The sequence below is a fragment of the Lissotriton helveticus genome, chromosome 3_1 (genome assembly GCF_964261635.1).
Source record: "Lissotriton helveticus chromosome 3_1, aLisHel1.1, whole genome shotgun sequence".
Lineage (NCBI taxonomy): Eukaryota > Metazoa > Chordata > Amphibia > Caudata > Salamandridae > Lissotriton > Lissotriton helveticus.
Genome location: NC_136061.1, coordinates 1,934,248,030 through 1,934,320,118, shown reverse-complemented (window position 1 = coordinate 1,934,320,118; position 72,089 = coordinate 1,934,248,030).

Here is a 72,089-nt window from a genome sequence, read left to right as displayed (position 1 = left end):
CTAGTAATACAAAGCTGTCACAAAGTGGCATGCAATATGTCACACCATATGTCTTTAAAAGGTTATGCAATCTGTAATGTAGGCAAACAGTTGAATGCACATTTGGTCGAGTGGTGATCATGTCAGCGCTAATACAAGCAGTTATACATGCATTCATACACCATAAATCAACAGCGGTACCAACGAAACACCATGAGGCAGATTTACAAGCCCCTTGCGCCACTTTTCTGTCACTTTTAACATGGGGAAAGTGACGAAAAAGTGGCGCAAAGGTCTTTAAATCTGCCCACCTATATGTAGCCCTTCAGGGAGCGAAAGAATCCCAGCCCCTGGAAGTATTGCTAAGTAATAGTACTGGAAGTGCGCCACAGTGCAACTAGGTGGCAGCCACCTAAGAAAATATTTTGGCATCAGCGCTTAATTCTTTTTTCTAACAAATTAAGCACTAGAGGGGAGCACCAGAGACAAAGCCTCTGTTCTCTCCCAGCACCAGTAGTGCCCCTCGCAACCGGTCACCGCGGCGTCTGCGCCCCCTACGAGGCAAGCACACGCACGCACGCAAAACGCCGCCGTCTGCAGGATCAGTGTAACAACATCTGACGAGGCCTCACCCAGAGCGCCCCCTGCACCGGCATCAGCAGCGCTCGCGGCCCACGAGCCCTCGCCCACCAGCAGCCCTGCGCCTCAGCGCGCGCGCCCTGACAGAACCAGAGCCCGATCGGGACCCGCAGGCTGCTAGAGACCCCCTCACCGCCTCGCGCACCTCATTATCCTGTTAACCGAACATCCATCTGACAAGATAAAAGAGGCGGCTGACCTAGAAATCATTAAAGATTAATGGAAAGGAGGAAGGAGGCAGCTTAGACCAGCAGCGCGGTTTATGGCTCTGATAGGCCTGCCAAGACCGTTCATCGGGCCAGGAGAGAGGCCGGGCCTTTTGTGTGCGTGGGGAAATTACCTAGACCAGAGAATGGAGGTTTGGAAGTAATTTCCCAGTAGGCCTTGTGTGCGTGTTTCTGGCACTGTGGTGTGCGTGCGGGCGTGCACTTGCACATCTGTGCACGTTTGCCCATGTAAACTGTATATTGAACAATTGTCTGGCTTAATTATTTAGTTGTCTTTTATGTGTTTGCAGTGAGTGTATGTGTGCCGGCTTATGTACTGAAAGAACAGCATGCTGCTGTGCGTGCACGAGGATGCAGGGCACTGCTATGTATGCCACTGCTGTATTTCATCTTCTGAGAGGTACACGAGTCGTTGGTCGTCTGCCAGCATCTGCCCTGTGTTTCAAGGTCTAGCCCACACAGCGCATGCACTGTGGTGCAAGACATATTGTTTACAATTCAGTGGGTTTACAACCTGCTCACACCATGCCATTAGTTTTTTCGTTGTCACTCTCATTTGCAATCTTTCCATTATGCCCCTTCCGTAGGCTTCCCTTCCATTTTTTTGTGTTAGCTCCTACCCGGCGCAGGGAACGAATATATGTGTTCTTCCTCATCTTTGTTTTTCCCATCGTTTTTCAACAATTTTTATTTTATTACCATTTCAGTATTATTCCTGAACATGCAACATGTTTTCCTACTTTTAATACAAGCATTCAGCTTCTTATTTTTGTTGCTTTCACCCAATGACTCTATTGCTGCTCTAATTATTCACACCCACAATTGTACTACTCTACTCCACTGTACACCACCCCACACCCCTTTACTCTATGACACTCGACACTATGCCACTATTTGCCACTCCACAGTACTCTAATCTGTGCCACTATACTATATGCCACTTTACAAAATCCCACTCTGCTTCACTCTATTTGATGCGTTCTATTCTACACCACTCGAGTCTCTGCCACTCCACTCCACTTCACACTCCTCTATGCTACTCCACGCCTCTCTACTCCACGCCTCTCTACTCCAAGCCACTCTACTCAATGCCACTCCACACAATGCCTCTCTACTGTATGCCCCTCTACACCGCTCTGCTCTACTTTATACCACTTTACAGCACTCCACTCTACATCACTACATTTTATACCAATCTACTCTACGTCACTTTACAGTCTAGGCCACTCTATGCCACATAACTCCATGCCACTGCACTCCAAACAATGGCATGCATTCTACCCCTCTATGTTATGCCACAGTACTGTACTCCAATTTGTGCCATGTTACTGCACTCTATACCATTCGACCCTATGCCACTCTACTCTGTTTCACTATACACCCCTCCACCTTGTGCCACTCCACTCTATGCCACTCTACTCTATGCCACTCCACTCTACACCACTCCACTCTACACCACTGTACTCCACTCTACTCTACGCTATACCACTAACTTCTAGCTATGCTGAAAAGCAACCAAGCTGCTGTACAACATGGCTAAAAGACATTGGCAAAGCCCATAGCTCTCACATAGACTAGACCTTTTGGCTCTGCCAGTGCTGGTTTGTATTGTGTATTGATTCTGTGCATGTTACATTTGCAGGCTGGGGCCATCTTGTCTGCTCCAGCCTTGGTGGACAGCTATATTGAGTCTTTGTTTTGCAGCAAACCATTTTTCTACTTTAATTAAGGTAGAGAAGCCGCATAGCCCAGCTCGTGTTTTGTCGTTAAAGGGATGATTTGGATTGTGAAAGTTTGCTAAACTTTCGGTACACCTCAACATGCTAAGATCTGTCTAACCATGAAACATGGAATCCGACGAATATCAGAAAAATGCGGAAGTGAGAAGGGTTAAACCACCTCCTAAAAAGAACACAGTGTGCTTTTGGCAATGCATGTGACACACTCGTAAATTGTTCTGGTGGACCTGTTTTAATCCCCTGGATCAAACATTCGCCTCTATATTAACTTTCGCTGAAGGAAATGGGCAAATCAGCACTGAAACAGATTACTTTCCAAGTCCCTAAAAAAAAAAAAACACTCACACCTCCCCCACCCCCGTCCCCAGCCCATACAATCCCACCAACTTCTGGGCCAGGCATGGTTGCTGTAAATAAACCGTGTACCAGGCCGTACCATTCTTCTGGAGGCATGGGTGCGCCTGGGAGGCCCCTGTGTACATTATAGGCCAGTCCTCTTTCTTACAGCGCTCCAAGTACATGGATCTGCTTTTAATGATCTGCAACATGAAGAAAAAAAAAGTAATTACTTCTCTCACCCTGAAAAATATCAAACTGCGTAAATGAGCCAGTTCCATCATTAATGAGAGAATTTGCATTTCCGAGTTGGAATTGAAGATTTCCGCGATTTAGTTTGTCATGCTCATCTGGACAGCAATGAGCAGGAGAGCAAGGGAAGGGGAGAATTTAATAGATTCGTGAAAATAAACAGTTTTTTGGAAGGGCAAGTTACATTATTCTGAGGAAATTGGCAAACTGGAGAGCTTCCATCCTAAATATAAGAGCGATTAGCGAAGGTTTGTGCAGCATGTAGTTCAACCTGAGTAATCTATGTAGCTAAATTATAGTAATATTACTTTTATTTTTATTAACACAAGGCCAAATACGACAAGCAGTTTCTAGGCGTTTCAACAGACAATGGTAAATAAAATAAAAAACAATCAGTATAAAGCAGGCAAACATTGAAAATGGGCATGTATTACATGATGAACAGGCGTGATGTGCATCATGTAAAATAGAAGACATGATCACCTAACCCAGTGGACCTCTATGGCTCTCTTAAAGCTGTAGAGTGGGCGGGCCTCTGGCCACCATAGCCAGGCACGGCTGGAGAAGACATTATCATGTCAGGCAAGCACCCAGAAAATACCAGTACAGCTGGGAAAGGGTTCCCCTCCTATTTCCATTGCGGACTCACTTCCAGTCTTCAGGAAACGTCTGAAGACCTGGCTCTTTGCCTCCTAGATGGGTGCTGGTAGTCTCTCTTCTTTCTGTTCGCCTAGCGCCTTGACACCTTTTGGTATTAGTGCGCTCTATAAATACTATCCTATCCCATCTATGAATTGTCACACAGGTATGTGGCATGTCACATGAGTGCCTCTTGCACACCAGTTGCAGTGGCAGTGGTATAGCCATCATAAGTGCAGCTGGTGTAGTGGCACCAGACCCTATGAATGCGAGTGGCCCACTGCTAACTGTTGCTGTACCTTACTTACAAACCGTGGTTAGGAATTACATTTTTCTTGCTTGCATTGAGGTCAGTGAAACCCTGCTATGCCACTGGTGATGGGGAAGAGGTTGTGACATGTTATGCTATGGTGACTCTAGAATACGTCAGGGATGGGGCGATTCTGTGACATATGATGCCAGTGCCTTTTCAAGGCCATTAGGGATGGTGAGAGCGCATGACGTCACCCCGGCGAGTCTAAAGGCCAATCACGGTTAGAAAAAGACTGTGACATGTCAAAAAAGTCTTGCCAGGAATTGCAAAGTGATTCTGTTATAGAGTTCAGAAAGGATACAGGAATCGAATAACAAGAACATGGCTGCATTGATCTGGCATTCGTACCAAACTAAGAAGGTAAATTTCCTGCTCACTCAGGCCTTGGCTCCCAAACAAAGGTGGCGACCGGTGGCCTGTACAGGGACTTCCTGGTCAGAAAGGCAAATACAGGTATAAAAGAGCACGCACTTCCAGCATCAAATATCCTGGCAACTGTGCGTATTGTTGGGTTTCTTGCATTTGTCCATTCTGAACCAGGCTTCCTTCCTTCCCTTTTGTGTTCTTGTTTTTCCTGAATTGCTGCTATCAGTGTAAAGACTTACCTTTTTGCGGCTCCTCTTCACCTCCTTGACAGTGCTGTCAGGGGTCCAATCTGGCTCACATTGTGAGTAAAGAACCTTTGTAACCTGCAGTGGTGGCAGTAATAGTCTATCACATATTTTATATTTCTATATTCGCACCATTTAAAAATGATATTAATTAAATCTATATTTGTATTTTACTACTAGATGGAGGTACTGCCTCCGGGGTGTGGGAGTGTTTCTTCCTTTGCTAACCTTTCTTCCCCGTTTCCCCATGGTCAGAATTAAGTCACTTGTTATTCCTATGAAATCCTTGTATTTTCTGTCTCTTGGGAGTCAGAGGTCTGTCTGCTGACATCCACCATAATGTTAATGTACCATTGGGTAAAAAACAAAAGGAGGTCTCCTTACAAATCCATTGAGGGACAAGGAGGAAAAGGTTTGGAAAATAAGAGAAGTCCCCAGAACCCCAAGTAGGACAACAACATTTGCAGCTAAATTCAAGAGCCCACTAGTGCCATCTAGTACAGATTTATAGTCATATTATACAGATATTGAAAAAAATGTATCGAAACTTGGTTCTATTCAAAAGATTTCAATCAATAGTTCATTCTTAAAAAACACATTTTAATCATATAGGTGCCATAACAACAAAACATTAAAAGCTGTGTACAAACACAGTAGCGAATTAAAAACATAAATTAACTTGAAGGAAAACAAAATATCGACGCAGCGTTTCGGTATGTTGCAATAACACCTTCTTCAGGACAGTTCTCTCATATAGATTGTGTGCCTTTTTCTTTGATTTACAGGCTTTTTTTCTTGGTCGGTCTGATAAGCTATCAGATTGTCTAGACTGGTAATTTTCCAAGTTCTGTTCTTGGTAAAAAAAAAACTTCCACCTGTGAGTCTCAGTTCCGTTTCTTGCATTCGGAATTGTCAGGCACCTGTCTTTTCATTTACACTTGGAGGTTTAAGACTTTGTAATGTCGTGTCTCTCTTTCTTTACGTACCGAGGAGCCACCAATGTGTTAATTAAAAATGCCAGTTATTTATTTTCTAATTACAAAAAGGGGGTGGTGATGGACAGAGTATCTGAGTTAATCAGAACACTCCTACCCAGCCAACAGATCAGGGCTTGATCCATCACCGTTTTTTAGCTCACTGCACCATCCCAGTTCAGAACCTGGCTATATGCAAAGTAGTCTGTCCCTGGCCCAGTGCATGATGGGAACAGGGCAGACCAAACTACCAAGCCAATTCTTCACTGGAAAGGAAACAAGCTTCCGGGGACCGGTTTCTGGCATTACAGCCGTCTTCGGCCCGGCTTGCTTGAATCCTGATGGTGCAATGAGCAAGGGACTCATGTCTGAGCATACCCTTCCACACTCATGGTGGCCAAAATAATTACAAAAAGGGGGTGGTGATGGACAGAGTATCTGAGTTAATCAGAACACTCCTACCCAGTCAACAGATCAGGGCTTGATCCATCACCGTTTTTTAGCTCACTGCACCATCCCAATTCAGAACCTGGCTATATGTAAATTAGTCTGTTCCTGGCCCAGTGCATCATGGGAACAGGGCAGACCAAACTACCAAGCCAATTCTTCACTGGAAAGGAAACAAGCTTTCGGGGACCGGTTTCTGGCATTACAGCCGTCTTCGGCCCGGCTTGCTTGAATCCTGATGGTGCAATGAGCAAGGGACTCATGTCTGAGCATACCCTTCCACACTCATGGTGGCCAAAATAATTACAAAAAGGGGGTGGTGATGGACAGAGTATCTGAGTTAATCAGAACACTCCTACCCAGTCAACAGATCAGGGCTTGATCCATCACCGTTTTTTAGCTCACTGCACCATCCCAGTTCAGAACCTGGCTATATGCAAATTAGTCTGTCCCTGGCCCAGTGCATCATGGGAACAGGGCAGACCAAACTACCAAGCCAATTCTTCACTGGAAAGGAAACAAGCTTCCGGGGACCGGTTTCTGGCATTACAGCCGTCTTCGGCCCGGCTTGCTTGAATCCTGATGGTGCAATGAGCAAGGGACTCATGTCTGAGCATACCCTTCCACACTCATGGTGGCCAAAATAATCACAAAAAAGGGGTGGTGATGGACAGAGTATCTGAGTTAATCAGAACACTCCTACCCAGTCAACAGATCAGGGCTTGATCCATCACCGTTTTTTAGCTCACTGCACCATCCCAGTTCAGAACCTGGCTATATGCAAATTAGTCTGTCCCTGGCCCAGTGCATCATGGGAACAGGGCAGACCAAACTACCAAGCCAATTCTTCACTGGAAAGGAAACAAGCTTCCGGGGACCGGTTTCTGGCATTACAGCCGTCTTCGGCCCGGCTTGCTTGAATCCTGATGGTGCAATGAGCAAGGGACTCATGTCTGAGCATACCCTTCCACACTCATGGTGGCCAAAATAATCACAAAAAGGGGGTGGTGATGGACAGAGTATCTGAGTTAATCAGAACACTCCTACCCAGTCAACAGATCAGGGCTTGATCCATCACCGTTTTTTAGCTCACTGCACCATCCCAGTTCAGAACCTGGCTATATGCAAATTCGTCTGTCCCTGGCCCAGTGCATCATGGGAACAGGGCAGACCAAACTACCAAGCCAATTCTTCACTGGAAAGGAAACAAGCTTCCGGGGACCGGTTTCTGGCATTACAGCCGTCTTCGGCCCGGCTTGCTTGAATCCTGATGGTGCAATGAGCAAGGGACTCATGTCTGAGCATACCCTTCCACACTAATGGTGGCCAAAATAATTACAAAAAGGGGGCGGTGATGGACAGAGTATCTGAGTTAATCAGAACACTCCTACCCAGTCAACAGATCAGGGCTTGATCCATCACCGTTTTTTAGCTCACTGCACCATCCCAGTTCAGAACCTGGCTATATGCAAATTAGTCTGTCCCTGGCCCAGTGCATCATGGGAACAGGGCAGACCAAACTACCAAGCCAATTCTTCACTGGAAAGGAAACAAGCTTCCGGGGACCGGTTTCTGGCATTACAGCCGTCTTCGGCCCGGCTTGCTTGAATCCTGATGGTGCAATGAGCAAGGGACTCATGTCTGAGCATACCCTTCCACACTCATGGTGGCCAAAATAATTACAAAAAGGGGGTGGTGATGGACAGAGTATCTGAGTTAATCAGAACACTCCTACCCAGTCAACAGATCAGGGCTTGATCCATCACCGTTTTTTAGCTCACTGCACCATCCCAGTTCAGAACCTGGCTATATGCAAATTAGTCTGTCCCTGGCCCAGTGCATCATGGGAACAGGGCAGACCAAACTACCAAGCCAATTCTTCACTGGAAAGGAAACAAGCTTCCGGGGACCGGTTTCTGGCATTACAGCCGTCTTCGGCCCGGCTTGCTTGAATCCTGATGGTGCAATGAGCAAGGGACTCATGTCTGAGCATACCCTTCCACACCCTTGCTCACTGCACCATCCGGATTCAAGCAAGCCGGGCCGAAGACGGCTGTAATGCCAGAAACCGGTCCCCGGAAGCTTGTTTCCTTTCCAGTAAAGAATTGGCTTGGTAGTTTGGTCTGCCCTGTTCCCATGATGCACTGGGTCAGGGTCAGACTAATTTGCATATAGCCAGGTTCTGAACTGGGATGGTGCAGTGAGCTAAAAAACGGTGATGGATCAAGCCCTGATCTTTTGACTGGGTAGGAGTGTTCTGCTTAATTCAGATACTCTGTCCATCACCACCCCCTTTTGAATCGTTTTGGCCACCACAAGTGTGGAAGGGTATGCTCAGAAGTGAGTCCCTTGCTCACTGCACCATCAGGATTCAAGCAAGCCGGGCCGAAGACGGCTGTAATGCCAGAAACCGGTCCCCGGAAGCTTGTTTCCTTTCCAGTAAAGAATTGGCTTGGTAGTTTGGTCTGCCCTGTTCCCATGATGCACTGGGCCAGGGTCAGACTAATTTGCATATAGCCAGGTTCTGAACTGGGATGGTGCAGTGAGCTAAAAAACGGTGATGGATCAAGCCCTGATCTTTTGACTGGGTAGGAGTGTTCTGCTTAATTCAGATACTCTATCCATCACCACCCCCTTTTGAACAGTTATTTATTTTCCGGCCGGTGATTCACCCGTGATTGTATGCTCCACATTAGATACAAGGGGTACCTGTTCTGCCGGTGGTTTATCAATTTCACCATCTGCGAAGTAATGGTCGGCTTCCCTGCTCCTCGAGTACGGATCCTCAATCGCGCCAATCAGAGATTGAATTTAGCTGCAGATTTTGTTGTCCTACTTGGGGTTCTGGGGACTTCTCTTATTTTCCAAATGTACCATTGGGTCCATACAATTGTGTGTCTGGTTATTGAGTATTTGTATAATGCTGCTTTGCATTAATTGGCCCTTCCGCCCTTGGTGCAGACATCGGTCTGTAGTTGCAATCACCCCAGCACCTTGAGAAGGTCAGCAGGGTTGGAGAAACAAGTGAGGAGAGAGCACAGGAAAGCTAGAGAGCTCACAAGTCGGGATGCAGCACCACATTGTACTGTAGCATTTTATAGCCCTTAATACATCCCTTTGTGGGGTACCAATGCACATTATTGGATGGATAGCATGCTACATCTTGAGGCACAGCACTTAGCTGTGTGATGGAAGAGGATGTGTGAGAGGTAGGTTTGCAAATTATAACTGCAATTAGCTGTCAGTTCTAATTTACTTTGAAGGTCCTGGGTTTTGTTTAATGGTTTCTGCTACGTTTTCAGTTTATAACCCACGCTGTCTGCGGCAAGCGAGCCTACCATTCTATAAAGCTTTGAGAGTCTCGGAGGACGGGTGGAGGGAGACGGAATGGAGGAAGAGGCAGAGATCTACATAAATGGTATGCATATAGGTAGTCAAGTTACATAGGTGGTAGGGGGACTAAAACATTTAGGCAGCTACATAGCACCACCCTAGCCAGAGGTGCAGTGGGGTGCTATGTGCATGTACATCAAAAAAAGAGGGGTGGGGGGAGGGAGCAATCAAGGAGGGCCCAATAATTCATAAAACGGAATTTTGGAATTTGCTGACACAAGCAGTAGCCCAACAGCATTTTAAAGGCAGGGATACTGCTTACGGCAGTATCTGTAGTACTCATGAGCGAGGATACAAGTGGAAGGGTGAAAATGTGAGTGCACAGGTCAGGATATCTTTAGTAGCTTTAGGTCATCTTGTTCTGCAGTCCTGGCAGCAACTTCCCACCATGCTTTCCCTTAAGAAAGTAAAAGGAGAAATGCCAGTATGTTGTGTTTGCTCATTGTTTATGGTTGCCATAGATGCTGAACCATCTGAGGTCACAGCTTGTGGAACTTTGTGAGTGAAACTGATCGGTTGTTCTGAGTGTGGCAGTTGATAGAAGAGAGGTGCTTGCTTGAGGTTGGTGGTTCTTGCACTCCCTATCTCATAATAAACTTACACTTAAATTAAACTGAAGTCTGTCTGCTGTGAAGCGGAGTACATCTTAACACAGTACTATCATGTGGCATGATGTCCATAGCCCAGAGCTTGTCTCTTATGTCAGATTTCAAACCAAAACTATTTACCAGAGCTAACTGCAATTGATTCTTAACTATTTGGATTGATCCTTTCCACCAAACCATTACTACGAAGGTGGTATAAAGATGTTTTGATATGTTGCATTTCTGCAGAACCCGGCAAAGTGCACTTCTCTGCAGACCCTGGGTACTATTGTCTGTTATGATCACTTCCAGATACCCTTCTCTATCAAATACTTACCGTGAAAATTATTCAACAGTATGTGTACTGACACATTCAACACATTTTGTTCAGGCCTCTTACACATGGCATTCTTGGGTGTACATCCTAAAAAACTAAACAAACCAGACATATCAGAAGCCAGCTAGCTCAATGGAACTGCTGAAACAATTACTAGGGTGATCGGAGAGGATATTCTCACCTGCGTCTTGAAGCTTAACAAACCTGCACAACATGCTCTGATATTGTATTCAACTGCTGTATCCATACAGGCCACCAAAAATCCTTTGTTACCCTACGCTTCATGACTAGAATACCTGACCTTCAAGGGCAAGATTTAAAACGTTGTTACAAACTCCCATTGAAAGAACGAGAATACAGCCTCCCTGAAATCCCCACCAATAATGGACAATTCTTCAGCAACATGATAAGGAACTAGTTCACAGAACTTTCCTTTCAAATGCGGCCAACCTTTGGAAACAAACCCCATTATCTCCTGCACAGTAGCGGACGGTGGTGGGAGTGCTGCGGAGCAGGGCGTGGAGGAGTGGGGTGGGGAGTAGTAAACTATGCAATACGGCCCAGCGGAGGGAACTAAACAAATAAATAAATAAAACTAATTTCATTGCGTGCACTGCATTGCCAAATGCGATGCAGTGCGCGCAACAACATTAGTTTTATTTATTTATTTGTTTACTTACCTCGGTTGGGTCATATTCCATAGTTTACTACTGCCCACCCTGCTCCACCCCCGCCTCGCCCCACCGCCCCGCAGCACTCCCACCACCGGCCGCTACTGTTCCTGCAGTATGATGTCCAAATCCAGTTATCTCTCCAAATCTTCTCAGACAAAGCTTTATCCGTCACCAAATCAGCTGCACTAAATTCACACACCTTCTCAACATAATCAAAATCACTGTCTTGCATCACATCTCCCATTAACAGAAATCTAGAGAGACAGTCAACAGCAAAAATTCTTACATGAATTGTTATGTATTCATGACACCCCTGGCCAACATTGCAGGAGCCACAGACTAAACGGCTTCTCCTATCCGACGTCACCCACCTCATCCTTTCCCTGACTAACGATCCAATGACTGTCAAAGACAAGTTCCAAAGATGCATGAAAGATGTGGCCATCTGGATGAACAACAACTGTCTCTAACTCGACCCAGACAAAACATAAGTTCTCTCTGGTAAAGGCAAGGACACCCTCTGGAACATCGAATGGTGGCCATTTGAGCTAAGCCCAACTCGAAAAACCCACCGAACACGCCTGCAACCTCTGCATTATCGTTGACAGTCAGCTTTCAATGAAGGCGCGGATCAGCGCCGTCTGATTCGCTTGCTTCCTCACTCTACTTATGCTCAGGAAGGTCTTCAGATGGCTCCCACACAACACCGGGCGTACCGTCACGCAAGCTCTCGTCACCAGTAGAATCGACTATGGCAACTCCATCTATGTAGGAATCACCGCCCAACTCATGAGGAAACTCCAGACTATCCAGAACACAGCAGCCAGAATCATCCTGGACCTCCCCAGTCAGACACATGTCACGCCCCACCTCAGGAAACTACACTGGCTATCAATTGAAAATAGATGCCAGTTCAAGCTGCTCAGCCACACCTACAAGGCACTACACAACGAAGGACCGGTGTACCTCAACAAACAAATGAATTTCAACCAGAGAAGTCTCTTCCAGATCCCTCTCTCTAGTAGCCACCCAGCACGTCCGTCGGGCAAACAGCAGAATCCGCTCCTTCTCCCCCCTGCTGGCTAAGACCTAAAAACACCCTCCCCCTGCACCTCTGTGCCTCACCATCACTCCAGCAGTTCAGGAAGGACCTTAAGACCTGGTTGTTCAACCAATAGTAACAGGCAGCGTGATCTCTCAACATGATACCACATCACCTCAAGACCCGGGTGAAGCAGCCATGCTTTACAAATCCAGATTGATTGATTGAGTGCACCCGCTACATATTCAAGTTTATATTGGATTTCCTGTAATCTATACTGCCACTTGGCTATGTGAGGTGTAGCTCTTGCACCACCACTTGTGGTAAACAAATTCACAAGGGCTTTATGCTCAGTGCATAAAATAAATTCAGTACCCCATACAAAGTTATTGAAATGCTGAGCCCCCCCACTAAAACCCCAAATCCTCCTTTTCTGTGGTGAAATATGTAGGTGCAGCACTATGCAAAGCTTTTGAGGTGAAAGCAATTATTTATTCGCTACCCTTGCATCTCCTTTGCAGCAGCACAGCACCCAAATCATAAATGCTGGCATCGGTCATAATGATGAACACATGATTGATATCAAACTGCGTGAGTGGGCAAGCAGAACCCACATCCTGTTGGATTTGACAAAAGCCATGTCACACTCTTTACTTCAAACATACTTATCATTCTTTTTCAACAAGACACCCATAACAGCAGTTTGTGGGGTAACGTTTTAACAAACTTTCTAAACAAGTCCTAAAAAAGGCCTAAGCTGATCCTAATCGACAAGAGAAGGCGTCCTTTCAATTGCCTATAAACACTTCAAGTTATACTCAACACCCCTTCCAGACACATGGTGACCCAGGTAGTCCACTCTGCTCTGAATACATTTTGATTTACCTCTCTTAAAGGTTTAACCACTAGCTTTGAGAATGCTTAACATATCTTTCAATCTAGAATTATGCTCACACTCAGCCTATTTAACCCCTTTGATGCTGGTGACGGAACCGTTCAGTCATCAGTCACGGCTGAGCTGTGCTGGTGACGGAACGGTTCCGTCACGACCGCGCCCTGTTCTGGAATGTCCAGCACAGGGGCGGAATCGGCGCCGCGGTCAAGGTGTTAAACAAATTGTTCATCGTCCTTTGGAACTCAGAGAAAGGGTACGGTCATACAAATATAACAATATACTTCACAAATTACTTGAGATGTCTTGCATCTTTATAAAGTTCCATCAGATAAAAGGCTGCAGACATGTCAAGTGAAGTGAAACACACTGCCCTTTCAGCTTCTGCAGCATTTTATTAATATTTGGCAGGGTTGGCAGTCCACAATGCTGATTGCGCTGATCACCTCATAATCTCAAAGGACTGTCTGTCTTGCATGCCAACACAACAGAAGCCAACCATTCTGAACCTTCAAATGGGCCCAATTATACGAAAAGCACAGTTTTTCGAATTCAGATCTTAATTCTTACTTCAAATTTAGAGGTAACTTGCACATTTTATGCAGAGCTGGCCTGGCATTGCTATATGAAACTACGAAGTGCTGGCACCAATTCCGTTTGCCCAGTTTATCACAGAAAACTTCAGGGTACTTGTGTCATCCACTTATCATCACTGAATATACACACATCAATGCCCTAAATTCCCAAAAGGTTTTGTATCCCTTGGTCTGAGATGTTGAGATATAGGACCATACTAAGATTATCTTGTCATTCCAATCCAGCAAATTTGACCAATTTGTAGCCACATACACTACAACTTTGTCCTTATTGTCCTCAAACTTTAATTTGGCCTCAAAGTTGCATATTATTTCCACCATTTTCCCTCCACGTTATTACATTTTGATTTTAGTTTCCAGGAGTTGCATTTGATCAAATTTGAAAAGCTCTTCACAACTGATAAGGATGAAAGGTGATCCAGAATCAGCTAGTACTCTTGAGAACTAGCCCATTTATGCATGACACAAAAAGGTGGATTTCTTTTCCTTATTTCGATCACAGATGCTATTTCAACTACATCATGCCTCTCACACTCAGAGCTGGGCAACATTAAAACAGCTTTTCTCCTTCTGGTGTGGTGTCTTTAATTACTTTAACAGTCTGGTTGACACTTCCCTTGTTATTCAAATTGGCCTTGCACACGCACATACACACACATACAAAATGCCCCCTTTTGTTGCACCTAAAATATGCCTGATTTTGAGCTGGGCACAGCTTGTCACTCCCATATGTGATTTACTACCACAATGAAGACATACGCTTGTTTTTTTCATTCATCCACTCAGAGGTACAATTCTCAAACTGTACATGTATTTTATCGCTGTTAGACCCGGCTTCCTGGGCATCAGGGCAGTCAGGGGTAACTGCGCTCCAATCGCATCAATTGGAGTGTTCCTTCACTGGTGTCCTGGGATCTCAGTACTAGTGGACCCAACACTGGATAACCAAGTACTCCTCTCCAGCACTTGACTCTCTCAGGGTAGAGAGACAGAGCAGTCCAAGGCTTACTCAAGGAGGTGAGGTGGGGTTAGACATTCAGAATACAGTGTAAACCGTACCACCAGCTGATAAACTCAATGTCCAGTCAGTGCTTTACTTTTTATAAAAGAAAAGTACTTCAATACACACAATAATTATACTACACATAAAACTAGGATAAACAGTGAAAAACAGATGTCTCTACAACCCTCTGGGACAGAGTTCTGACCCCAAACAGTATTATAACGCCTAGACGCCAAGCACTATAAAAACACAGTTAACATGAAAACACACAGTAAGCATTGCATTGTCGCAGGGTTTCTGTTCTCACACAGAACTGTGCACAGAGGATTGGAACCTCGGCGAATTAGTGTGACCCAAAACTCACCTTAGTACCCAACTTACCCCTTACCAAGCTAGCTACAGTGTCTCATTGGTCTTATCAAACTCCCAATGTTTAGACAAACCAGAACATGAACTTACAGTACCTCAGGATACGTGGAACTCATGAACACTCTTTCGTTATATTATCATTACAAACCAAAACATGGAGTAAAGAAGAACACATGTGCATTTGAAATGTTTATTTACTAATGCCGTCTTCTCAGGCGCAGTATCTTAGATAATACAAGTATACTTATTATCAGTAGCAAAATTACCAGCATAGTTACTAATACATAAAAAGCGAATGGTGACAGCATGTTAACATGCTGTAATGAATAAGAGTTAACAACACTTATATCTCACCCTCCCTAACACATATATTATATTATTAGCTAAGAAGGTCTCTTTGGGTTGGTTTAGGGCAGGCCCATACCTTAGTGTCCTAGAATGACGGAATCACATCAGCATACACCAGCTCTCTCTGCATGTGCACCGCATCAAGTGTGTTCTATGTGCCTCATGCAAGGCAATATCAATCCCGCCTAAAGCCCGAGTTGGCAAAGGCTGCACTTGTGTTATGACTATGAAGGCGTGGAGATCAGACCTCATAACAATTCCATATCGTGTTGTTCCTGAAACTTAAGCACTCTTCGTGCAGACATAGTTTATTAAGCAAAGCTGATATCAGAGCAACAACACAGCATTCTCACATAAACCACGGCAAACTACTAGGTCGAAAGCTAAGTCAACAATTAAGTGTCGTGTGCAGAAGTTGCAAGAATGGAAAATGGCGTTTAAACCTCAAATGTACCTATGCTAACTTAACACGATATAAGGATATTCAGGAGCTACATGACACCCCCCCTTGATCCGAGAACGGACTAAATATGATAACAGAAGTGCCATCTCATGAGAGCAGAACTCAACAGAAAACGAGCATGATCCGAAATTAAACATCAAAAATTAATGCTAAAAAATAGCCCAAAAATATAATGTGGCTCAAGCCAATAGGCAAGGAAATAATAAAAAACATGACAAATAAGTCAATAAAATCAATGAAATGCTATTGATCAGCATGTCAATCCGAGGCAGTGTCTATGACAAAACTGTATATGCAAAGTAAGTAGCAACAGCCTCCAATAGGAAATCACTGTCCTCATCCGAAAACAGTTCAGCCATCCAATTTAAAAGATGAAAAGAACATACGTGTTCTCCCAGCACCGGATCCTCTATAACCATCAGAGGACAGCTCGGTGGGTTTTCAAGAAAACTTAGTTCCAAGAAATTCTGTGCTGCCGACAATATATCCCAGGGACCAATTAGTCCATGCGCCACTGCTAAGGCCATAATCCTCTCGTCAGAACAAACCAACTCGTGAGCAATGATAGGACTCATCAGCTGATTAAAATCGACGTCAGGAGAAACCGGTCCGCAGAGACACAAATCAATGGCCCAATGGAAATCACAGGTCAGGCAGTGAAATACAGGCTGGACACAGGTGAAATAGGAGAATCGAAAAGATAATCCATATGCCGCGCTCAATGTCGCCAACGGCAGTGTGCCATAATATTCAAGCATGCGGTTGCGAAACTGCGTCAGTAGCTGTTGCGCGGGGTCTTGCACAGGAAGGACATCCATATTTAAAAAGACAGAAAATCACTAGAGCGCCAGCCGCTAATGCAAGTAAAAATGGGAATCCTCCAAACAAGGATGAAAAAATAGAATGGAAGAAAGCAGGGATGACTCCAAAAATCTTTTCAAAGGAAGTCACGAGACCACTGCTAACAACTTTAAAAAAATGCGCTAGGCCTTTTGTGGAGGATGCGTTAAAGATAGTACGAACCATCGCTCCGAAATGCAAAGGCAAATCAGTATTCAAAAGAGCCTGAACCTCTGTACGGGTGTTTGCAATGTGAAGCACGAAAGTTTCACGGGCCGAGCTCAAGGCCACCTCTTTCTGGGACAAAAGAGCCCTTATTCTCGCCATGCCGCTGAATTCTGCTCCCAAGGTTGGTATCTGTGGCCAGATGGAAGACTCCCTATGTTCATGTGTGGGAGGATAAAGCACATTTCTGCAGCAAATAACCCGCTCACTTACTGTTACGATGAAAGCTATACCTCTAATTAACCCACAACAGTCTTCATTATTGAGTATTAAATAACTACCATTTTCTAATAATTTAAACGTGGGGATGATTGCAGGAACTGGCGTGCCTTGCAAAACGCAAGCCATATTCGGTCGGTCTTTGTTGAATGAACCGTGTAACTGTATGTGTCTACACATTAAAGAATGATCTGGTGTCTCAGTACACTCCTCCCCATTCAGATAAACTTCTTGGTCATCCTTGAAACATCTGTATGTGTATGGAAGCGACCAGACTTCATGAAGGAAACCGCTACCTAAAGGTTCATAACGACCAATGGGTACATATTTTATACAATTTGAAAACTTATATAAAGCAAAAGGCAGCGTTATTAAACCGTGGATAAGCCACGTTGCAGCAGTGGCCTCTGCCACGGAAAAAGGCAAAGATTCTAACCTTTCAATATGTAACATAGAAAAGGAAGCATCACGCATTGAAAGCAAGCGTTGTTTGTCAGTTAAATTAAACGGTGCAAACAAAGAAGAAACGTTCATGTACCCCCAGGGAACTTTACCATTTTTCAGAGTCTGTAGGGTCCATGCAAAGTGCATGATTGAACGTAATTGATTCTGACCATGGTATAATACTGACACTTCATCATGCACAATATCGACAACTGACGACACAATATTATCCAATGTGTAAATTCTAGAGGAAAGCACGTTAATACTATTGTCAACAACTGCAAGCACTTTCTCAAGATTCGCCTGATCAATAGCCCTAAGGCGTGTAGCAGCCTCAATCTGTGATAGTTTCCAAATTTCATTGTAAACTCCATATATCCACCTTTTCGACCTGCCACTAGCCGGGCCTTTAATGAAATCATTTAAATCCACGTCTGCATTCAGTTTAGATAGGTGACTCTTCACTGCAGGTAAAGTTGAATGTTTCAGCCAATTTTGACACAATTTGCCTACAGAATAAGAGGTGACAGTATGAACCAAGTCAAACCTGGGATCAGATCTAACAGTTTTAAAACCGTCAGTTAAATTCAAAAATCTATTTTGGCAAGAATCAGCACTACGGTGCCAAAGCAGCCAACCTTTACGATTCATACTGGAAATGTTAAAGGAGGAATTAAGGAGTAGAGCCTGTAATTCTCTAATGGACAACTGAGTAAAGTTACTCCAACCATCATATTCCTCCAACTCCGGGAAAGAAGGAGTGTCTAACTTTTTAGAAGTAGCCAATCCATAGCATGTAGTCTGGGAAATTGTTTCATTTAAAAACAACATATGTTTCGGGATGAGACATGCACGCTGCAAAGCCTCAGTGCCTTGTACCTGCCAGGCCCTTGAACCCCAAACTGATTTAAGGTCTATTGTTTCCTTCCATAGCTCATAGCCTCCAGTAACTAATTGATCAAGGAAGGCCTTCGAATACAACAATTTAGTATCGGTAAGTCTAACCTTGGACATTGGCTTGTTATGAAATTTAAAATAAAAGGACTCGGGATTGGACTGGTTAAAGTCAGTGAAATAAGTATACTTTTTCAGAAACGTTTCTGAACTCCCTTGTTTAGGTGCTGGGCAATGTTCCCACTGAGTAAAATTAACAGTATCCCTTCGGGATGATGTTTTGTGTAAGAAGTGATTGCCATAATGTTGGTAGCAGAATAATTCACCATAATTAGCAGATTCTAAATATAAATCCTCAGCATCAAAGGCAGCATAGTATTGTAAATCAGAAAACAAACTTTCTACAGTATTAACATCCCAGTCATCAGAACGAATGTTCTGTTTCACCACATCCCCCATATTCACTCTAAGTACATTAGGAACATTAACGACTTCCGTCGGGCCATGAATCTGAAACCGAACTGCATCCCACACGATACCATCAAGGACAGGCCATGCTGTGATGTTAACCAAAGTCAAGTCTCTTTTAAATCTGTGTGTAGAATGTGACGAGGAAAGCGGGGCCAAAGTTCCATTTAAATGAGTAATGCATGTTCTTTCCTCGACATAGTGTCCATTGATGATTCGAAAAAAATAAAACACAAAACCAATTGACATAAAAAGGTAAACTGAAAAAAGGACCAGCCAAATGTATGTCCAAGGGGGAATCAAAAAATGTTTTTTAAACAGGCTAGCATAAACTGCAATTCGAGAGGGTTTCTTCGAGGCAAGGGAAGCAGAGTCAAATGAAAATCTAGATTCCGTGGCTAAACGTGCTTGCAGGTCAGGCATGGACAAATCAGTGGGGTAGGTATAGTCTATCTCATCAATGTTAGTTCCGGGTAAATTATTTAATAACGGACTGGAAACAGCAGGTAATTCGATGGCCACTTCAGGTTTAATATTAGAAGCAGTGGGCATAACTGAATTTCTCACAATGGAAGGACAGGAAACAGCCGGTGTCATGCTAAGAAGAATCGGCCACTCTGTGTATCTTGACATTGTCAATCGAAATAAACCTGTTTTCCTTACGACCAGGAAGTGGTGGTAAAATGACTGTTCTTGTGCCCTTCACTCCAAGGACTGGAACCGGAGCTCGATAGGAAGGACCAAATTCTTTCTTGTTATCGATCTTCTCTCGAACCAGTTCGCCAACTCGGGGTAGCCAGCCAACTACCGGGATCTGCAACGCATCATCCGACGTGGAGGGCAAATGTTCCTTTGCAAGACTGTCTCTGGTCTTTTGTAGATTCTGTAAAACATTGCAATGTTCACCTGCGTCAAAGGAAGTGGCGCGAACCACACAGTCTAGACCGTCAAGGTCAGGGACGTACATCTTGATGCCAAAGAGCATTTCATATGGGGTCCGCCCACCCAGAGACCTTCTTGGGAGATTATTAAGAGCACGCTGCACGCCATAGAGGTGAGCCAGCCAGTTTCTGCCAGTGCCTATAACTCGGGCTGTCAAAGATTGCTTTAAATCACGGTTCATTCGCTCAACTACACTGTTACCCTCAGGTCTGTAGGGAGACGAAAACTTGACTTGGACCCCCAACGAAGTCATGGCATCCTTATACGCCTTAGAGGCGAAAGCCGGACCCTGATCCGAATGGAAGGTACCACAGGCAAAAATCCCTATAAAGACACGCAAATCTCTAATGACAGTCCGTGAATCAGCGCTGCGATGTGGCCATACCCACACAAAGCGTGTGCATGAGTCAACTGCTACTAAGATGTACTTATACGCAGTATCAGATGAAAAAGGACCGCAGTGATCTAAATAAACACAACCTAGCGGTTTATTAGAAATGTACAACTGAGTCTGTGGCGGACGCGTAGCAGTCGAAGGTTTAATCTGCTGGCATATGTCACAAAGAAGGACATAATCACGCGTCTGTTTGTACAGTCCCCGCCACCAGAAACGTTGTTGTAATTGAGTTACAGTGGCCGAGACGCCCGCATGCGCAGACGCCACACCTTCATGTGCCGCTGTAATCAAGTCTGCTCTGCGATCTGAGTTGGGAATCAGCCGTTTCCCAACGTCAGGAATTGTCACAAAAGGAACCTTTTCGGGACTTAAGTGGTATTTGTACTTCGAAGGGAATCCCGCAGGATGTTTACTTCCCTTCTCAGAGGCAGCAACAGCCGCCAAGATGTCGCTATCAATCTTGGTTTTGGATCTAGTAACCGCTGCAACTAAGTATGTAGATACTGCTGATTTCGCCGCTTCATCAGCAAGCGAATTGCCAACAGCGTGAACTCCCACGCGCTGATGACCGAGAGTATGAATCACAAAAACGAGTGGCAACTTAGCCTTAAGCTCTGCCACTCGAACCCAGATCATTTTATGTTTTATTGTGCTACCCTTGGAATCATGAAAATCATTTTGAATCCAAAAGAACAAGTTCTCATTGTAAGACTGAACACAGTAGTAAGAATCACTTACAATCAGAGTAGTAACACTTGGATCTGCGTACTCCAACGCTAGTAAAAGAGCACGAAGCTCTGCCAATTGTGCAGTGCAATCGCCCAGGGGCAACGTGTGTACTTCCCTGGAAATGAACTCATCGTTCAACATAGCACCAACCACAATAGCGCATGCGGAAACGTAGGCATGTTTAGAGCCATGCGCAACCTGCGCCGACCCATCAGTGTAAATGATGCAATGGAAGTCCTCCAAAGGTCGCATAGCCAGAGGAGCAGGATGAACGAACTCATACTGCAAGTACTCTTGCGACCGTAATGAGGCGTCAAAAATAAACGTGACATCCGTGGACGTCAATGACGCTGCCCATTGAATCCACCGTGGGTGCAAAGCTTTAGAAATCGGTACACTGGCTTTCGTGACTGCCTCCAAATGAGGACAGGGTGTTACCACTAACATGCGCTTCCCCTGTGACAGAGCTCGTTCTTTAAGAATCACCATCTGTACAGCAGTTAAAACTTTCTCCACGGTGGGAAACCGCAACTCAGCCGAAGTGTACAAGTGTGACTTGTAAGCAATAGGTACTGTGTCACCTTCACTAAAAGTCAGGTACGTGAAACCCACCGCCCCTGGAATTATTCTTATCACCAGGTTGGTGTGGTTATCACGAGTCAGTAAGTATTTAGAGGCGAGCAGATCAGCCTGCAATGATTGCAAAATGGCCGAATGCTAAGGCAGCCAGCATGATATTGAGAAAGTTGGTTGTATCAAAGCATACAAAGGCTTGATACGCTGGGCATATTCCGGAACATAAGTTCTGCCGAAATTCAAGAAGCCCAGCAAAGACTGTAATTTTTTCAGTGTTGTAGGAGCGCGCAATTGTGCGCATTTCTCCAAGAAGTGAGGAGCCAAACCCCGACCTTCATTGTTCAGCTCATAGCCGAGGAACAACACTGTGTGTTCTGCAATGTGCGATTTTGCAAAATTAAATTTGTAACCCATATCTGCAAAGGTACAAATGATTGAATTTACACGACACAGATGCAACCAAATCTCGTCGTCTGTGAGATAAATATCATCCACATAAGAACATGCATCCGGATCGATACTCTCTAAAAGAGTGACTATTCGGGAGGTGAAAACTCCAGGACTATTCTTGTAGCCCATCGGGAGTCGCCGGAAGCGTTTTTGCACACCAGCGGACGTAAAACTTGTCCATTGGGAGCTAAAGCTATCCAGTCTGTGGGCATAAAAACCGTTGGAAATGTCAAGCGTTGTCTTGAAACGCTTACGCACTAGACTATCCAACAGGGCAGAGCCGTGAGTATTCAGTACTGCACAGTTACGGCAATGCGAGTTCAAATGCCGGTAATCCAATACCAAACGATATGATTCGTCAGGCTTGGTCACAGTAAAAAGGGGATTATTCATCGGTGACACACACGTTTCAATAACTCCCTGATATTCCAATTGTTCAAGGATTTCTGCGACGGCAGCTTTTGCTTCCCGCCGTATAGGATATTGAGGTTGAGGCTGCGGCTGAGACCGCAACGGAATCTCGTGGCAAGGAGACAATTTATCCCAACCACATTGGTTGCGGTACAGAGCCGGCGCAAGAGCCAGAGCCCACTCTTCTGCAAAAAGCTGCGCATGCTCAGTTGAGACAGTTTTCGCGAAACTGGGAAGGATTACCTCCTCCCCTCGCGGCGCCGCGAGCACAAAAGGTGGGGGCCAGTCAGTCTCCGAAAGCAAAATGTCATAAGTAGAAGAAAGGTTCTCCCAAAATACCCCTCTGACAGTACGCTGTATGTCACCTTCAATTAACAGGACAATTTCAAAAAGTCTTTCAGGGGGAGCTAGTCTCGTATCGGCTGTTTCTATTACAACGAACACTTCAGTCGCTGTCACCCTCAGTAGTGGACGGAGCGCCTCTCTGACTATGGTAATCTCCGCCGCGCTGTCCAGCAAGGTCAGAGCCCACGTCAGATTCCGAAGCCGCGTTCTCACTATCTGTGGCATATCTATGCGCTGTTAAGGCTGCGACTTTCTTTTTCGCAAACTGCGGACGCTTAGGCGTAGAATCCTCCTGCTTCACTGCGCCGTCCGTCTGGCGGGACTGACCACGTCCTTGTTGGCCACCAGGTCCACGTCCACCGCCTCCTCCACCGGTCTTCGGGGCCGATGTTTCCTGAAAGGAACGAGGAGAGCGTTGATCAGAACCCTGAAATCGATCAGGTGATTTAATCTTCGCGCGATCGCGCAAATCATAAACTTTGTCTGTCGGCGCAGGAGCTTGTATTGCAGGAAAAGAATCCTGAGTCTGTTTATTTTGCTTCCCCTGTGTCTGTTTTTTAGGCCAATTCTGTTTTTTGGACTTGGGCTGGACATCTGTCACTGCAGATTGTCCCTGAGGTTGTTTTTTCTCCTTTACTGAAAAATATTTCAGACCTCTACTTGTGCGGCCAATTGTCTTATAAGCGGCCACAACGATCTTTGCTAACTGCCGGGGTTTATCGGCATCGGGCAGAGCAGCCAAAGCATTCGACACCTGACAGTTCACCGCATCTCCTTTAACATTGGAGAGTATGAGATCACTTACAATCTCAAAAGAACCACACAGGCGCATACCCAATTCAACCGCTGCCTCAGGTCCGTGATCATTCTGAACACGTTTAATGATCTCAGGCAGTGCATTCATAGACGGGGTGCCAAAGCACCTTGTATAAACGGCTGCAAATGTTTTCCCCCAGCTTTCACAGTCAACAAGCTCAGGAGTTAAATCCTTCGGTAAAGTGATCGTCAACATTCTATGCTTATCAGCAGGAGTAGAATTCGGAAACACCGCCTCCAGTTGATCAAACTTCTCAGCCAACCAGAATGGGAAGTCATGGTTGTCAACTGGACGCGCACCAAAAACCGAATTTACCATCACCGGATTAAGACGCATACCGCCTCGATCCAAGGGAACGGCCGCACCCCCCTGGGGACCACCAGGTAGATGTCGACCAATGTATTGCACTAATGCTCGAATCACGGAAATGGAAACCACATGTAGCCTACGAATTTCTGCAAGGGTACAAGCGCCGTGATTCGGGTGCGGGGTAAACCCACCCAACGCAGGCCAGTTTGCACCTGGAATTGAGAGTGGACCTAACCTCGCAGCGGACAAAGAGTGGGGGAGGGCGCCATCAAACCAAACGCGATGCTGCCAATGATCAATAGGTATTTCCAGTGCCCTGTACGGTGTATATTCAGCCGGGACAGCGGAGGCGGTGTAGGAGTGGAACAAACCAGAAGTTGCGTCCACAGCCGGAAACGTAACCCAAGAGTAAAACAACTCAAAAGGGAACGCCGGATCTGCACCCACCACTAAAATCACAGCCATACCGTCCACCGGGACTTGGTACGCCTGCAGATGTGTGCGCACCGCTACGCGACTATGTTGCGCAATGGCCACCGCCATGATAACACTGGAAACAAGAAAACACAAAGAAGACTTTGTAGCACAACTGGGTAGTAATTCAAAGAAACCGTTTAAGAAAGAATGAAGCTTGAAAAAGACCGGAAACGGAGGTGAAGGGGTTAAGGTTTGAATGATATACTACTCGAGTGTCATGATATAAGACCACCGAAAACGTTGGGCGCCATGTCGCAGGGTTTCTGTTCTCACACAGAACTGTGCACAGAGGATTGGAACCTCGGCGAATTAGGGTGACCCAAAACTCACCTTAGTACCCAACTTACCCCTTACCAAGCTAGCTACAGTGTCTCATTGGTCTTATCAAACTCCCAATGTTTAGACAAACCAGAACATGAACTTACAGTACCTCAGGATAAGTGGAACTCATGAACACTCTTTCGTTATATTATCATTACAAACCAAAACATGGAGTAAAGAAGAACACATGTGCATTTGAAATGTTTATTTACTAATGCCGTCTTCTCAGGCGCAGTATCTTAGATAATACAAGTATACTTATTATCAGTAGCCAAATTACCAGCATAGTTACTAATACATAAAAAGCGAATGGTGACAGCATGTTAACATGCTGTAATGAATAAGAGTTAACAACACTTATATCTCACCCTCCCTAACACATATATTATATTATTAGCTAAGAAGGTCTCTTTGGGTTGGTTTAGGGCGGGCCCATACCTTAGTGTCCTAGCATGACGGAATCACATCAGCATACACCAGCTCTCTCTGCATGTGCACCGCATCAAGTGTGTTCTATGTGCCTCATGCAAGGCAATATCAATCCCGCCTAAAGCCCGAGTTGGCAAAGGCTGCACTTGTGTTATGACTATGAAGGCGTGGAGATCAGACCTCATAACAATTCCATATCGTGTTGTTCCTGAAACTTCAGCACTCTTCGTGCAGACATAGTTTATTAAGCAAAGCTGATATCAGAGCAACAACACATCATTCTCACATAAACCACGGCAAACTACTAGGTCGAAAGCTAAGTCAACAATTAAGTGTCGTGTGCAGAAGTTGCAAGAATGGAAAATGGCGTTTAAACCTCAAATGTACCTATGCTAACTTAACACGATATAAGGATATTCAGGAGCTACATGACAGCATATTACAGATCATGTTACACAGGGCTGCTCTCATTCACTAGAGCCTTGATACCAATCTTGGGATTGAAAGGATATTGTTTCAGCATATGATGTGAAGTCAAATGTTCTTGATCTGCCCCATAACCCCCCACCCAAAGTAACAGAAGTGCCCTCCCGTTGTGAGTGAGGACACCGCTATAGTGGTGTCAGGGATCTGATCACAGGTGCCTGATGTCTTGGCACAGTTTCCTGGAGTCCCACTAGTCCAGTAGCCATTGGCTAGCTGTAGGAGGGTAGTGGCTAGACAGAGTGCCAGTTTACCCTGATACCCTCAGAAATCACAAAAAGAAAGGTGGGGGCCTGCTTCACTGGCCTCTATTCCCAGTTACTGCTTGTACAGGCTCCCACAGCGCAAGGGAGGAGCCTAGAGGGGATTTGATCTCACCTTCAAAGACTAGAATCAAGCTTCCTCCTCTGTGGCTCTCTTCATGTGCTGCAAGCTTCTTTCCACCAGCTTTTCTTGATGTGCCGCAAGCTTCTTTCCACACTTGGGTGATGTGCCGGAAGCTTCCTTTCCACACCTTGGGCAGCTGTCTGTAATTTCCTTGTTCCAAAGCGCACGATCCGCTCTACAAGCCTCACAAAAACAGCTGGCCCAGACGCAGTGAACAGGGTCTTATCTCCTGCCTTCACACTGCCGGTCGCGCCTGGCTATCCTCAGACGGCCTGGTGTGGCCACCTCTTCCATCATAGACCAGTCTTGAACCACAGCTGACCACTCAGGCCAGACTTTTATCACCTCTGATTGATAGGCTCATCCAATCAGAGGGTCTGCTACTTTTGCATCCTGAATACAGCTCCAATCACAAACCATTCACGGCGTGTTCAATGCATGGGTAAAGCATGCCCCAGTCCACCCCCATGTTCTCCTGGTATCAGGCTGTGCAACTCCCTAAAGAGGAATTTTAAATAACTCCAGCCCAGGAGGCCCTGACCAGTGGGGGAGGGTACTCTCCACAAAGTTAGTGCAGCTAAACCCAGATAAGAGCTGAATGTCTACCCCAGCCCACCAGGCCTTTCCAAGGAAATAGGGAGGGGCAGGGGGGAGCTGGGATGTCCAGCAGAACAGCTCGCATTCCTCACACTGGCTCAAATCACCATTCTCCCCCTGTACACCCACGGGCTCTCAAACATACATCAGGCAGACAAAGGCAACAGGCCCACAGGCATGGCAAACTGCACAGACTTGGTCAGGAGGGTGCCAAGGGACTCACCCCTCCTGACTATAGATTCATTGCTGCCACCACTGTCAGTCTACCACAGCCTTAATAGAGAGGGCAGTAGCCACTCTCTGAAAAATAGGGGTGCACTAAGCATGCCCCCTCGACCTCAAAGCCAAGCCCTAGGGTCTCAATCCATGTAAACAGGGAGACCCTCAGTGGACATGTAGGATTGTCATGCTCACTGAGGTAGGGATCTAGAAATTATACAGTAGCTTTTGAGTGACTTGCCTGGAGATTAGCATAAAGCAGGGGAAGCACTCTCTCCAGAGACATGCAGGAGACTTCCTGACCCAACAATCGCTATCTCACTTAGCATTTTAGTTGTTCACTGGTTTGTACAGCTCTATAATTCTTTTCCCTCTGTACTCATGCCGATCTCTCTCATTCATATCGCAGAATGCTCAATACTTCTGTCTATATTTTAATGCAGCATCTAAGGCGGGATCTTCTGTTGACAATAACTTTTCTTGAATTTGTTTTTTAATTAGTTGGTCTCTAATGATCTTATCTATGAGATCATAATAATTGCATGTGGCTGCAAGCATTCTTAATGCAGTCACAAAATCATCAATTGGTGCGACTGGAAATTTACATCTTTGTTAATGTTTGTCATTCCAACACTAAATGTTTTCTGGGATTGAATCATTTATCTAGAGTTTTCAAGAGAGTGGCATAAACATCAACAATTTCAATGAAATATATTTCCTCATCCTTGTGGACTTTGACAACTTCTAAAGGCAAAGTTTTCAACAAACGTCTATCTCCAGGACTTAAATTGTAAAGCAGTAAGGCATTTTTCATCTTTTGAAGTAAACATGTCTCCATTAGTGGCGTCAAGGTATGCATCATGCCACTGTTCCCAATTCAACCGTACCGTTCCAGGAGTTGGCATGACAGGAGGAAGTGCTGAGATTCTTCCCATTGCCATAGTGTAAGTCAAAAATGCCAATTCAATGTATTGTGCATATGAAGCGTAGGTATATTATTGTGCACACATGGGTGAGATGCTGCCAAATGCACTCGCTATGCACTCAACGGACCTATGGAAAATAATTAAATTCACTGTGAGTTGACAGATGCGGAATTAAGAAAAATTTAGTTAAAAGGTGTAGCTGTCACTTTATTGACCGGCAGAGTGGCACGATCGTTCATAAAATTTCTTTTTGTAGGTAAAGCGCTCAACTTACAATATAATTCAATGGGTTTTATTTGATGCATCAAAAATGGGTGCCACGTTTAGTTGCAGAGCATTGTGTTCATAGGTGGTGGCGGTGGTGCTTGTCATTGGGCTCTATCCCATTGTACAAACATGGCTGCCATTATGCATGCTTTGAAAGATAGTGGGCCTTGCTTATGCTGCGCTACCTGTATACACTTGTGGGCACCTGTTTCTAAAGGCAATAGTAGTCACAATGTGGAACACAAGACTTGTGTTCCACTGTAGTCATGCTGCAATTGTAAGGATTATTCGCAACACACATGCACACTGCCCTCACGACAACCTGGGTCCAATAGGACACAGTAATCTCAAATCCCTTAAATGGATCAATCTTCCTCAGCACCGAAACACCCCAACCAAATTTTCGACAAGCCACTGGGAAATGCAGGTGAATCTGATCACTGTAGCATAAAGGACTAGAACTCACTGATGGCCACTCTTTGCTATTGAAAAGATCCGAACACAGGTCAGGATATCTGTAGTAGATTGATATCACATTGTACGACCATCAGTTCTCCAATCATGGCAGCAACTCCCAGAGCATATAATCCACCCACACAAGCCCACTATCACATTCTAGGGTACAGAACGTCCATACGTTTGAGGTCAGAACCTCACAAAGAGCAACCATGATTGCAAACCTCAGCAGAAAATACACAATCTGTAAAGACACAGAATTCACCTGCTTATGCAAGGACAAATAAAGTTTTTAACAGGGGTTCATGCCTCAAGTCCACCTTATGCTTAGGTTCTCAAAGATGGATGAGTGCCAGTCACATGAGCCCCAGTGGGGAAATGGCACAAACCATAAGAGAGATAAAGCACTTGGCAGGTTGCTACCCTGAGAAAACAAGAATTATTTCACCTGCCTGTGCTGTCCTTCTGTCCTCACCTCTCCAAGCAAGCCCAAGTACTTTTTTTTAAATTCCTGAAATCCTTGCTATTTCTATCTTATATGATGAGGCATCCTCCTTTCCTTCTAGAATCTTCTCCTATACAACAACTTCCACTTTCCTTGTTAGCAGGGATTGAAATTTAAGGGTAAAAACGAGACAGTGTGAGTAAATGAGGCTTTCTCTTTTTTCATTGTTTCAACTAGGACAGCAGCATGCTATAGATTTTGTTCAGTCTTGGCCCAAATCTTCTCTGATCTGTAAGCCTTGAAAAAAACAGCTTTTATATACGTTTCTACAAATAAACTTTAATTCTGATATCATGGGCCTGGTCCCTTGCCGTCCCCCTGGAGAACTCAGTTCTCGCCTCTCGCAAGTGGCCTTTGATCAGAACAATAGTAGCCGAACAGGTGGCACCTCCTGTTCTAGACACCCCGATCCATCCTCTCTGAGTGGCCTCTCCAGCCATGAAGTGTATTGATTTAATCTGCTGGATGGACCCCCCTGCCTCCTCTGAGAATTAAAAGATTTGGCCGCCTGAAGCAAAGTCGGAACCCTGCAGTCCATGTTCTTTAACTAAATTAGTGGTGCAATAATAAAACTTAGAGCTTCCGGTCCCAGACGCTGCAGTCATTCTTGTTGGACCAGCGTACTCGCTTGGTCTGCCTTGCCAGTCCTCTTGCTTTTCGGCACAGTATTTCGGATCTCTTGTGGTGGACCATATTTGTGCCTGCACCACCTACTTGACATCATCCCAGTGACTCAAGCCTTAAAACAACCTTTAGGAAGTGGATTTGTTGTCACACTAACCCTGAATCCTTATCCAGAGTGCGTTACTCTACTCAACCTCCTGTTCCAGCCAGCACGGAAGTACAACCGGCAGAGAGATATCTGATCTCCATTTTTTGCCTCAAGCCCTGATGAAGTCTAGGGTTATTCACGCAGACGAAACACGTGTTGGCTGGGCAATCTTCTAAGAATAAAAGAAGAACACATGTAAATTTTGAACTTTTTAAAGCTTCTTAAAAAGTGTATATTTGTAATGTATACGTATTGTCGGATTCTGATATACAGAGTACTCACTCTGCTACACTTGTAAACGTGTGCACAGGCTAGTGTTCACAACTTAGAGAATAGATATTTTTATTTTAATGAGGAGTCGCAATTAAAACAAGTACTCAAAACAAATGCTTTATTTCAGAAACATTTCTTAGATGAGGACTAAAGGAGAAGGTGGAGTCGGTGGTTGCCCTCTCCAAACTTCCAGAGCCTCAATACAATATGTGGTCCATGCAACAGTGAAACAGGCCATAGAAGCAGTCAGGTTAGTGTAGGGTTTAAGATTCCGTTGAGGTTGGCAGGAGAGTGGTGGTGAAGGGGTGGATGGCATGGTCTGTGTACAGGGCTAGGCGCCAATCTCCCAGGATGCAAGCCACCAGTTAAGAATACTGGGGTCTAGCGCCTAGGAGCTGGTCTAGTCGTTTAGCCATGCTTTGTGGCAGCGGGCACTGTGCTCAGGGGACATGCTTCTGTTAATCCTCACACTTTTTCTGTCGCACCTCAAAGTGTAAAACAACACTCATGGAGGCTTCTGTCTCTTTCTAGCTGCAGCACCTGTTGCCACATTTGCAGCTGTTACAAAAAAGAGGCGTGCTTCTGCAGTTCTGCCTGGATTGTTCTGGAAAGTTATTTTCTACAATGAGCTGACAGCTGCATTCACCACAGTCTTCAGCCTTGCCCATGTTGTGGTTGGCCACGGATGCAACAGATACAGCGGAGGCATGAGCAGTGCAAAATCTCCACCACGAAAAGATTTGATATGGTTCTAAGCGGAGAGTACGCCCATCAAACACATGAAAGGTAGTGTGTCAGCAAGCGTTACAGAGGTGAGCAGTGCTAAATTTGTAATTTAAAAAGTGCATGGTCCTAAGTTTTTCTGCCAAATGCCAGGGTCGTCAAATGCCAAGGCTACCTAGTTTTCATTCCAGTGCATATCACTTTCTTTAACCACCGTACACTTTTTGTCTCTTTATCTCACTACTGCAGTCTTTTTTCCTCTCCTGCTTTCTCCATTTTATCACTATGTCTGTTTCTCCTCCCCCTGCTTGCTCTCTTCCTCTGGGTCAAATTCCTTTGAAGAGGATTAAGTCCAGGTCACCAAAATAAACTTCTGATGTGCACCACCTGCAGAAATTTAACCCTGTGCAAGGTACAGCATGAGCAACAGTTTTGCTTATTATTGGTAAAAGCAACAACTGAAATTGTGGTAAGCTTCAAGGCACATATTTTCTTTTCCTTTTCCATTCTGGAAAAACATCCTATTTTTGGGGGGTTTTGTTTGCAGTTTTATAAAGCGCAAACTCGACCCAAATATATTGGAGTGCTCTACATGAGCACCAGTTACATGACACGAGGACACGTTCATTTTTTAAAAATTTTTTATAGGTAAAGGGAGATTAAGTGATTTGCCTAGAATTACAGGGCTGATGCCGAGACTCGAGCACAGTTTATCAGTACTCGAGCACAGTTTATCAGTTCTGAAGACAGCAGCTCTGGCTGTTATGTAACACGCCTGCTCAACTACAAGGAAATAGTTGAAAGCACACTACTTTAAAGAACACTATATCACGATGGAGTAACATACACTTTTGCACCTGTCACCCAGTTACCTCTCTAATCACCCATTGAATATTCATGACCCAAGGTACCTCTCCAACCACCCATTGACTATTCATGACCCCACATACCTCTCTAACCACCTGTTGACTATTCATGAGCTCAGCTACCTCTTCAATCACCCCTTGACTCTACATGACCTAAGCTACCTCTTCAATCACCCCTTGACTCTACATGACCTAAGCTACCTCGCAAATCACCCCTTGACTATTCATCACTCCAGCTACCTTTCCAACCACCCATTGACTATTCATGATCACAGTTACCTCTCCAACCACCCATTGACTATTCATGACCTCAGCTAACTCTCAAACCACCCCTTGACTAGACATTACCCCAGCTATATCTCCAACCACCAGTTAACTATTCATGACACCAGCTACCTCTCCAACCACCTGTTGACTCTTCATGACCCCAGCTACCTCTGAAACCACCTGTTGACTAGATATGACCCCAGCTATATCTACAACCACCTGTTAACTATTCATGACCCCACATACCTCTCCAACCACTTGTTGACTCTTCATGACCCCAGTTACCTCTCCAACCACGTATTGACTATTCATGACCCCTCGTACCTCCCAACCACCTGTTGACTCTTCATGACCCAGCTACCTCTCAACCATCCGTTGACTATTCATGACCCAGCTACCTCTCAACCACCCGTTGACTATTCATGACCCCAGCTAACTCTCAATCCACCCCATGACTAGACATGTCCCTAGCTACGTCTCCAACCGCCTGTTAACTCTTCATGCCCCAGCTACCTCTCCAATTACCCGTTGACTCTTCATGACCCCTGTTAGACGGGGACCTGGAGGGTCGGCCGAGCACAAGGGGAGAGGCCTCCGGTGAGGGCCGTCTCCAGCGATCGTACAGACAAGTAACTTCCCCCCCCACAGATGGACACCACACGAAGATCAGATTAACACCTTTTATAGGCAGTTCTGGAAGTAGGGTAGTACGATACAATGAGATCAGGACACGATGATCCTCTCAATTCTAGTCTCTATTAGGGAAAGGGGGTAGTGGGACAGTCTTGGTACCCGCAGGTACGGAGGTGAAACGGTGGTAGCTCACAATCCTCGAGCTCGGTGTTCGGACGGGTCAGACCGCGGCAGCGCCAGCAGGTCCCGAAGAGGTCGTAGGTGGTAACGGGCCGCGGCAGCGCCAGCAGGTCCCAACGAGGATGACGGTTACAACGGGCCGCGGCAGCGCCAGCAGGTCCCACGAGGATGAAGGTTACAACGGGCCGCGGCAGCGCCAGCAGGTCCCACGAGGAGGAAGGTTACAACGGGCCGCGGCAGCGCCAGCAGGTCCCACGAGGATGAAGGTTGCAGAAGGCCGCGGCAGCGCCAGCAGGCAGGGCAATAGTTCACAAGGCAGGGCTGCGGCAGCGCCAGCAGTCCGACAAGGATGAGTTCGTCGCGGTGTCTCTCGACTCCAGGATACAACTGCCTTCCTGTTCTGGGGCTGCCTCAGTTATAGGTCTGGCGCTCTTTGATGTCCGGACCCTCACTCTTGGAGGTCGGGAGGTCCGGGATGAGGGAGTCCAGACACCCAGCAGGGGGGTGGAGCCAGCGCCCGGGGAGGCTGGGGGTGATCGGCACCTGGCGGGAGAGAGCCATCGACACTTCTTACTCCCATTGACCTGCCAAGTGGTCCGTTCACCTCCTGGGTGGATGGTGGTGCCGGGATGTCGGGACCTGGCCAGGCCCGGGGTTGGGGTCGAGCTGAGGCCACGCGGCCTCGTGGCGCAGTGTCTAAGATGACGGCTGGTCCGGGCAAGAGTGCTGACGGTGGCCCAGGCCAGGGACACAGGGATTCCCGGGAGCAGACGTCCCATGGGGGACGGGTTGGGGGTTGCTTCTGCGGGTAGTACCTGGAAGGCCGGTACCAGGGCCCTGTCATGCGGGGAGGGAGCGAGCCCTTCATGGGGCCTGTCCAACAACCCCACATACCTCCCCAACTACCTGTTGACTCTACATGAACCCACCTCAGTCTCCAATCACTTGTTGACTAGTCATGATCTCATATACCTCTCCAACCACCCAGGACTCGAGTCGGGGTACCACGTGGGTGGACGGCGTCCCCCCACTTATTTTACCGGGGGGATGACGTCCCCCCTCCCAAACAGCAGGACTTCACTCTTTGGCCTCTCTGGGACGAGGAGCTCGGCACCTTTTCTGACGTTACTTCCTGGCGTGACGTCACTTCCGGTGACAGCGTCCCCCCACTTCTTTTTTTAGGACTTGTGCCCTGCAACCACCTGTTGACTATTCATGACCCCGGCTACCTCTTCAATCACCTGTTGCGTCTTCACGACCCCACCTACCTCTCCAACCACCTGCTGACTAGTCAGGACCACATCTACTTCTCCTATCACCCGTTGACTATTATTGCAGTTGACCTTAGGCTCTGCTTCCTTTCTGGCTAAGTTTACACTCTGTAAATATCACATAATGGTTATAAAGATAACAATTAGGTTTCCATCACACAACCAGCAGGTATGACTTGGGGCGAAGTACGAGGTAGAGCTCAAAGAACAAGAATGCAAGCTTTCTACACACAGAGGCAAGGCAGCAGAATTCCATGACAAACATAGAACCAGCAGAGGCCAGGTGTTTCTTAAGAAGAGCAAACAACACTGACAGCTACCCACACAAACAGGAAGGAGGCTGCAAAATCATCATCACACAGACACACAACACGGTAGAGCAGTGCAATCTTTCCTGGCACACCTATATTATAACAAAGAAGCAGTGCATATAGTAACCTGAAAAAGATTAGAACCGTGCAACAAAGCTTTTGTCACAAACTTACAGAGCTTAAATGTCATGGGCAGCATCCTTAGCTCAAAGAACATATACATCAGAAGGAGCGTAAAGCAGAAGCCTTAGCCAGCTTCCTTCACTTGTACAACTGAACCTGTGCGTCGGCAGTGTGGTTCCCACTGCACACACGCACTCAGCGCAGGTACAGCCCGGAAGCAGCAGCTCAAACCTCGCGTGCACACCAGCAGCGCTTGCAGCAGCCGCGCGAGCAATCTGTTGACAGCCTCGGCTGCAAGGCCGGCGCGCGCACACCCCGGCAGCCCCCGCGCGCTCTGCTGGGAGCCCTGATATACTGCAATGTCCTTTCCCCACGGCTGTTTTCATGCTCTGCCAGGGAAGGCGTTCACGCCGCAGCGCTGACAGCCTGGATGGAGTGCCTGGAGGCCCGCCAGCGGGCCTGCTGCTCCCGGGGCCTCGATGAAAGCTCGCAGGGCAGGAAATCCTGCCAAGTCCTCTAAATCAGGGATATTTAAGCCTGTGAACAATTCCGATTAGAGAGCGCTTTTCCTGTGGCTTTTTCGTCAGTGCTCGCCCTTGGATGCGGCCCTGCCACTCCCGGCATCCAGGTCGAGTAGTTTGTTTTTTCAAATTCCCAGTTAAGTGCTATTTTTCCGCAACCGGGGCAGCGAGATGTACTCAGAAGCGACGATTCCGGAAACTACCTGGCTGCGAACTAGGCTGACGCTGCCCGGGAGCAGGTTCACGAGGCATTGCGGGGGCAGCTGTAGACGTTTCGAGGTGTTTGTGTGAGGGTCGCGGGTGATTGATAGGAGGGGGAACGAGAGGAACATTCATGGGTCTTTCTGAGTGGCTGATGTGAGCCAGTGTGTGGTATCTGCTGCTGTCTTTGTTGGAACTAGGGGGTTGGAGAGAGGCAAGTGCTAACATCTTGGAGAATTTTGGGGGTGGGTGACATCGTTTTTCAAATCTAGTTAGACTCATTAAATCCTGGGCTGAACCGAGCCCCAGATTTGGAGCTGAGGAGCTTCGCCCCACTTAAATTACGCCCAAAGCCCCAGAGATGAAAAATAAAATGATAATTCATTGCTATTTTATTTTTATTTTCTGATCCGCACAGAGCGTCATCAGCTAAGTGAAAAATGGCATCAGACTTCACGTATCCACTCACTCATCCACCTATATATTCCACTTCGTGAGTTAAGCACCCGCTCCAGAGATCTGATTGTAAACTACATGTCACTCATGTCTTAACCACATATGTTCTGTGAGCCATGAAGCTTTGCACTAGTCTGCCCTGCTGGATCAGTTGTGTGGTAAATGCAAGACGGCACTTGCTGCCTTCAGTGAAAGAGGTTTGCCACTTCCATGTTGGACCTGCAATGTGAGCAAGTAAAGCTTGCACTGTTGCTGCCTGATTTCTTGGAGTCCTATAGTGGGTAAGCTTGTGCTGCTGCTGCTACTCTAGTTGTACCTGCCCTCTAATGGAGAGAAGCTTGCACTGTTTCTGCCCGTGGTGCACCTGCCCTATGAAGAAGGGGGTTTTCACTGCTGTTACCCTAACTTATGAAAGGGCAAAGCATATATTGAATGTGCTTGCATGTCATGCCCTATGAACCAGGGACGGTCTGGCAATAATTGGTGTGAGAGTCCATATAGGCCTGAGGAAGGGACCTCATCACAAAGGGGCAATATTTGAGTGCCAAACATGTCAACAGAAAAAAGAAGCAGGGTTTTTGAGAAGCCCTCCTGTTTTAACTCTTGTGGCGGGGAAATTCAAGTAAAACGTTTTTTTTAATCTCACACACACAATTTTAATGTAGGTCTGACAGTTTAACAAAGGGAGAATATGCTTCCTAGTGCTATATGTGGAACCCACTGATGAGTTAGCCCACAGAAGGCAGGTGAGGGTTCATCTGATGTGAGTACAAGAATGTATGTTAATTCCATAGGTGGTTTTGCTATTTTTTCTAGGAGTTTTGTACTTCTTGTCTGTTTATAGAGAGTGTACAACAGTGCTTTAACTCCCCCCGCTCTCTCCTTCATGTGTTAGATACCTAAGTTGTACATTTCTTGTGTGTGAGCGAATCGCATAATGTTCCTTCTGCTGCTATAACCAACCTTTACATATTATTTGTGTTAGGGAAAGTTGCACTGCTGGTGTCCATGTTGTATCTCAATTGTATTGTGAAGCTCAGGATACAACTTTAAACTACGCAAAAGAGCAAACTATTTTCATTGCCAGTGCTTTTTTTTATGAATGAAAGAGTGAATTTTCACAAAATGTGTGACAAGAATTTACATTTGGTTTTACTTGTGAAGCAATTTTTGAAATGGACTGGATTTTTAAAAAAAATACAGCTGACAAGATACTCCATGTCAGGTATAACAACTTTGGCTAATTATGGCATTTTAACCAACAGCACTTCGTATGCTAGGGTTTTAAAACCATAACAAAGCAAAACTATAAGTCCCATAATGCAACATGCTGTTGGCCCAAATGCCAGGATTGGATAATGATATCTTATGTCTTAGTGCCAGTTGACAGACTTGTGCAATGCGAATTGAAAGTTACTTCTTAACTTTCTGTCTTTTTTCTTATAGGTAATCAAGGGTTGAACACAGAGAGAACCTTTCAAATGCAAATGTGAGCATTTCACTTGTAATGGGCTAACATTAGCACCCTTTGAAAGAACACATGGGGATGCTAAGGAACATTATATACATGAACAGTGTGAGAAGCAGCAGCTGGATGGGTCTGAAGAAACATTAATAAATGAACAGCAATGTGGTGGCATCCCTCTTCCTGTTCCCATTCTTGGCCTAAAGGATGGTGTGATTTAGAGAGAGCACCTGAAACACCACTGCAATGGACCCTATTTTGACCAGGTGCAACACGTGCTGCAGTCCCCGTGAGGGCCGTCGGAGGGTCTCTGCCACCACCCTCCAAGCCAGACAAACGTGGCCTCCAGCTGCTCTTTGGATTGTACTCTAGAACCGTCTCCAATAAAGCACAAGTGGAGAAGATGAGATGGAGATTATCTGATGCTACTGCTGGAAGGGGCCTGAAGTTAGGATTTACTTTTTGGCCACCAACGATGAAATAACCTGGCAAAGGATACTCGGGCTCTCAGTGATCTGATAATTGGCGCCCAACTAAGACAGTTATTAGAATCATGTTGGTGTCCAGTAACCCAACATGGGATCATGATGGATAGTATCAGGGTCTTGCTGACTGACTACATAGTTGGAGGAATTTCGGGTGCTTGGTGGTTAGCAATTGTAGGAAGGTAGATCCCTGACTATGGTTGCCCCCAACTTTTTGCCTGGTGTTTTGCTGGTTTTCTGACTTAGTTGACCTGGGACCCTGCTATTCAGGGCCCCAGGCCTACTGCTCCCTCTGTAAAATGGATTCCATGTACCTTAGGTACATATCTAATTGGAAACTGAGTCACCTTATCAGTCCCTGTACAGCGTACCTTAGGTACCCAGGGCATAGGTGTACCCAGGGCCTACCAGGGGCTGCAGCATGTATTATGCCACCCTGGCTGGCCATCCAAATCTGACACAACTGGCTGCACGACAGCTGGGGCAAGGTGGTGTAAACACCCTTTGCTTTAGATATAGTATTCCTATATCTAACCCTAAAAATGGACACACAGATCTCCTATCAGTCACTCCTATGGCAGGCCTTGACAATCCTGAAGGCACAGTGCTTGGAATCGTGTGAGATAGTGCTCTGGCATGAGCTGAGCCTATCTGCGGCTTTCGGGATCCATCCCTTAGCCGTTTCCATGATATCGCATACCATATACTCTTAAGTGCATTATAATCCTCGCGGTTATATGCCAACTCTGGTATCGCTTTATCAAAACATGTCGAGTAAGGTGTCATACGAATTGGAATACTAACCCCTCGCCAATTCTGGCGACGGGGTTAGCATTCCACCCTTCTAGAGGGACACGACATGTATGTAACCTGTAACCCCGGTTAAAGTCAGACATAGCCTTAGCTCCACAAAATGGATGCTGCCACCGAGACACAAGTCTGCCCTCCTGCTGCTGGGAGTCCTCCCAGAGCAGGAGGCAAGGACAAAGGGTTTCCTGTCAGGGGCGGTGCCAGCACCGTCCCAGACAGGATTTTGTGTATCCTAGGTAGGCAGGGCTTTAGAGGAAGGTGACTGCAAGTGGCACCCCGGTGCTCACTGTGCATAGGCCGGCTGGAACCAGTTCCAGGGGCACTCCAGCCCCTGGCCTGGGGAAAGCCCGCCAAAGGAGAGGGGTGTAACCACCCCCCTCCTGGTCCCACCCATAGGGCAGGACCTAGTCGCGTGCCAGCCCCCTTTTTCAGGATAAAGGTAGGAACTGGCCCCCTTCCAAATCAGATCATCTTTGAATCCTGAAACTACTTTCCACGAAAGGAACTCAAGACTTCTTCCCAAGATTCTCCCTTGTGACTAAGGAGTAGTCACCCTGCAGCAGCAGGCACCAACCAAGTAGCGCGGTTTGTTGCCAGTCTCTCCTTCGGATCAAGACTGCTCCAGCACGACGAGAACCGGCTTCCCTGGCACCTCTGACCTCAACCTACATCATCAGCCCAGCTGTGATCCGTGGGTGCGACGAGACCTCGAGGGACCGGCCATCTTCAGAACTGCACGACGCTTGTCCAGCACGACTCCCGAGTGACCCTCGACTGAGTGCTTTGGGGTAAGAGAAGCCCCGACCCTGAGCAGCTCCAGCACCGAAGTTCAGCCCCCCTGCATCCACGAGATCTGCGTGGGGCCCTTCTGCTCTTTGCTGTCAACCGCGTTGTCCAGGTCGCTTGCCCGTTGGCTAGTGGCCCCCTCACGATGCTCCACGACGACAACCACTGCTGGTCTGGTTGCTCCAGACTAGCCCTTGCTCCCCTCCAAAAGAGGAGCACCCTGGACCCTCCTGGTCCACTCAAGACGCCATTTTAGGTCCACCGCGTGGGCCTTGCATTTGCCAAGACTTGTTGCCCAATCCTGGGTCCAGCGACGTCGACAGCAAGAACCTTCGTGGGACAGCTCGCACCTCCATCCTGGTCGCCGACAACGCCTCCTGGTCCGAGAGACTGCAGAGCCCAGCAGCGCCCACTCACCTTGCTGAGGTGACTTCGTCCGGTGCCATCCTGGTGCCCACTCAAATCACTGGCTAGTGATTCAGAACTTGGTCCCCTCTGCTTACAGGTTTCTTCTTCCCTGATCCAGGCTTGGAACTTTCTTCACTGGCCGCCTGCCAGCAACTCTTTCTTCAGGCTCCTGGATCTTCAACGAGGGTATCCGACGCAACTTCAACCCTATGCAGCCGCAGCCCCTGGGCTAGGTAACCTGAGTACTCCGGTGCTCCAGCATAGTCCAACACCCTAAGTGTTCGGATCCACTCTTGTTTTCGACCCACCTAGTCGGGTTCGCCCGAGAACAGTAACTTTGCAACTGCTAGCCTCCATAGACTTTTTCCCGCCTTACGCGTGAGAGTTCCCACTCTGCACACGACGTCCACAGGCCTCCTGCATCTAATCCCAGTGTTTAGAATTGTAGGCCTAGCGATTCCTGAGTCTAGAAAAGTACTACTTACCTGCTAGCAAGTTCGCATTCCACTTACTGTGTATATGGTTTTTCGTGCCCCTAGGGCATTTGTGTAAATTGTGCGACTTAAAGTATTTTCTTAAGAGTTTTGTTATGTGCTTAGCTCCCTGACTCATAAAGAGTTCAGGGTAGTCTTGTTATAAATAAATATCTGTTTATTTTCATAACAACTTGTGTGGTGTCCTTTCACTTGGTGTTAAAGGGGTAATGTGATGGTAAAACAGCTGGCTTAACACGCCCTCTAGAGTCTTAGCCTTAGACTGCTCGTATCCATGCTACTAGGATAGCTGGTCTATAAGGTTGACTTACAACCAATCATCAATAAGGGTTGTTTGGACTGATACAAAGTGCTCACTAGAATAGTGAACATTATATATCAGGCCAACTTCTCACATTGGTGAGCAGCGGTTGGGATTTGAGCTTGCTGTTGTTTTACCACACATATCCTAAGAATATCATTTGGAAGATCACATAAGAACTAAGGTACATATAACTTAGCTTAGAATACTCTGAGTTCTACTGAACCAGCTGTTGTAGCTCCTAGGGCCTAGCACACCCTAAACTACAACTCTAGCAAGGGATCAGTAGGTAAACATATAGTGTAGGTAAGTGCACCACTTACACCTCACTAGAAAAGCATGTCTACCCATGGAGGGTCTTCAGAGACTCCCCTTGTGGTTATTGACCCTCCACAGGTCACTTCAAGATATGCAGCTCTCAGTTTCCAGGAGATGAGACAAGTGTGTACCTCCAGGAAACTGAAACAGGGGTCTAACCCCACCATTCCCTTTCTGATAGGTCTCTTAGAGACATATGATGCGAGAAAGATTTCTCAGCTAGATGGGAATATGCCAGCCTTAGAAGGTACCACTGGGGATCCAGACCTCCACAACACTGTAAATGCAGTTGAGGAGGAGGATCCTGAGGAACTCTCTGGGGATGAGGCAGACAAAGGTCTTGAGGTAGTCAGAAGGCTAACTAGGGCCAACATAGACTTGCTTGGGCTAGGATCTGGGGGACCCCCAGTACTGACCCTAAGTAGGCCTAACCTTGGAGTTAGGAGAGATAGATCTCTTTCTAGGGACTCCAATAGATCTCTGCACTCTAATGCCTCTTCTCAGAGGAGAAGGAACTCTCCCCAGAGGAGATTGACTTCCCCTCAGAGAATAGAGCATGAAGCCAGAATGAGACAGGCTGCTCTGAGGATTGAAAGGGAAGAACTTGCCCTGGCCAAAGAAAAGCTTGCATTTGCTAGAGAGCAGCAGATGAGTGGGTTAGCTCCCACTGGTGGCAGCAATCTCCCAAGAGATAGAGAGAAGGGTTTAGATACTAAACACCTGACAAAGATAGTGCCCCCCTTTAAACAAGGGGATGACATCCAGAAATGGATGGCTGCTTTGGAGAGGGCCTGCACTGTGCAGGGCATTCCCCAGAGTCAGTGGGCAGCTATACTGTGGCTCTCCTTTGATGGCAAAGGTAGAGATAAGCTCCTCACTACAAGAGTGGAGGATGCTAACAATTACCAGGTCCTGAAGAATACACTGGTTGATGGGTTTGGTTTAACCACTGAGCAGTACAGGTTGCTGTTCAGAGACACCCAGAAAACTCAGTCTCAGGACTGGTCTGACTTTGTGGATAGTGCCACTAAGGCTTTGGAAGGCCGGCTACTGGGTAGCAAGGTTACTGACTTCACAGGATTGTATAATCTTATTATGAGAGAGCAAGTCTTAAATAATTGTCAGAACCAGTTATTACACCAGCACCTGGTAGACTCTGATCTGACCTCTCCACAAGAATTGGGTAAGAGGGCAGACAAATGGGTCAGAACCAGGATTAGGCCCAAGAACCAAGGTGGTGACCAGAAAAAGGAATCAACCAAGCCTCAAGAGAAGGGTGGGAATAAATCTCCAGATCAAACCACATCAGGGCCCCAAAAATCCTCTGAGGGGGGTGGGTCCCAGAATCCTTCTCATAACCAGAAGAAACCTTATTGTTATCCCTGTAAACAGGTGGGTCATTTGAAAACTGACAGCAGTTGCCCAAAGAACAACAATAAGGAGAACATACCCCCAAGTAACATTCCCAAACCTCCTGTTACTACTAGTAGTAATCCCCCAGGTGGTGGGAGTGCCCCCAAGAATTTGGGTGCATTTACTTTGGGAGTTCCTGGGGACTCTGGCCTAACCAGGTCCCCAAACTTAGATACTCTTGTCTGTGAGACTGGCATGGGGTTTGCCAACTTCACAACTTGTCCCAACACTTTGGGCAAGTACCGACAGGAGCCCCTCATCAATGGTATAAAAGTTGAGGCCTATAGAGATACAGGGGCTAGCATCACTATGGTGACTGAGAGTCTAGTCCCCTCAAGGCAACTTTTACCTGGTGCCACATACCAGGTGACCAATATAAATGGAGTACAGAGAGATCATCCCATGGCAGTGGTCAATCTCAGCTGGGGAGGTGTCACTGGCCACAAGAGAGTGGCAGTGTCACCAAACTTGCCTGTAGATTGCCTACTGGGGAATGATTTAGAGCTCTCAGCCTGGGCTGAAGTAGAGCAAGAAACCCATTCTAAAATGGTAAACATCCATGGTAAGGTTAGTGGGGCAGTGATAGCCACAGCCCCAGTCCAAGATATCCTCCCTGAACAGGCCAGGAGGGCTGTGCCAGTCACAGCCCAATCTCAGACAACTTCCTTCCCAGAACAGGTTGTCAAGGCTGTGATGGTAACAGCCCATACCCAAACTGAGCCCCCTCCTGAAAAGGTTGGGAGAGTTGTGATGGCCACAGCTCAAACTCAGACAGATGATAGTGTTGTGAAGCCTGAAACTATGGATCACTCCTCTCAGACAGAGAGCATTGAGGAGGAAGAGAAATCTCCCTCCCACCAGACTCTAGGAAAGGACCAGCCTCCTCAGGGAACTGATCTGACCCCTTGTGAAGGAACTGTCCCAGAGGTAGTCAGGCCTAGCCTGGCAGAGCCCCTGATGTCAGTGGACCCTTCCAAGGTGGGACCCAGTCTGGAGCAGGTAACCTGCCCCTCTCTACCCTGCCTCAGTCAGCCCAGGGCTGTAGAGGTCAGGGAGGCCAGTGTTGGACCCCAAAGGGCCCCCTGTCCAAAAGAAACCCCTATCAGCAGATTAAGGGCACTGAAGCTAGTAGTCCTAGCCAAGTGAAAATAAAACCAACTCCTGAGGGATCCCCCTTAAATTTAGTTAGGGACATCCCACAGATGGACACTGTTGGGCACAGCCAAACCTGGGACCTAAGGGCCCCAAACCTGACCTGTCCCTCCAGTAAGCCAAACGGAGGGACCCAACCTCCAGCTGTAGGTAGCCAGAGGTTGACCCTGAGAGCCCAAAACAACTCAGTCTTGGAAAGAAAGGCCTCTATGGTGGAAAATGATTGGAGGAAGCTGAGCCCAAAATTAGTGGAGCCTCACTTCAGTACTCCATTTCAGCACCAGCCTTTTCCTTTGCCAAAACACACCACAGGTAGAGATTCCCTATGGTGGAGACCCTCAGATACCCTTAGGGTGAGGGATTGCTTAGTGGACCATGAGATAGGGGGTAACCATGCCAGTGCTGGTACTTCCTTATATGGCCACTCAGGCAATATAGGCTTACCTGGCAAGGATAGCCTTATCTCCTTTCGTTTGGGGGGGGGGTTATGTAGGAAGGTAGATCCCTGACTATGGTTGCCCCCAACTTTTTGCCTGGTGTTTTGCTGGTTTTCTGACTTAGTTGACCTGGGACCCTGCTATTCAGGACCCCAGGCCTACTGCTCCCTCTGTAAAATGGATTCCATGTACCTTAGGTACATATCTAATTGGATACTGAGTCACCTTATCAGTCCCTGTACAGCGTACCTTAGGTACCCAGGGCATAGGTGTACCCAGGGCCTACCAGGGGCTGCAGCATGTATTATGCCACCCCTGGCTGGCCATCCAAATCTGACACAACTGGCTGCACGACAGCTGGGGCAAGGTGGTGTAAACACCCTTTGCTTTAGATATAGTATTCCTATATCTAACCCTAAAAATGGACACACAGATCTCCTATCAGTCACTCCTATGGCAGGCCTTGACAATCCTGAAGGCAGAGTGCTTGGAATCGTGTGAGATAGTGCTCTGGCATGAGCTGAGCCTATCTGCGGCTTTCGGGATCCATCCCTTAGCCGTTTCCATGATATCGCATACCATATACTCTTAAGTGCATTATAATCCTCGCGGTTATATGCCAACTCTGGTATCGCTTTATCAAAACATGTCGAGTAAGGTGTCATACGAATTGGAATACTAACCCCTCGCCAATTCTGGCGACGGGGTTAGCATTCCACCCTTCTAGAGGGACACGACATGTATGTAACCTGTAACCCCGGTTAAAGTCAGACATAGCCTTAGCTCCACAAAATGGATGCTGCCACCGAGACACAAGTCTGCCCTCCTGCTGCTGGGAGTCCTCCCAGAGCAGGAGGCAAGGACAAAGGGTTTCCTGTCATGGGCGGTGCCAGCACCGTCCCAGACAGGATTTTGTGTATCCTAGGTAGGCAGGGCTTTAGAGGAAGGTGACTGCAAGTGGCACCCCGGTGCTTACTGTGCATAGGCCGGCTGGAACCAGTTCCAGGGGCACTCCAGCCCCTGGCCTGGGGAAAGCCCGCCAAAGGAGAGGGGTGTAACCACCCCCCTCCTGGTCCCACCCATAGGGCAGGACCTAGTCGCGTGCCAGCCCCCTTTTTCAGGATAAAGGTAGGAACTGGCCCCCTTCCAAATCAGATCATCTTTGAATCCTGAAACTACTTTCCACGAAAGGAACTCAAGACTTCTTCCCAAGATTCTCCCTTGTGACTAAGGAGTAGTCACCCTGCAGCAGCAGGCACCAACCAAGTATCGCGGTTTGTTGCCAGTCTCTCCTTCGGATCAAGACTGCTCCAGCACGACGAGAACCGCCTTCCCTGGCACCTCTGACCTCAACCTACATCATCAGCCCAGCTGTGATCCGTGGGTGCGACGAGACCTCGAGGGACCGGCCATCTTCAGAACTGCACGACGCTTGTCCAGCACGACTCCCCAGTGACCCTCGACTGAGTGCCTTGGGGTAAGAGAAGCCCCGACCCTGAGCAGCTCCAGCACCGAAGTTCAGCCCCCCTGCATCCACGAGATCTGCATGGGGCCCTTCTGCTCTTTGCTGCCAACCGCGTTGTCCAGGTCGCTTGCCCGTTGGCTAGTGGCCCCCTCACGACGCTCCACGACGACAACCACTGCTGGTCTGGTTGCTCCAGACTAGCCCTTGCTCCCCTCCAAAAGAGGAGCACCCTGGACCCTCCTGGTCCACTCAAGACGCCATTTTAGGTCCACCGCGTGGGCCTTGCATTTGCCAAGACTTGTTGCCCAATCCTGGGTCCAGCGACGTCGACAGCAAGAACCTTCGTGGGACAGCTCGCACCTCCATCCTGGTCGCCGACAACGCCTCCTGGTCCGAGAGACTGCAGAGCCCAGCAGCGCCCACTCACCTTGCTGAGGTGACTTCGTCCGGTGCCATCCTGGTGCCCACTCAAATCACTGGCTAGTGATTCAGAACTTGGTCCCCTCTGCTTACAGGTTTCTTCTTCCCTGATCCAGGCTTGGAACTTTCTTCACTGGCCGCCTGCCAGCAACTCTTTCTTCAGGCTCCTGGATCTTCAACGAGGGTATCCGACGCAACTTCAACCCTATGCAGCCGCAGCCCCTGGGCTAGGTAACCTGAGTACTCCGGTGCTCCAGCATAGTCCAACACCCTAAGTGTTCGGATCCACTCTTGTTTTCGACCCACCTAGTCGGGTTCGCCCGAGAACAGTAACTTTGCAACTGCTAGCCTCCATAGACTTTTTCCCGCCTTACGCGTGAGAGTTCCCACTCTGCACAAGACGTCCACAGGCCTCCTGCATCTAATCCCAGTGTTTAGAATTGTAGGCCTAGCGATTCCTGAGTCTAGAAAAGTACTACTTACCTGCTAGCAAGTTCGCATTCCACTTACTGTGTATATGGTTTTTCGTGCCCCTAGGGCATTTGTGTAAATTGTGCGACTTAAAGTATTTTCTTAAGAGTTTTGTTATGTGCTTAGCTCCCTGACTCATAAAGAGTTCAGGGTAGTCTTGTTATAAATAAATATCTGTTTATTTTCATAACAACTTGTGTGGTGTCCTTTCACTTGGTGTTAAAGGGGTAATGTGATGGTAAAACAGCTGGCTTAACACGCCCTCTAGAGTCTTAGCCTTAGACTGCTCGTATCCATGCTACTAGGATAGCTGGTCTATAAGGTTGACTTACAACCAATCATCAATAAGGGTTGTTTGGACTGATACAAAGTGCTCACTAGAATAGTGAACATTATATATCAGGCCAACTTCTCACAGCAATGACCACACAGTAAGGAAGCACTGTTTCCGGCAGCTCCATTACTAGCTGTACAGGAGAAGAGCCTAACTTATTAAGGCACCCGCTTAGGAAGGAGGAAGGACAGCAGCTCCATCGTGGCTGAGAAAATAGAGCTCAGCTGACACAACAGATGCGATCTGCGAGCAGGAGAGTTGTGAATCAATTGCAACTACTGCCCAAGTAAGGAAAGGAGTGGAAGATGGTGAATGGAAGGAAATTGAGGAGGTTGCAATTGTTTTCATATTATTGAACCATTATTTTACTTTAAATTTGACTAAATTGATGTCTCATCCAAAGGCCCGAGATTATAGTTGGCAAAGATCCTCAGTTCTGTGTTTGTTCCAGTCTGTTTAAGTGCAGATTAGTAGTCTGTCTCTGCTCTCGTTTAGTGCATGCAGCGAAATGCAAGTGTGTCAGATGCGTATCTCAACCCAGAAATTTGAACATTGTATGTGGTTGTGAATATTGTAAAATAACTACTAGAGTGACCACCTAATTAAATATGGTCAGATCACTCCCTAACAAGCCATACCTAATTAAGGAACGTTTCCCAATCTGCCCCAGGTCTTGGCGTGTTGCTATCCCTGCAGTGCAAGCTTCACGGCCATGATAAACAATTGTAAGTGACATTCACCCAAAACCAACATTATATTAAGAATTAAAGCCAGAAGAAAAGGAGCACACATATCCAAGTCTTTGTCCAAGATACAGTTGGGTACCAAGGATATTAATGAGCAACAAACTGAGTATAAGTTGTGTACATAGTGAGTAACAAGCATGATGGGCAATGGCATTGATCCAGAAAGACTGACTAACATACCATCTATGTCTCCTGAAAACGTTGTGCTCCCTCAGGATCCTGTTCCTTGAAGACACGTGGAATTTACCTCTGGAGTAGACACTCAGCTGAACTATGCCCGTCTTCTCTCCAACCAGTTTTAAAACCCTTTTAAAGTATCAAGCACTAAACTAGAAGGCGACCTCATTCAGTCCTCGTTCATCCAATGCACTCGTATACCTTTATAAAATACCCTAATGTAAATATCTTATAGAATATATCTATTAAGCTCACTAACCTATCATATTTTGAATACACCCATTTTGTCTAGAGGGGTTTCTGTCCAAATCTGGCACTCACTATCCATCTCACGTACACAGTTCTATTTACCACTCAAACTGTATATTTGTGATCTTATGTGCTGTGGTATGTTTGCTATTTACAGCAGTTCTTGTCTTTAATGCTTATTTCTGGATCAATAAATGAATAAATACACCTCCACAATTGTGACAATAACTGAACTACAAGAAACAAACCTTTGGGAAACAATCACGTATTCCACTTTAAAGACATCTACAAAATAGACAGAATAAAATAAAACTCATTGAAGAGAGAAGAATAAAACCAGAAGAGCAAGACACTACAACAACAAAGCCAAGATAAGTCCTTCTCACCTAATCCGATCATTTGCTACATCAGTCTATTTGCACTTACACATTCTGCTCAGCTAGCAAACACCATAACCACCAACCTTCTTATGTTTAGATCGTTGATGCTTTTAATCTACAATGAAGACTAAAGGCACAGAGGCGAGCAGTAGATGCTAGGCTGTGCCTATGTCGGAGTGGAGGTCTCGGGGCCTTTGCCCAGCCAGTTGGACAAGCTTGCTGGACTTCCTTGCCTGAGTTGCCTTCCCGGGGAAGAGTAGGGTGGAAGGGAAGGGAGGGGAGGGAGAGGATTACAAATCTATGTCTTCACCTTTTTCCACTTGGCACTTGCTGGTGAGGCCTTTGCCTGTGAGTATATGTAGTGGCGGGCTTGTATAGCTTTCCAATCCTTCTGCCAATGGCATGTGTCTCCATTCCGGTGCATATGAGGGGCGGTACATCTACATATCTATGCCCTGCATCCAACAGAAAGCATTAAACAGACTGTAAAAATGCCTACTACACCGCACAGATTTCAATTTGAATTTGAAAACTCCCTGTTTTCAGACACAATTAAAACTAACAGGACTCAGGAGGAAAATGTCTAATTTCTCCGGTGCATTTGTTGTAGCTGCGTTTGAAAGGGAGGACAGCCTTTTATAGGTCCGTCTAGGAAGGAATAAGGAAAACGCAGCATGTTTTCCATATGCTTCTGTAAAGGAGAATTGTTAGCATATTTTTGTAGCAAGAAGACAGGCGCAAGCACGAGTGACCTCGCCGGCTCGCCCCCTGAGACATCACTGGTGCTGGTATGGAGGCTAGACACATGTACTGGTTGCCGGGGGAAGACACTGAAGGGCTGAATTCCAACTGAAAACCCAATGACAGCAGAAGGTATGCGGGGAAATTGTACATGGCTTTGATTATTTTAGGTTTCACGAACTAATACAGCCATATAGAGTGGACAGATGACAATATTGGGGTACGAGATCAAGGATGTGTGATGAAATAATATTGGCGCCCATCTAAATCGTTCTGATCTGCATATTACCTACAGAACTGTTTGCAATAATTATGATCATTCTGATACACACCACTATAAGCTAATACTGCAAAAATGAAATCATATGATAGTGAAATACGATTCTCCGAGAGGTTTGTCTGACTCCCAACAATCCTTGTCTAACAGAGCGTAACTCACTAGAGCAGGGCTTAGAGACTACTGCCAGTTCTGGTTCTCTCTGAAAAGGGTGCAATTTCCTTTTGGGCCAAAGGGATCTGCTGGGTGTGACCTCATTAATATTGGGGTAAAACGCCAGTACCAGGACTAATAAGAAAAAAACACAACCTCCAGGAGAACATCGTTATAACAGCACAATCTGAAACATAAAATTGGACCGCATTAATCTCAAAACTGCACTCCACTCTTCATCAAACAATATACCTTTCAGAGACAAATCATAACACTCTAAACCATCACATACTTACCACTCGCAGCTCGACTCATTTAAAGAGATCCTCTGGACCCTAACAAGACACCTCAGTCTCAGTTACTTTATATACAAATCTCTGGCTTAGCAGTGCAGATGCTAGTTCTTCAGCAGTATGTCACAAATTGGTAATGCTCCGCATATACACCTGCCAAACACCACCAACGAATACATCACACTTAGAACCCAATACATGCACAAAATATTAATTGCACCCCCTCTACTGATGATCCCCCAGTCAAACAGAAAACAGACTATGATCTGTGATGGAATCCTCAAAACTAGCGTGTGTAGGTGTCCAAACCTGGCCATGCTAATTGTAATAACGCACTTTACACACCTCTTTTAGCATAAGATTTAAAACTGAAATACATTTTGCAATCACATTCCTCTGGTACAGGGCAATTTATACACATGTAAAAATAAATATTACACAATATGTACAAAAGCTCAGATCGTCTGATTTGTAAGGAAACCTAGTAAAAACTTGAATATTCCAGGATTTTATGTGAAGACACCTTTTTTTTAGACAATGGCCAACAATTGAGTCTCAGCAAAAAACAAAAGCGGATCAGAGCAACATTCAATACATAGCACCAGTTACTAGTTAGTTAATCATCGAACATACTATTGGTTGCAGCCAATCTCTTACATCTCACATACTCGGGGGGAAACACGCCAAAGCAGACCACTGTCTCAACAGCGAAGGATGGGCAGTTGCAGATAGACTGAGCTATAGTTTCTACAGTACCTCTTCCAGCTCTGCTCGAGAGCTGCCCAAAAAACAGTCTCATGTGTAACAGTTATATTTGCGAGTGGGTGAGAAAGCCCAGAGAAAGGATTACAAGTAGCCCTAGGCAAAGTTTAAATTATGCCAACGTAATTTCAGCAATATCGCATTACGCTTGTTGTGCGAAATCCGGAAATTATGCCCCACAGTTGAACTACGCCATTTGCAGCAAAGTTATCGTGCGGGAGCGCAGTGGCGTAATGTAACTTGAGGCCCTCCCTTGCAAAGTACCAACCAGTTTAGTCCCAGACCCAGTCAGTGTACTGTGCTGACGGAGCACCCTTGAGCCGTTCGGCATCCTCGCACTGTGGGGACAGCGGGGGCTAATGTTACGCCACTGCAGAAGCCAACTGTTGTAGGCCGTAATTTTTTTTGTTGTTCAAAATGCATCCTTGCATCAAAAAGTGCTGTAAGAAAGGATTCTGCCCTAAAATATAGAACTGAATGATCAAATTGCATGTCACATAATTACACTCAAATTTCCTGAAATTTTGCATAATTAGGCAATAGCAAATTATCCGAATTTTGGACACCCCTAATAAAAAGTCCACTAAAATCCTGTACACTTGCTTACCCATAGTTGGCCTGCAACATAAGGGGCTTAACCCCAGTTAGGTCCAAGATCTGATTTCCACTCAGCCCATATCTAACATCACTCTAGGGTTGTACTGGCATGACTGAGTAGTCTTTCATTGCTTCGTCCAAGGTAGGATTTGGCCAGGTCATTTTTCGGCTGCCATAGTCCCTCCAAGAAACACCTCAGAACCCTGCTTCACCAAGCTGAGATGTAAACCATCCTCTGATGTTTGTTGTAGGATAGTCCTGGACTTGGCTACCTGTGAAGCCAAGCAGCCTAAGGCACAAACTCTCACCTGAGGTACAGTGAACAGCCCTTTACACATTAAGTTCCCAAGCCCTCTGGGGTTTGGGTCGTGTAACCATGCTTGTTATTTTAGAATTGGATATGTTAATTACCAGCAGAAAGCTTCCTATATGTCTAGAAACGGAGGCGTTACCTCGGCAAGACAAGACAATGGATCAGATGCAAGTTCCCAATTAAAGAGCCACATAGGTTATCTGCGTCTGTTAGGGTATTTCCATGTTTACTGAGGAGTCAGCTTTGTTCTGTCTTATGAGGGGGACACTCGTGCCCACTGAAGGCAAGAAGTACTTCTAAGTCGTGTTGGCAGAAAGAGATGCACATAGTGTGCTGCCGCCTCTTCAAAAGTGGACGGGGAGGTGTGGCGCAAAGAATAAGACCCTCTCTCAGGAACAGACCTACCCCTTTGATCTTCACTCTCTAGGGACAGACTCACAGCATCAAGGGCATTGCCGAAAACAAAAAACGTTTCCCCCTACCCATCTCCTTTATTAATTGGTTGCTGTGACATGATTTTGTTTCCTCTTTTTGGGTGCATGAGGGGTGGAATTTTGGATAGGGTAGCAGGGCTTGCTTGCCTAGCTTTCCGTTTTGAGCATTGCGGCTTATGGTTATTGAAGATTAGGAACTTACTCAATTTTCCCATGCATGAGCCAGGAAGTTTGATTTCTCCTTTAGTTTGGGCATATGCACCCTTGCCCCCAGGCATTTCTGACAGTGGCCCTTAGCGTTCACGGAATGGAGCCTGGGTCAGTGCGTTCGGGTTGGATGGTTGTCCAGGACATCCCCCGAATGGACGCTCAAGGGCAGGATGGGCAGTTGAGCACATAATGTTGGCTGCTGGTATTCTTTCCCCAGTAGCAATAAGAGGTTTATTTGGGGAAACAGATTGGCAATGGTTAGAGTAACACCAATGCACACTATTCTGCATTTTTTGACTTAGAATAAAATATGACCAACTGCATATTCCGAAAATATGTAGTTGATCCGAAATTTCTTGAGTTGGGAAAGGAATCGGAAACCTCGTCAGAGCATACATACTTCTAACAAGCATTTACAATGCAACGGTTTCGCCTTTGCAAAAGTTAGAGCTATTGGCATTGTAAATGACAAAATTGTCATTTATGTGTTGGTTATGAAAACGGATAAATAAATGGCATTGTCATTTACAATGCAATAGCTTAATCTCTCGCAAATGCCACACACAGACCCACACCTACACACACACCGAGCCCCCCCACACACACACCGAGCCCCCCCCCACACACACACACAGAGCCCACCCCCCACACACACAGAGCCACACACAGAGCCACACTTATGTCTACTATAGTCAACAAAAACGAGTGCCATCAAAACAAAGATAGAAGGGCTCATGTCAAAATAGAGGATGCTCTTCCAAAACGACTACTCAGTTTTTAAAATTTCAGCCATTATAGCTTTGAAACATGTTTGACATCTTAGTACACGGTACTTCGACTGACAGAACAAGTTCAGGTTGCCCAAAAAAGGGAGGCACCTCTTCGCTTCAGAAATGCGCCCAAAATGACAGCCTCTAGCACTCGTGACACGCTGAGGTCGCGGCCTCAGCAATTAGCATATAAACTGGTAGAAAACTGCATGAATTAAAAAGCTTTCCAGAAATGCAGTATGATAGCGTGGAAAGCCTGGTCAAATGCGGTGTCAGCGGAAACAGGCCGCAGTGAGAGCAGTGGGAAGAGCCCGGGGGAGGGAGGCCGACAGTGCCAGGAACGGCAGCTCAAGAAACGAAACCTAGTGCCACTGACAGCTACCCACGTGTGAGTGCCGGTGGGGGCGCGGTTATCAACTGGTAAGATCCACGGTCGGAGGCTACAGAGCTACCTTTAGGCACACACGTCTGCTAGACTCGCCAGGCCCACTCTCTCTCAGCTGTCATGAGTCACACGTGACAGCTGACACCACTTAACCGGACCCTAAACATGGTCAGCCGTGCCAATATGACCAAAAGACGAAAACCTTAGAGATCTCCACGTTAATTTAATGACTTGATGAAATCCACCCCCTCAGTAGCAGCAGTGGGAAGAGCCCGGGGGAGGGAGGCTGACAGTGCCAGGAACGGCAGCTCAAGAAACGAAACCTAGTGCCACTGACAGCTACCCACGTGTGAGTGCCGGTGGTAGCGCGGTTATCAACTGGTAAGATCCACGATCGGAGGCTACAGAGCTACCTTTAGGCACACACGTCTGCTAGAGGCGCCAGGCCCACTCTCTCTCAGCTGTCACGAGTCGCACGTGACAGCTGACACCACTTATCCGGACCCTGAACATGGTCAGCCGTGCCAATATGACCAACAGACGAAAACCTTAGAGATCTCAACATTAATTCAATGACTTTTTTTTTTTTGCAGAGTTTTATATAGCGCGAACTAGAACCGAACCGAATCAGTTATCAGAGCGCTTTACATAGCACCAGTTACGTTACATGAGGACATACTTTCATTTTAGGCACGGGGAGATTAAGTGATTTGCCCAGAATCACAGGGGGTTTTTGGCATCGTTACCGAGACTCGAACCAAGTTCCCCAGGTCCGAGGTCGAGCGCCTTAGCCGTTAGGCCAACCCCTCTCTTGATGAAATCCACCCCCTCGGTAGTCAAACTCTTACCCCTGCAGGCCTCGACTGTAGTTGCCAATTCCTCCTCCTCCAAGGGGCCCCGTGCAGCAGCAGGTAATTCATGCCGTAGGTGATTGCCTTGTTCTCGGGCTTCCGGCGGCCAGGGTGGTACTGGTGAAGGTGGTCATAGTAGTTTGGGTGGTGTAAGGGAGTGACGGGCGCGGGTTCTGGCCGGGTACAGCCCGGACAGTGCACGGAGCGCCGATGCCGTGGGAGCTGCTGCTGCGGGCAGTGCGCCCAATGAGAGTTGATGAGAAAGTTGATGTAGCCGGGCGGGGGGGGGGCTGTCATGACCCGGGGAAGAAACGGGGGAGGGCGGAGGGCTTATATCGGCAGGGGTATTCAAGCAGAGATAGTGCGGGTAAAAGCAGTCTGGACCCTCAGGGGCACGGGAGCCCCCGGTGGAGGACCCACGCAAGCCTTGCTGAGAGGTTTCCCATATTTGCATCCAGAAGGCATTGGCAGGGCCCTTCTGCTCCGGCTGAATCCAGCCTACTCTGGGATCCATGCAGAGGCCGCGCGGGGCTTCACAGAGGCACGGGTGCCATTCCCGGGCTGTCAGGCGCCCGCAGGGAGGGAAGGTTATGGATGAACGTAATGTTAGGGGCGAGCTGTTGCTGTCTCAAGGATCCGCTCTCTGGCTCCTTCAAACTGAAATGCTGGACCAATGTGGCGGCGTCCTATCGCTCGAGCGGGGAGAGGAAGGAACTGCGCATGCGCGCGATGAACACACAAATGAAGGAAATGTGAAGACTTACCGAACTGCCAGGAATTAAATACGAGTACCAAAATGAAAGGGAAACTAAAAAAGACAAACAGAAAGGCGAGAGAAGAAAACAAATGAAATGAAAATACCATGGACGGAGGCGCCGGAGGGGGGAGCGGAACACGGGAGGTGCTGGAGGACACTGAGGCTCATGGCGTTTGTGCACAGAGGGGGAGACCACACCTCCGGCATCATGGAGACGTCCTGGGAGGCTGCCGAAGCCAAACAAGAAAAAAGGGTCCGAGCTGCGGAGCTTCCCAAGTAAGCTACTGACCGGCCGCCATCTTCGGAGGAATGAAAAAAAAAAAACCTTGGAGAAAAGAAAAAAAAACACCCGCCCACCGCCGCAATGACGTTCTTAAAGGGGCGGAATGAGTAAAAATCACCGGAACGCCCACGAATCTGCTCGGGCAATGACTGACAGATCTCTCTTCCAATGGCTAGACTCCATTTATGGAGCTAGCCAATGGAAGAGAGAGGCGGGACAAAGCCCCGTACTGTCTAACATACGATTTCGCCTGTGCAAGCACTTCTGCACAGTGCTACGCCAGGCGAAACCTAACAATGGCTGTGCATGAACCTGCTTCAACTAACTTGCAGCAAATCCTGTGATAGGTAGGCCTCTGGTATAGGTATTTAATGCTAATGAGGCAAAGTACTTTGGGCACAGTTCTGCTTTAGCCCCCACGCTGTTGGGAAAGGCAGATCGGAAGTCGCACAGCTCCAAAAGGAGCCGTGGCTGTGCAGTTTTACAGAGGTGGGAGAAGAGGACTAATACCTACAATGCTTCCAGGGTTCCCCACAAAAGTAGGTAATAGATTCAATCAAAGGCCTGCGGGGATCTAGGAAGGGAGAGCTAGTAGTCCACTGATCAAAGCAGCACATTTGGTGATTGTTAGGTGTAAACGCAAGAGGTGCTCCACCGCCCTAATCCTCTGTCTAAATTCTGCCTGCCTAGTAGAGGAGATCTCATCAGACAAAATCCACTTCTATACAATGGTCAACAAACTATCCATGGGCCTGGAATAAGTGTCAGAGCGGGAGACTGGCCGATACCAGGCCAGGACCCTCTAACACCCCATTTAAAGCTCGGTACGCTGGTAGTCATCCTCTGCGAAGGTGACAACAAAGCAACACTAGCTTATACGCACCATAGTCCCTAAAGAGTCATATGTGTTACTTTTTGAGGGGTAGCAATTGGTATCCTTGGCTTGCCCTTGCCACCCCCTGGTATGAATGGTCATCAAGCCAGTTGCAGTAAAAAAAAAATGCTGTCTTTCAAGAGTAGTGTTTTCTTTCTGTGGTTTCCACTACTTCTCCTCCCTACAGCTACTCAGTAGCAAAAAGGGGCAAATAAGGAGTTTAGGGTCGAAGCAAAGGTGAATCCTGTAATGACATTGAAGGTCAAAGGGTCCATGCAGTCACTTTCACCAAAATACAATTAAAACAACCATGAAGTATAACTATTTTGGGGTATGGTTCAGTGAGACCTCCAAACCAACGGCCCATATAGCCACCTTGAAAAGAAAGCTGATGCCATTACTTTTGGTCTAACGTCCAAACAAGAAGCTAACCAACACTTTGGGTGCACCCATTTTTAAGGTCATGAAGGCTTTTCTCCTCCCTGCTCTCCATCACGTGCACCAGGCCTTCCCCGGCGCTTGTGCCCCTACCTTCGATCAAGCACAATGTATGGCCTGCAGAAAAGCATTTCAATTGCCCAGACACATTCGGAGGACCAGACGTCGTCTGGAGTTCGGCCTGCTAAGACAATTTTATCCTGCAAGTTAGAGTGGGGTAGACAGGAGTGGTGGATTAGAGTGGACTGGGGTAGATTGGAGTGGGCTATATATTGGGGTAGATTGGAGTGGAGTGGGGTAGATTGGGGAATAGTGGAGTGCAGTGGAGTGGGATAGATTGGAGAGTACTAGATTGGAGTGGAGTGGGGTAGAATGAGTGGGCTAGATTGGATGGATTATAGTAGTATGGATTGGAGTGAAGAGGTGTAGATTGGAGTGGTGTGGGGTAGATTGGGTTGGGGTAGATTAGACTAGGGTGGAATGAGGTAGGGTGGGGTAGATGAAGTGGAGTAGATTGGATTGGAGTAGATAGAGGAATAGTGGAGTGGGGTAAATTAGATTGGGGTGGATTTGATTAGGTAGATCGGAGTAGAGTAGTTTGGGGTAGAGTGGGGGAAGTAGATTGGAGTGGGTTAGATGGGACTGGAGTGGGGTAGATTTGAGGGGCATATGGTAGCATGCGGTTAAGTGGCGTGTGGTAGATTGGGTAGAGTAGAATAGAGTGGGGTAGAGTGGAGTGGGACAGATTGGTTAGAGTGGAGTGGTACAGATTGGCTGGATTGGAGTGGGGTAGATTGGGTAAATTAGAATGGAGTGTGGTAGATTGGGGTAGAGAAGAGTTGGGTGGATTGAAGTCGGGTAAATTGGGGTCATTTGGGGTGGGGAAGATTGGGGTAGATTGGAGTGGGGTAGATTAGATTGGGGTGGAGTGGGGTCTCCAGGCCATGTTCCGTACCAACTACCAACACCCGGCACTTCCACCCAAGTGCCAATCTATGGAGATAAGGTACAAACTGGTGTGGCACATGGTTTTCAATCGACAAACTTTAAGTAGTCCCCCCGAAAAGTGACCTTGAGGAGAAAAGGGTGATTAATCCTCGAATCACACGAAGCTTCCCATCCCCCCACTGGGAGGGCAAAGGGGGCTTTTTGTAAATTATTTTATTGTTACTGTTTTTAATTCTCAGCTTTCCCATGACCCATAGGAAGGTTCTCTCTTAACTTTCCTAATCCTACTCAAGTGTCCTGGGGAGAATAATAACCCTTGCACAATGCACTTTATCTATCTAACTGTTGGGCTTTCATCCTCTTCCCAATGCCATTTTGGACAGGGCACCAGGTTATAGCAATTTTATGCATGCAAAGATAACTTTTTTGTAATCTTTGCAACTTTTGTTTTTGGGAAGCAGCAACTATTTATTTAGTGTTTGATTGTAAATTGCTATGTTTTTTAGTAACTAACACAATACACTTTGATCTGATCTGGTTAAAGATCGTACACCAGACCGAGAGAGAGACTTCCCGGTTTGTTTCAATAATTACTCTGATATTTGACTGAGCTGGCAATAGGGAGGTGAAAACACCTTTTTGAGATGAAAATGTCCTGTACATGGCTCTGGAGAGCTGGTACCTCTGCCCCACGCTCAGCTCTTAGTAAAGTCACAAAATGCCTCTGCAGGCTCCTTTGATGGACAATGTGCTACCTTGCAAACACATCACTATGAAAAAGTATCCAGAAGTGTCTTATTTGAACTCTGAGACATGATTGCACATGTCAACAAATAACGTGTAAGCTTCGGAATGCACAGAAACAGCTATGAAATAACGGTTGTGGGGAGGGAAGGGGGGTAATGAGCGGTTATATAGAATAGCAACCAAAACAAAATCAAAAATTCGTGCATATTCCACTATGTCGATTCTTCATTGAAGTAATATATATGGCTCCCAGTAATGCCTTTTCTCATCAGTGATGAAATAATACATTTATTCTCACTGAAAAAAATTAAAGATACGATTGTAGCTTTGAAGTTAAGTAAAGCAGCAGGCTCACTGTCAAGATAAATACAGATTGGTTGGAGAAAATATCTATAGTTATTCCATTGAATGGCTAAAAGCAGGTTTAATGTCAGACTCATGGAGGGGTTCTGTGGCGAAGCCCAGCCTAAAAGAAGCTGATGGAAGTATGCCAACAAACTATAGATTAATCCGGTTTTTTGGGTTGTTTCTGAAAACGTTTTTTTACTTCTAAAATTGCACTAACTTACATTGAAGATTGGGTTTTAGATAATAACGTTCTTTCCTATTGGACAGGGCGGGTTTCGTGAAGGCCATTTAATCCCTCGCACTTCTTTAGCCCTTTGGGCAATAGCTAGGACATCTCTGGAACCAAATCAAAGTCTCTGCTGTCATTTCTAATACCATTTCTCATGCTCTTGATACAGTGAAGAGAGGCTATTTTTGGGGAGAAAAATTAGATCATGGAATGTGCTAAGTGGTCTTTCATCATTAGCTCAGACATTACATACATCAAACAGGGCACATGTAGAACTAGATTAAACCGGCTGTCTTTCCAGAAAATGTGAAATACCAAAAGGTTTGCATCAAGGATGTGTTTTGGTGGATAAGCAGTCTTTGCACTGCGGACATTACTAAACAGGTAAGTACCATTAAAGCCTTTTTTAGTACTTTACCACATGGTACTTAATCATGCAGGTAAGTATTTTTTTCTCAAATGTCATAAATATTATGCCAATTAAAGAAAAAAGGATTTAAAGGTTAAGAGATTAGTACCAATACAGGGTGGTAAGGGTAACGGATGGTAGAAGTTAAAGGAAGTAAGCAGTTTTTAGGGTTCAGGGACGGGTAGAGTAGAAGGAGGTAAGGGGTTTTAGGGTTCTGAGGTTATTGTTATTGTTATTGTTAGCTTCGGTTTATATAGCGCCAACTCACTGGCAGGTCTCAAGGCGCTCATGAACGAAGGACAAAACAGCTATTGGCAGATCGGAAAGACCAGTAAAATAATGCGGACTAAGTTGAGCCCAAAGCCTCCCTGAATAAAAGTGTTTTTAACGATTTTCTAAAACGCAGAAGATTGCCTTCTTTGCAAAGGGATTCGGGTAGTTTGTTCCAGATTTGAGGAGTTAGAACAGAAAAAGATCTACCACCCTTTTTTGCTAGTTTAAACCGTGGGCAAACTAACAGCTGAGCATCAGAAGACCTCAGCCTTTGTTCAGGTTTATACACCTCCAGCCGTTCTTTAATATAGGCAGGTGCTTGCCCATAGATTGCCTTATGGGCCGTGCATAAGCTTTTGAACTCTGCCCTCTGCCTAATGGGCAGCCAATGAAGGCTCTGTAACAGAGGAGAGGCGTGGGATCTTCTCGGGAGCCTGAAGATGAGTCGTGCCGCATCATTCAGGACAACCTGCAATCTATTGGTCAAGATTTTCGGCAGACCTAAATAGAGAGCATTCCCGTAGTCCAGCCTCGATATGATTGTAGCAGAGACTACCGTGCGAAGCATGGACAGGGAGAGAAGAGGAACTAGCTTACGCAACTGCCTAATTAGACCAATACAAGTCCCCACAACGGAGGAGATCTGGCTGGCCATAGACAGTTCGCAGTCAATCTTGATACCAAGACTTTTCACCTTGTCACATGGTATTGGGGTGGGACCTAGTTCCTGGGGCCAATACAAATCACTCCAGGGAGAACTTATAGTAGAGACCACTAGAACCTCAGTTTTCTCAGGATTAATCTTCAACAGATTTGCAGTCATCCAACTGACTGCATATTTGAGAATATCCTGTGCGTGTTTCTGCGCGGGAACCGTATTGTCTATGCTAAGTAGCAACTGGGTGTCGTCAGCATAATTAAACACAAGACAGCCCATATTGGCCAGAGAATTAATCAATGGTTGTAGGTAAAGATTAAACAATAATGGAGATAGTGCGGAACCCTGAGGGACTCCGCACGTCAAGTTACCCACCTCCGATATGCCATCCCCCAACTGAATCCGCTGTGTCCTTCCCGACAGGAAGGATTGAAGCCACTGAAAAGCCGTATCCCGAATCCCGAAATTGGCCAATCTATCCAAGAGCAGGGCATGGCTGACAGTATCGAACGCCGCTGATAGATCTAAAAGGATCAGGGTGCTCGGTTTCTTACTGTCAGCCATCCCTCTAAGCTCATCCAGCACCGAGAGCATCACCAACTCGGTGCTGTGGAGTGCCCGAAACCCTGCCTGACGTTCCTGGAGAAGATGGTGTGACTCCAGAGACGCGGCCAGGGACTTCAGCACATGTTGTTCTAAGATTTTTGACAAGAACGGGAGTTGGGAAATGGGCCTATAGTTTTTCAAAATAGTGGGGTCGGCTCCTGGCTTCTTTATCAGAGGCTTCACTCGTGCTTCCTTGAAACTGGCTGGTAACAGCCCTGTTTCCAATGAGTTGTTCATAAGAGAGATGATGTGATCTTCTAGAATAGGGCGTGCCAAACGGAAGACCCTAGGGGGGCATGGATCTGCCGGAGATCCTGATTTAGTTTTGCTCATAAGTTGCTCGAGAATCACCGAATCTATCAATGGGAATTTTGAAATAAGGACTTCTGAAGGGGTCTGGACATCCTGTGACATGATGGATCCAGTCACAGTACCATTCCTAATATCACAGAGAATGGTTTCTACCTTCTCCAGGTGGGCACAGGTAAGGGGTTTATAGGGTATCGGTGGTGGGTGTTAACTGATTTTTAGGGTTCAAGGGCACGTAGGGGCAAAGGTTAGGGGGATTTTAGGGTCCAGAGGTGGGAAGAAATCAATGGAGTTAAGTCGTTTAAAAAAAGTTTTTTGGGGGGGTTCTCCCCCCAAAAAAGAAAAGAAAAAAGGGCATTAGGGGGCTTCCCCAAAACAAAAGAAACCCTTTCTGGTTGGATGTTTTGGTGGGAGATCAATGGCAGTCGTGTCTGCCTTGGTAGATCCCGCGATATAAGAACTGTAAAAAGGAAGTTGAGAAGAGGAAATGTTTCGATTACTTACCCTTGAACCTATTATTACGATTCTTCTTCTGCATCCCAGTCTTTATGTCGCTTCAATCAGGCTTTGCTGGGCTGTTTTGGTAAATAACTCATTGGGATTTTGAGGGGAGGTTATGCGTACATGCACAACAGCAGGGGAAGAGATAAACTTGTTATCTTTTTTGGCAGGCAGTGGGGTGCCTGGTTGAAGGTGTGGACACACATCACGATGTAAGGACTGGAACGAGGAAGAAAAAATAAAGTAACAAAATGCTAGTGAGTAATCAAAGCATTAAACAAATATAACCGCTGAGAGTCTGGTTGAAGAGCAGCAAATTATTCACGAGAAAGCTAACCTTTGAAAAACTGCTTACTGCATGGACATCACACCCAGTGCTTACCTCAGCCTAGACTAAAGACATCACACAAGGAGCTGACTGTGCTTTAGTGACATCACAAAGGGAGCTGTCTGTACTTTAGTGACATCTCAAAGGGAGCTGCCTGTACTTTAGTGACATCTCAAAGGGAGCTACCTGTACTTTAGGGACATCACAAAGGAAACTTCCTGTAGTTTAGTGACATCACAAAGGGAGCTGTCCTCACTGCAGTGACATCACGCTAGGGGGTGCTTTCTTAAAGGAAAGTACCCTCACTGCGGTGATATAACACTGGGAGGTGTCCTCAGACAGGGTCATCAAACTGGGAGGTGCCATCAGTGCAGTGACCCCACACTGGGAGTTGTTTACACTTAGGGTGACCAGGCGTCCCGGATTTGCCCAGACGGTCCCCGTTTTTCACCAGCTGTCCGGGCAGATTTTGAGAAATGTAGCTCATGTCCCGGTTTTTGGAGAGGGTCGACTAAAAACGGGGGGGAGGTGTTTTTTATGTTTTACATAGTGGGGATAGTTAGCAGTTATTCCAAGAAAGCAATTTAATTCACAGGCAAGCTACTGGGTTTAAAAAAGCATCTTATGCATGTTTTTACTGCCTGTTTTGTAATTCTCTGCTGAGGAGCGCTGTCATTCTGCGCGCTCGCTTGACGTAAAATTATAGTCCTTCTTCTATTTTTGTGAAATGTTCCGTTTTTTTCCTGTAAAATTCTGGTCTCCCTATTTACACTACAGTGGCACCGAGAGATTCCCTTACTGCAATGCTATCACACCAGTAACTGTCCCTTCTGCTGTTACTGAACTGACCTACTTGAAGCTGCCTTCACCTCAGTGTCACACTGGAATGCGGCCCCCGGGGGAATTGAGGTCGGCAGACCAGTCTTACCCCGGGGAGTTCGCGCGAGACAGTACAGGGTGGGGTGGGTATGCTAGTGTAGAGGGTGGGTTAGTGGGTAGGGTTTAGGCTAAGATTACTTAAGGGGGTAGGGGAGGAAGTTCTTCCTCTTCCTGTCCCCAGCGTATCAGGGGCAGGCTAAGGAAATTTTGAGAGAGAGTGTTAGGAGAGGACTTAGTTTGGGTGTTTGAGTGTAGTGAGGATAGAGAGGCTAGCAATTACCAGGTCAATCGGCCGGGGAGGGTGGGGGTAGGTGGACGCCGCTAGTGTCCCGGTGTGCGTCGAGTGCAGGACGGTGACGCAAGGCAGGAGAGCTTTGCTGATTTTCCCCCGGGAGGTCCATGGCATCTGGAGGCGGGGCCGCGGAGGTGCCGGATGCGTCGGCGGTTCGCGCCGCGCTGTTGGTGCTGGGCCGGGTTGGGAGGGCCGACCTCCTGCAGCCCGGTGTCCTTGATCAGGCGTGGGTCGGGATGACCCGCACGCCGAGGTCCGCGAGAGTTGCCGCGGCGGTGCCGGCGTGCCTGGAGGAGCCGCCACTGTGGAAATCAGGTATGTCTGGGCGGGGGAGGGGGAAGAAGCAGGCAGAGGTTCCCAAGCGCGGCGGGCGGCGTCTGAGCCTCTCCGCGCGCTCCCCGAGTGTCCTGGTGTCATGGGAGAGGCAGGATACTGCGGCCACAGGAGGCGGGGCAGCTCTGGTGAAGGCAGGTGAATCAGAGGGTTTGGCAGGCAGCGCTGCCCGCGTGGGCCTACAGGCTGACGGGCTGGGCCTAGGGGGCCCCGGGGAGGCATCTGCAGAGTCCAGTGAGGCCAGTGGGGAGGAGGGGAAGAGTACGACAGAGGAGCTTCCTGGGAAGGATTTCACCCTGCTGTTGTCGGAAGGGGAGTCGGGGGAGGAGTAGGGGGGCCCCTGGGAGAGCAGCCGGTTGACTTGTCTTTCAAGAAGAAGGGGGTAGTCAAACCCCATGGATCAAAAGGGAAGGGCCCCTTGAAGTCTCACATTAGGCAGCCTGTAGGGAAGCCCCTGGTGGGGGGCCCCACGGCCCCTCCGCAGGGGGAGGGTCGTTTCCCCGGCATAGCCAGCCAGGGTTCCTGGCATGATGGGTGGGAGCGCATGTCCCTAGAGGAGAGGATTCGCGACCAGCGTCACATTGTGGAGGAATCGGAGCGGACATGGCAGCTCAAGTGTGCCGCCAGGGAGGCAGGGCTAGGGGGGGTGTCCGGGGGCATTGTGCCCCCGCCACCCGTGCACGAGAGTGGGGTAGGCAGGGGACAGGCCAGGGAGGTCCCGGGGTCCCGGGGAAAGTGGGTCTGGATTGAAGAAGCAGGGACTGCTTTGGCGGCACAGAGACCTGAAGGCGCTGGGGCCTCCTCAGGCGCAGACGGCCTGGGGGGGGGGAGGGTGCAAGCCAGCGGGGGAGGCTGGCAGAGGCAAGGGTGGGCCGGCGGGGCGCAAAATGGCCTCCAAATGCCGGGGCAAAGCAGGAGGGGGATCCGCGGCGGCCTGCCCTCCATCGAGGGAGCGGGCACCAGCTGTTCTGGAATGCGAGTTTGTGGCTGGTGTAAAAGGGAAGGGTCCAAAGAGAGTGGCGAGTGAGGTGCGGAGCGCAGTCGTGGAGGTTGTGGATGAGGAGCAGCTGGATTATGATGAGGATGGTGAGGAATTGGAAGAGGGTGAGGTGCGTGAGGAAGGTGCGTGGGGGAGGAGCAACGCAACGGATAAGCTAGGTGTTTTGCAGGCGGCGCAGGCCAGCACCGGTCGGGCCATCAAGGCAGGTCAGAAGACGGCAGATGCCAGGATGAAGGACCGGGAGGTGCCAATGACGCTTGCAGGTGAGGGTGCTTGGTGGGATGCGTGGGACGAAGGCCTGAGGGGGGGCAAAAAAAGGCCTGCCGGTAGGTGGGTGTGGGGGATGGGTCAGTCAGGGACGGGGGGCCCTTGGACTCGCAAAGGATGGTAAGACACAGGTTGTGGCGGCCAGTGCGCAGACGGACAAGGCGGAGGACCAGGATGGTAAGGAGGATAGTGGGGACACACTTGTCAGAGAAACGAAGGCTAGGATCTGGAAACATGAGTATGTTGATGTTTTTAAACTTTTGCATAGGGAGATTTAGGCCAAGGAAGGTTCCAAGGAGGAAGAATGGGAATTGACAAGGGGGCCGAGGGTCCCGGTAACTATGGAGAATTGGACGTCGGCGTTTTTGATCTATGCCAGCATTTATTGTGAGAGGCAGGCGGCGGCATCTACGCACACGGCTAGTGGCCTCCCAGTTGCCTATCGGCCTTTTCAGTCACGTCCCGCCCAGTCAGGGGCGGGTGGGCAAGGATCTTCTGTTGGATCAGGGAGTCAAGGTGTTTACACAGAAACCGCTGGGCAGCAGCCCAAGCCTGGGGCTAAAATTGGGGCATGCTGGAACTTTAACAAAGGTTTCTGCACGCGACACCCCTGCAAGTTTAAGCACGAGTGTTCCAATTGCGGTGGTCAGCACCCAGTCACTCAATGTTTTACCCTGGCCACCCCCTCTGAGCAGTGGAGGATTACGAAAGGACGGGGACAAGCTGGGCCAAAGGGCCCCTACACCGGTTGATGTGGGGGCCATGAGTCCATGGCTCTCTCGTTACCCTGATAGAGAAGCAGCTTTGAAACTACATTGGCGGTTGACAGAAGGGTTTCGGGTAGGCTATCAGGGTCCTCGAGAGAGGCGATGGGCGTAGAATTTGCGTTCTGCGAAGGAATTGCCTGGGGTGGTAGCACAAAAACTGAAGAAGGAGGTGTTGGAAGGCAGAATCGCAGGCCCGTTTGACACGTGGCCGGTGCCGGACCTTATTGTGTCACCGTTGGGTGTGGTCCCGAAGAAGGAGCAAGGGGAGTTCAGGCTGATTCATCATCTGTCCTGGCCGGAGGGGAGTTCAGTGAACGACTTCATCGCGGAAGAGGACTCCAGGGTGTTGTATGCTTCGGTCGACGATGCCATTGGTCTGGTGCGGGTTTGTGGTAAGGGGGCGGAGTTGGCAAAATGTGACATAAAGACGGCCTTTCGCCTCCTTCCCATTCACCTGGCGGATTTTGCCTTGTTGGGGATGCAGTTTGGAGGGGCCATTTTTGTAGACAGAGTCTTGCCGATGGGTTGTGCGATTTGCTGTGCGCTCTTTGAGACCTTTAGTTCCTTTTTGCAGTGGGCCTTCGTGGACAAGAGCGGGCATCGGCTGGTGTCCCACTTTCTTGATGACTTTCTGTTTGTAGGAAAAGGACAGACAGGGGAGTGTGGCGTGGCTCTGGTTCAGTTTCAGAGTATGGCTCGCGACTTTGGAGTTCCTTTGGCACCGGAGAAGACGGCAGGTCCTGCTTGTTGTTTGACCTTTTTGGGCATTGAGATTGATTCAGTTGCATGGTTGGCCTGTTTGCCAGAGCAGAAAGTGGTGGAGATGCAGGCTGTTTTGTTCAATGTGATTGGGGTCCACAAGATTGACTTCAGGACTGTGCAGCGTCTCTTGGGGCTCCTGAATTCTGCTTGCCGGGTGGTGAGGGCAGGGAGGACATTTTGTAGGCATCTCGGCATGGCCATGTCGGGGGCGGTGCTACCTCACCACAGAGTCTGAGTCACGCTCGGGGTCCAGTCGAATTTGCGGGTGTGGCTCAGTTTCCTGGAGAATTTCAATGGTGTGTCCTTGGACTTTGCGCATGACAGCATGGTCTGGCAGGTGCAACTGTATTCAGATGCAGCAGGTGCGGCCAGTTTTGGCATCTTTTGGGACGGGTGGTGGTGCGCGGAACAATGGCCGGCTCATTGGTTGCAGCAGGGCAGGAGCATTGCTTTCTTGGAATGTTTTCCCTTGTTGGTGGCATTGATGGTGTGGGGTCCTGAGTTTCAGAACAGGTCTGTCTTATTTCATGTGGACAACAGGACTGTGGTGGACCTTGTGAACAACCAGAAGGCAAAGGACCTGTGAGTGCTGCGCCTGTTTGCAAAGTTTCATGCTGCTTTGTTTGCGATTTAATGTGCTGTTTCGCGCGCAACATGTCCCTGGGGCGCGTAATGACATTGCGGATGCGTTATCTCGCTCGCAGTGGCAGCATTTCAGGAGACTGGCACTGGGAGCGGAGGCCTGCAAGACCAAGGTGCCGGATGGTATCTGGGCCTGAGGGGAGTGAGAGTAGTGGGTTTAGTGGAGAAATCTATAGCAGAATCCACGAAGCGTTCCTACAGGTTGGCGTGGTCTGAATTTGGTGCCTTTTTGGGTTGGAGTAAGGATGCATGGCGTCTGCCCAAGAGTGAGTGTGAGCAAGGGGTAGTTCGTTTTGTGTTGGACTGCATGGATAGGGGTTTGTCACAGACCGCGATTTCAGGCAAACTGGTGGGGATTTCCTTTTACAGCATGTTATACTTGGGTTTTGATCCGGCTAGGGTTGATTTACTGAGCAGGATGTTGAAGGGTTGGGGACGGGTGAGGGCAGAGAGGGGGGGGGGAGGTGCCCCGGGAGGCAATTACGTTTGAGTTGTTGAGGGATTTGTTGGGTCAGTTGCCGTACTGTTGCTACGATGGCGATGAAGTGTTTTTGTTTCGCTTGGGCATGGTTTGGATGTTTTTTGGAGCTTTTCGGGTGTCCGAGTTGGTAGGGACAAGGGGGGCACCTGGCAGGATGTTTGGGGATGTGCGCGTGGATGGGTCCCGGCTGGGTATTTGGTTTGGGCATTCTAAGATGGACCAGGTGGGACGGGGCAAATGGATTTGGCTGCGGGAGAGTGGTTGCGAGGATGTATGCCCGGTGCGTGAATGGAGAAGATTTTGTGGTACGGTTGGGAGGTCCGAGGGGGATATATTTTGTCATGCCAATATGAAGCGTTTGACGTCTTTTCAGTTGTTGGCGGTGTTACGGATGGCTCTGCCGTGTGTTGGCAGGGACCCAGCTGGGTATGGGACGTACTAGTTCCGGATAGGGGCGGCCACGGCGGCAGCAGGATTAGGTTGGTCGTGGGATGAAATTAGGAGGATTGGGGGCTGGAGGTCTCGCTACTGCGAACGCTATGTGCGCAAATGATGAGGGAGAGGTGTTGGACAGGTAGGGTTTTTTGCTGCTGACGCGTTGTACTGTCGTAAGCTGTGGTATTAATCTCCTTTTTCTTCGCAGGTTGCGTTCGGGGGCCGGGAACCAAGTCGGTTACCTGGATTGTTGGGCACTCCTTAGTTCACTTGGCCTCTAAGTATGCGGATAGGCAGGTGTACGGTCGTAGCCTGGGCCTGCGGAGCAGCCATCATGAGGTCCATTGGTGGGGTAAGAGTGGGATGCGATGGGGTGATTTGGTCCCCTGGTTGACGAAGAAGGTGGCTCAGCTGGGCTGCCCGGACATGATTGTTATCCACTTGGGATAAAATGAATTGGTCAAACACTCAGGAGTCTCTTTATTACATTTGATGCAACGGGACTTGGAGGCAATGAGGAGCAATCTGGCTGGTGCCTGCATTGTTTGGACTGAGTTTGTGCCACAACAGATCTGGAGAGGGGCATTGAAGCCGGCAGCCATTGAAAGGGCGCGGCGAAGTTGAATAGGGCTATGACACTTTTTTGTGCTGACCACGGGATCAAGGTAATTGCTCATGTGGGGCTGCGGCTCGATGAGCCCCTTCTCTTTCGTGACGATGGAGTGCACCTTTCGTACATGGGAAATGCGTACTATCTAATGGAAATGAGGGATGCTATCAGTTTGTTGTGGAATGAGTCTATCTGGTGCCGGCGAGAGTGAGCACGAAAGGTGCACTGGTTGGTGGGGCAGGTAACCGCCCTCCGGGGGTTCCCTGGGTGGCAGGGAGGGGTGGGGAGTCCATGACGGGCATAATCATCCTTCCGGGGAGGGGGTTACAGGTGCAGGATGGGGGGTGTGGCAGACGGGAGTGCGATGGCTGGAAAGGCTGGAGGAGATTGAAAGAGAAAGGTGGAAGTGAATGATATATGTGAAGAGGTCGTGGTGTGAATTGGGAGTGAGTAATTGGAGTACGAGAGTGGATGATGGTTGGAAGACATGAGGTTGGGGATTGTTAATTGTTTATTGGTATATGTTAAAATTGGTTGTCATACCCTGTCCTAATAAATGGCCTTTTACGCTAAACTAACAGTGTGGAGTGGTTATTGCGCGAGCTTCCTTCGCGGCAGTGAAACCCCGCTGCAGGATACCTCACTCCAGTGATGTACTGGCAGGTTTCCTCAGTGCAGTGCCAAAGGAATACGAGTTACCCTTACTGTGGTGGCATTAAACCTGGAACTGATCTTTAGAAAGCACTAGGAGAGGAAGAAATGCTGAAAATGAGGGGTGCCCACCACCAACCACGTTTCCACATTATGATCACATTTTGTACTTTAATAGGAGCAAAGATCGATACAGTAATTTATATTGTTGCACCTTGGAGTATCAACTTCATGTCATTTGGAGTGAACCCGGGGATAGACACAACCGATGAATGTGCACACCGCAATTGTTATTTGTAATCATTTTTATTGATTTTCAGGTAGGTGAATAAATTGTCTGTATCATTATCAGATATAGTAAAATTATTCAATTAATGCTTGATAGTTGTATTAGATTGCTTCATGACATTTTTTCTTACTCCGTAATGAGCATGTAGTAATAGTTGGTGTTCAGCGAGAAGATGAACAAATCAGAAATAAGCAGTGCAGATAAGAACTGTAATCCAGATATTATGAACTTTAAAGCAAGGCAGGCTGTCCCAAAACAAGCATTGGCAAAGCCAATAGGCCTTGCCTATTCGAGAGCTATTGGCTTTGGCAATGTGTTTGACCCTGTTTCACACCAGTGTGGCCGCTTTTCAGCATGGCTAAAAGTTAGTGATGTGGAGTGGGGTGGTGTGGAGGGGGGGTGGGTTATATTGGGGTAGAGTGGAATGGGGTAGATTGAGGTAAAGTGGAGTTGGGTAGATTGGCATAGAGTGGAGTAGGGGTATGGTGGGATCAAATGCAGTGGGGTAAAGTGGAATAGATTGGAGTAGGGTGGAGTGGGGTAGATGGGAGTGGGGGAGTTAGGTAGATAAGTGTGGTAGATTGGAGTGGGGTAGATTGAACTGGGTAGGATTGGGAAAGAGTGGGGTAGATTAGGATGGAGTAGATTGGGGTAGATTAGAATGAGGTACACAGGAGCAGGGTAGATTGTGGTAGATTGGGTAAGAGAGTCGATTGGAGTGGGTGGAGTAGACTGGAGTGTAATTGGGTAGATTGGAGTGTGATAGATTGGGTGGATTATAGTACAGTAGAATGGAATGTATTGGGGTAGTTTGGAGTGGAGTAGATTGGGTTATATTGGAGTGGAGTGGGGTAGATTGGGGGAGTGGGGTAGTGTGGAATGGTTTAGGGTACACAGGGATGGGGTGGAGTACATTGGAGTGGGGTAAAGTGGAGTAGATTGTGGTAGAATAGAGTGAGGTAAATTTGAGTGGGGTAGATTTAACTGGGGTGGAGTGGAGCAGATTGTGGTAGAGTGGGGTAGATTGTAGTGGTAGATTAGAGTGGATTGGGGTAGATTGGAGTGGAGTAGATTGGAATGGAGTGGGGTAGATTGGAGAGGGCTATGTATTGAGGTAGATTGGAGTGAAATGGGGTATATTGGGGAAGAGTGGAGTGCACTGGATTCGGGTAGAGTGGAGTGGGGTAGACTGGAGTGGAGAGAAGTAGATAGGAGTGTCATAGATTGGATGGATTATGGTGGGATAGATTGGAGTGAAGAGGTGTAGATTGAAGTGGGGTAGATTGGAGTGGAGTGGGGTAGATAGAAGTGGAGTTGGATAGAGTGGTGTGGGGTAGATTGAGTTGGGGTGGGGTAGATTGCAGTAGGGTGGATTGGGTTAGATGAAGTGGAGTTGAGTAGATTGAGGTAGAGTGGAGTGGGGTGGATTTCATGAGGTAGATCGGAATAGGGTTGTTTGAGGTGGAGTGGGAGAGGTAGATTGGAGTGGGTGGAGTGGGTTAGATTGGACTGGAGTGGGGTAGATTTGAGTGGCATATGGTAGCATGCAGTGAAGTGGTGTGAGGTAGATTGGGTAGAGTAGACTGGAGTGTGGTAGATTGGAGTAGAGTGGAGTGGGAGAGATTGGGTAGACTGAAGTGGGTAGATTGGAGTGGGGTAGATTCAGTAAATTTGAATGCAGTGTGGTAGACTGTGGTAGAGTGGGGTGGATTGGGGTTGTTTGGAGTGGAGTAGATTGGAGTGGGGTAGATTAGACTGGGGTGGAGTGGGGTAGAATTGGGTAGATTGGAGTGGAGAAGATTGGAGTGGAGTAGATTGCGGTAGAATAGAGTGAGGTAAATTATCGGCTAATCTTTTGTCTGCCGTTTCCATCCAAAATTCTTGAAAATGCCCTAAACGAAGATCTGCTACATTTCCTAGAGTCAAATGACAAAATGGATCCTGCACAACCAAGATCTCGGACTTTACATTGCACAGAATCCGCACTCATTGCAGCCATCGACGAGATCCGAATCTAGTTAGAAGGAGGAAGGAAAGCAATATTAATTTTGCTAGACCTCTCAGCCACATTCGATACAGTAAACCATCAAGTACTCATCCAACGCTTATCTGAAATGGGGATCACAGGCGGAGCCTCCAATATACTTGGATCATTTTTTTAGAGAACAGAGAACAAACTGTAGCGACGGGAGGACACAAATCACATCCCTACATCCTGCCATTCGGGGTGCCCTAGGGATCCTGGCTATCCCCAACTCTGTTCAATGTCTACCTTACCCCAATGGCTAAACTGATCCGCTCTCACGGCTTTACTGCTATCTGCTCCGCAAATGACACGCAAATAGTGGTATCTTGATCATCAATACCAGATGAAGTGGTTATGAAATTTAACAACTGTATAGTCCACATTATCAGATGGATGCGGGACTAATGTTTAAAGCTGAATAAAGATAAAACTGAGGTGCTGCCAATTGGCAAAAGTACATCTTTCTTGGACACATCATAGTGGCAGAAGTAGCCGGACCTTGTTCATCCCCAGCAGGGCCGGCTCTAGGCCGGTGCGATCGGTACCACCGCACCGGGTGCTGACTTGGGGTGGGGGCGCCATGTTAATTGTTTTGAAAGCACCAGATGCCACGTTCCTTGTCCCAGAAATTTTCAAGCATTAATAAAAATGTCTCAATAACTCTGGTGATTAATGTTCTTCCTCGAGAGAGACCGGAGCTTTTGTCTGGTAGAAGAAGTTTTGACTCATCATAGCACAGCCACAGAAGGTTAATGTGCCTGCTGCAGAGAACGTTTCCCATTCAGACACTATAAAAAGGTCAATGGGTTATCGTTTAATAAGAGAGATCCTTTGGTTACTCGCCCTTTAAAAGTTAAAATCCTAATACAGAGCAGTGAGCTATTAACTGTCATCCAAGAGCTGCATGCAAACTGCAAGGAATATATTACAGCTACATATATTTTTTTGCCCAGTTCTTTCTTATCCTAATATTGCTAGAAAGGTTCATTTAGGTAGAAATCAATTCCTATTATTATAGACAACCCCTAAGAATGGTGTTACATTTTAAATTCTGAATTTGTGCTTTTCCAGACCAAGGGCTCTTAAACTGTACTGCCTACCAGTATGGATGACATGTGACTCCTACACCTTTTAGGCCTCTGTCTTATGTAACATTTCCTATACACGTATTTACACAAGTATGATTGTCTCCATGGAATGTATGTGTGATGTAAACTGGTGGGAGTAGCGCAATAAAACTAAATGAATCCAAGAGACAGTGGT